Below are 72,089 nucleotides of genomic sequence, written 5' to 3'. Positions count from 1 at the left end.
TTTTGGACAATTTGATCTGGAATGTTTGGAATCCCTTTAAATAAACATCTAACTTATAATGAGTTTATCTGTTAAAAGAACACATGTGGACATTAGGACTTGAGTTATTTGCAGCGTTTCCAGGTGATAACTGTGGATGATAATCCAGTTACAGAATAGTTTCTATTGTTTCCAGTGAAACTGTTTTCATAAAATAGCATGAATTTGCATTAGCATTGCCTACAATGATATATGGTGAAACCATTAAACAAATAAATCAACAAAACCTAGACAAACTGGGAAGGATTAAACCTAATCCACATTAAATCTGTATGTTAAAAGGTCTTTGCTGTGTACACCATTTGAGTCAGCGTTGAATATGTGCAAATATATGCAGTTGAAACACACTGGATTTTCATTTCAGAACAGCTACTTTTTACACACACACACATATAAATTAATTAATGCCCTTGTGGTGCAATAGCCAGGAACTCTATTAGCGAGCATGAATATGAATCATTCAGTTTTACTTTAACAGGGTTGGCTTTCAGTGCACAGTATCTGTATTATTAGTGACTCTCTGCGGAATTCATCCTTACCCTGGCTCTGTTTGAGTCAGTTTACTACATGAGAAATGTGTCCACTCAGCTACATATCATTGAGATTGTTTGGGGGTTTTAGAACAATAATGAATGCCACATAAGGGGGAAAAAAGCAATAACAGAAAACTGGCAAATGCCATTGACTGTTTTAGGGGATAAAGAGCTTGCCAAATTTGCATCGCTTGTGAGTCTAACTTCCTGATCGTCAGAAAAGATCCTTTTCAGTTGGAATGTCCTTTGGGACATATTAAGAAAGGAGATTTTGTAAACCAAAATCAGTAGTTTGGTAAAATTGTGACTTATTTTTTAGAACATCACTTATCCATTACTGGTTAAATGGAACAAACTATCTGAGACACATGGATTAGGGATCAGAGATGGAAATCTAGAGGCCAGATCTCAATTACACCAGCATACATCCATTGGAGTCACTCAGCTTTACCAATGAATCAATGTACCTAGAGACTGAGATTGAGATTTTTAAGGTGGTCTAGGGGATTAGATACTCTGTGCCCACTGACTGTCAATGGAAACTGGATGCCTTAAAATCGGAAACTGGTCCAATGCATTGTGATTACATCTGGGCAGACATTTTTTGGTGAAAACTGTACCTTTGGTGATACTGAAACGTTTTGTGAATTTGGCTTGGTTTTACCAAATTGCTTTTCTGAAAATAAATAAATAAATAAATAAATAAATAAAGAAGTCTAAAAAAGTCTAAATATTTCATGTCAGCATTTTTAAATGAAATGTTTCAATTTTTCAAGTTGAAATTACGTTTTGTTTTGAAATTCCTTCAATTTAATTTTAAAAAAATGCTAAATCTTTTTTTTAAATCAACAGTCAATGTCAAAATGAAACATTTTGTTTGACCCCAAATTAAATATTTTTCAACTTTTCAATTTGCCAGAAGTTCTGAAGAATTTTGTTTTCAGATCAACCACATACAATTTTCCCCCCAGTTTTTCAGAACTGCCAGAGAACAACATTTTCCATTATTCCCCCATCTCTAGCCATGATTGCAAATGCTGAGGGACCATACATTCCATTCTAAAGGTTACTTATTCAGACGCTCTGGGGGTATGTCTACACTACGGGATTAATCTGAATTTACAGAATTCGATTTTTGGCAACCAATTGTATAAAGTCGAGTGTATGCGGCCACATTAAGCACATTAATTCGGTGGTGCTAAATTCGCTGCTAAATTCGAATTAAACTCATAGTGTAGACCAAGCCTGGGTCAAATCCTGAGTTCTTAATCTAGTACAACTCTTAGTGAAGTCAACAGGACTTCTGACTGAGTGACAAGTGAGTAAGGAATTCAGGATTTGCCTCACTGCTCAAAGAGTTTATCCTACATTTCGGTCAGAAGTTTGGAACAAAGTTGGTGCAAATTGGTGTAGCTTCATGGAGGTGAATGGGGCTGTACCAGTTTACACCAGCAAAGAATTTAACCCCAAATCATCAAGCTTAGATATAAAAGCAAACCCCTGAATAAAGAATATTTCCTGAACATGATACGTTCCACCTCTATTTCAATAGCATTTCTGGATCTCGAGTATTTTGAAGGCTATAAAAATTGTGTTGCTATAAAGAAGGAAGAAATATGAGATTTAACACAATAGGGCTTAATATCCCTAAAGCCCAGATATAGTAACCTCACATCCAAAAGAACTGTACAAAACAATTCTGCATTATATTAGCTACTGTTCCATCCAGAATGATGATTATGTTGCTACTGGGAAATCTTTTCATTTGGATTTCTGTGACAGGTTGCTTGCTAACCTCTAGTAGTTAGAATTGTGAGTAGGTGGAAGCCAATTTGACTTGGCTGAGTGGGAAAACTTTTCCTGTTTTTGTGTGTGTGTGTGTGTGTGTGTTTTGCCTATTGGCTAAAAAACCTTCTCTGATTTTCTTTTGGGCTGCTTTTATGTCTCTTCCACCCTTTAAGATCACTTTTCCAAAAGAATAGGTGCTCAATTTTGGAGCTAATTAGTGTGGTGGAGTAGAGTAATTACAGTAGAGAGAGAAAGCTTGTGCTCAGATACTGAGGTGATGAGGCCATATAGGCAGGCAGAATATTTTCTACCGGTAAAATTGCGGTTTGTTACATCAGCTTCAGGACACACTGCTTCCTAAGTGATCTATCTATGGCACTTATATGGCCCTCATCATCACAGTCTCTGAACACCTCAGAATCTTTAATGTACTGAGTCTCACAATACCCTTGTGAGGAAAAGAAGTACCGGCATCCCCATTTTACAGAGCAGGCAAAGAGACAGAGAGAGACAAGGTGATGCCCAAGGTCACAGAGAACATATCTACACAGTAAGCAGCAGCCCACAGCAGAAATCTCAGGGCCCGGGTCGACAGACTCAGGCTTTCAGGGCTCATGCTACAGCGCTAAAAATTGCTGAGTAGATTCAGGCTCTGAAGCCTCTGGAGGGGGTGGGCTTCAAAGTCCAAGCTGAAAAGCTATTTTAGCACTTTAGTGAGAGCCCCACGAGCCCAAGTCTGTTGACCTGGGCTCTGAGCCATGCTGCTGTGGGCTGCCACTGGCTGTGTAGACGTACCCACAGGAAGTCTATGGCAGGGCAGAGAATTGAAGGCAGGTTTCCTGAGTCCTAGATGAATGGTCAAACAACTAGACCATCCTTCTTGTCCCCTAGTGCTTGACCTCCCCTGAGTCTAGACTGTTCTTCAAATGCTAACTATAGCAGTTTAATAACTCATATAATCAGGTAGGGGCAAATTGTGCCTGGCTCTGACGTGGATACACAATGTGTGAGGGAGCAAGGGAGTGCTAGGCACCTTCTTTTCCATTAGGGACAGGTAGCAGGGCAGTCCCTGTGCTACAAAGAGAGTCAAAAAGGACAAAAGAGGCAGGGCATAGCGTAGTCTTTTCATTCCCTACAACAGCTTGCAGAGCACGAGTGGAGAATGCTGCCCAGAGTGGGATGTCGCGGCAAGGATGCAATCCTGATGGGATAGTACAATGGAGCTGCAGTGTGGGACAGAATTTTCCCCAAACGTACAGATCATTCACTACTTTCCTTTCAAATGAATGAATCTAAACATCTACCAGGTCTGAAGCCTGGTCCAATTGAAGATCTACCATTTTATTTTGCTGGCACGTTTCTTTGGATGCTAAATGCTGGCTCATCGCTACTTCAAGCAGAAAGATCACAGGTGACATTTCAAAGACAAGGTAACTGGGAAAACCTGACTTATATCACAAAAGCATCTCATATCAGGCTTGACCCTACATAGTGCAGGGAAGGAGTATTGTGCATCGCAGGGTATGATAAAACGTCTCTATCACCCCCCCGCTTCGCCACAGGGCACAAGAGCATTACCTTCATTAAACCTGGGTGACACCACCCCCACGTTACTCCAGGTAGTGGCTTGCTTCTCTGCTGCCTTTTGCAATAACATCGAAAGCACGGCTTCTTTTTCACTTCTAAAAATCCTCTTTGGTAACTTTCTGATACTGATTTAAAAAGCCTCGTGCACACATGCATTTGGCAGGTATTTATTCTCCTATCAGTTACTGAAGATGGATGGAGAAGCAAAAGCAAAACAATCACAGTTGATGGTGATAATGATGATATGGTGGAAATAATGAACCAGGTGGGTAACACACACTACATTCATAAGAAATCCAAGCTGCTTCTCACTAAGACATATACAGGTGTGTAGCCATGACATCTCATACAGAGCCTGACATCCTCTTGTGGCATAACTAAACCAGTGACCTGTGCAACCCCTTCCAATTACTGCTAGAAGGCACTGTTGATAAAGAAAATGGACTAGAAGTGCATCGTAAATTATTGATATCACTTATTGTATGTGAACTTTTGACATGACTATTTCCCTGCAGTCATTAACCACATGCCACATTCCTTCCTTTTCCATCCAGATTTTAATCAATCTGCTCCACACAACCTGACTGTTATCCTAGCAACAAGTGAATTCAATAGCACAGTAGATTTTGAGCAACAATTGCATGTTAGATATCACTTCCACATTTAGCCTTCTGGGCGAACATTCATTGACCACATTTTTGCCATTCGCGTTTCCGTTCTGATGTGTTTGGAGGTTTGATCTTTAAAATGACATGATCCTGACTTTTCACAAAGAATATCTGGTGGGTTAAAGAGGTGGGAGCCAGATTTTCAAGCACCCTTAGTACGTGACAGATCCTTAAAAGAGTGAAGCTCCTATTTAGGCACCTAAATAGGGCCTAGATTTTCAAACATGCTCAACATCCAACAGCTCCCACGGTGATACTTATAGCTAGATTTTCCATTCAGCGCCCTTGTGAACCTCTGGCCCCAGTGGTGGGAACTGAGTCCTTCTGAAAATTCCAGCTGTATAACATCACTGAAGAGGACTCAGGAGGAAATCCTGAAGCCTGAAAATGAAATTTAGAAAATGTCTTGCGTTTTCCGTGGGGGAAATTGAAACAAAATCCTTTGTTCCATGTTGGCTCAACCTGAATCAGAACATTTTGGTTTGTCAAACTGAATCAAAACATTTGGTTTTAGGTCCAGTCATCTTTAATCTGTGTCTGCCTGAGTTACCCTGGTGCCTCATGGGAGTTATAGTTTTGGTGCTTCAAGCCCCCCTCCTCCTCATGAACTGGGCTCCCTAATTAGACTACATCTCTCATGGTGGAACTCTGTCTCCCCTTTGGGTGCACTAACATGGTGCACCATGGGGGTTGTGTGACCAATGTGCGTTATGGGAGATCTAGTCCAGCTAAGGACCCAGCCCATAGCAGACAATGAGGGCATGAGGCACTCCAGTTACAACAGTTCATGGGAACACAGATTAATGTTGAATCAAGCAGAAATGAAATGTTTCAATTCAGTTCAGCAAACTGAAAAGAGACAGTTTGATTTGGGAATGTTGAAATGTTTAATTTTGATCGGAAATATTGAAGCAAAATATTTGGAATCAAAATATTTTGGACTATTCTGCTCATTTTACAAAACAAATTCAATATTTCAACTTTTCATCCTGAATAAATTTCAGAATATTAAAATTTTCTGCTGGACAGAATTTTGACTAGCTGTGCTAGTATTGGTTATTGGACAGGGTGTCTATGCTTTGAAGATTTAAGCATGCACACGTGCTACGTTAATTACTTTTGGAGCTCAATTTATGTGCCCGTTTACAGTACTTTGATTTTATAGCACTATATACAGGGCCCTACCAAATTCACAGTCCCCTTTGGTCAATTTCACTGTCATAGGATTTAAAAAATTATAAATTTCATGATTTCAGCTATTTAAATCTGAAATTTCATGGTGTTGTAATTGTTGGGGTCCTGACCCCAAAAGGAGTCATGGAGGGGTCGCAAGGTTATTGTGGGGGGGTTGCGGTATTGCTACCATTACTTCTTCAATGCTGCTGATGGCAGCATTGCCTTCCGAGCCGGGCAGCTGGAGAGTGGCGGCTGCTGGCCAGGAGCCCAGCTCTGAAGGCAGAATTGCCACCAGCAGCAGCGCAGAAGGAAGGATGGAATGGGATGGTATTGCCCCCCTTACTTCTGCACTGCTGCTGGCGGGGCGCTGCCTTCAGAGCTGGGCACCTGGCCAATAGCCACTGCTCTCCAGCCATCCAACTCTGAAGGTAGTGCAGAAGTAAGGGTGGCAATACCATGACCCTCCCTAAAATAATCTTGTGATCTCCCTGCAACTCCCTTTTGGGTCAGGACCCCTAATTTGAGAAACACTGGTCTCCCGGTGAAATCTGTATAGTGTAGGGTAAAAGCACACAAAAGACCAGATTTCACGATTCATGACATGTTTTTCATGGCTGTGAGTTTGGTAGGGCTCTAATGATCTTACTTTGAAAGGTATTGTGATGCACTCTGGGATGAAACATGGCAATGGCTTACCAGGGCACACCACCACCACTTAAAGGTTTAGGAAAGGAAATGGAAAATACTGTATGTAATTGAAACTTCTGGGGGGATTTAAATAGGCAAGATGTTGGGGCATCTTGTGGCGCTTACAAGTATTGATTAGGAAGTAGGCTAGAAAGAGCGAAGGAGATAGAGCTTTGGGGTGCTCTGAGACATACTCTGAATCTGGTTTAATCCTTTATGTTCCTGATGTAACTGCATTTCACTGACATCTGAGACTCCCTGCTTCCTTGAGAGAACTCCAGTGAGAATCCAAGTTAGAATGTAGTCAGGCCACCAGGACTAACACCTCTATTCTTAGAAAAACTGCCATGGAATGTCTAATGAGCATGAGCGGGGAGGACTTTGATTTGACTTCCTATTATTATAGGGGGTCAGCTCCTTGTGGCAGGGATTGTCTTTATTTTTGTGCATTATAGAGCAGCAAGCAAATAATAAATATTACTCATTATTATGTTCTAAAAGAAGGCATCTCCAGAAGCAAAATGTCCTCTAAAACCAGGCTGGAGCACTAATTCTGTGTTGACTCAAAGTCAAGCAGAACGCTTGCTGAATCACAAACAGCACTTCCTGTAGCCCCTGGATTTCCCAGTAGGACTTTCTGTTCAGCTACTGCCCCAGACTTGCCCCTGCTTTGCTTTATGAGAAGTGATCACAGCCCAAAGTGTATGAATGTCCCTTTTTTAAAATCAGCTGATAAACGGTCGAGTACTAATTCTTGTATTGTTCTTTATTCCCTATAGGTGTAAACTTCAGGTGTGAAGAACCCAAGACCGGAGACACAGGTCCAAAGAATCAGATGGGAAAAGTTTACTGCCGCAAGGGCTGTTATGCCCAGATGGTCATTAATCCCATGTGGCAAGGTCATTCTTACTATACTTTAGGTGCAGAAAAGGTAATGTTCATAGTTGTGATGAACTTATTTAGGTGTGATGGAGTTTCATTTGGTATTGAATATTACTCAGTCAGATTGCATGAACAACTACTCAGCATTCATCTGTCTTAAAATCAGAGGCCGCACTTCAGCCCTGGTATCGGGTAGGGCAGCTCTCAAGTCAAAGGAGTTGTACCTGCTCATATCCAGGGATGAATTTGATCCATTGTGGTTAGTGCCCCCCTAAACAAGGAAATGTTCCAGATAAAGCAATGGGAACCAACTGCTGTGCAATACTGAGGTCCTGGTGGAGATGCTTCTGCAATAAACCTGTCATGAAGACTGAGATGGCCAAGCTCCATCAGGGGACTGAAGGGAAAGAATTCTCCAGCAATAGCCAGTCAGAGTGAAAATGTTTGGGGGAGAAAAATCAGTTGCTGTAAATAGTGAAAGCGTATAGAACCCAGATTAAATGTGCTTTTGTGCCTAATGCATCAGAGAAATTACTCAAAAAGAACTCAGCTGTGAAAATATGGCCCTTGCATTCCTGCCAAACTGAGTGAGTCCTATTATGATCTGCTGGGTAAATGCTAGTTGTACAACCTAAACCTGCTTGGGTGAATCTTTAATGCACATACATTTCCCCACCGCCCCTCAAGATTTAAATAAGGGGAAAGAATTCAGTATATGAACAGGAATTTGCTTTATGGATTATCCAATTCTTTTTATTCCTTTCTTTGTAATAGCTAAGAGGCAGGACAAGCACTCAACCCCTCTTCCCCCTCCCAACCTGAACTGTTCTCCCAAGACGTGCAGCAGATAATAGGAAGCAGAATGCATATTTTTGTGCACAGTCACTTTTTCATTCAAACTACCTTTAAACTCAGCAAGATTCACGGTGTAAACGGAGGCAGGATACAGCCTGAAGAGTTGTAATAAAAAATACCTAATGGGCTTCTGTGGTATGTGAATTAATCTGTTTCATGAGAGGAAAGATGTTGGATAACTCAGTGAATATTCTAGCAGGGATTCATTTCCCACCTACAGGAATTTACTATTCTGCATACTGCAGTCGGTAGAAATACCCCATTGGATTTTACCCTCTAATGTCTATATAATAAAGGTAATATATATTCTTAGCACATAAGCAATAAATAGGAAACATTCAAAAAGACTATCTTCCGGAGGAAATTCTTGATCTTATGGGATACACATTAGTTCCTACAATAAAAGAACACAAATCAAAACCAGCCACTCAACAGTGGATGAGTGAATGATTATCCTGGGCTTCTAATGAAACCATACTATGAAAGGCATTAGAAAGATTGATTAGAGTTTAGTTAGCTGACACCACTGCCCGCTGTGTCCATTGTTGTAATGAATCTACCCAGAAATATATCTCTGAGCGTGTGTGTGTGTTTTGCTGTAAGTTATGCATTGCAGACTCTGTTATAGTATAGTAAACAAACCGATTTGTAGCTCTTCACACTTTCCATGCCACTGTGAACAGACTTCCAAAGCGTGGCTCCCAAAATGACTCATTTTCCGAAAGTCTGACAGTCATTTCAATTAACACATTTACCAAAGTATTTACAACAGGCACGCCTGTTTAGAAGAAAGCAAGATGAATCAAGCCTATCACCTAGGTTTTTTTAAAAAGCAATGCTAAATGAAATCATTGTCACAAGTTACCATTGAGGCTAAGAGCACAATAGGATTAAAAATAAGGACTGGCTGATTGCATGGATAATGAGAGCACTCGAAGTTACAGTAGCAAGGATTTGAAAATAAAACCAAGGGCCAGATCCTCAGATGGTGCAAATCAGGTTAATTCCATTGACTTCGGTAGAGCCAGGCTGATTTATACCAGCTGAGGACCTGGCCCCAAGAGTTTTGGAAGGAACATAAACCCTCATGCTTCAAGGCATAAGACCGTCTCTAATTATTGGGGGCTAGGAGGGGGGAGGTTATCTTATAACTGCCCACTGCAAGGGTTCTTGCACCTTCTCTTGTATACTGGCCACTGTCAGAGACAGGACATTGGGTTGGCTGGATCCCTTGTCCAATCCAGTTTGGCAATTCCTATGTCCCTTATACACAGTGTGCATATCTGTAATAAAGCTGGTGATATTACACACATCATTATGAGTTCCGTTAAAGGACACTATTATCTGAAGCATTTTTAGATGGTGTTAAATGTTATGTATTTTCTAGCTTTGCGAATACATCTCACAATAAACCCATCCTAGGATCTGCTTCTGATCCCATTGCAGCCAATGGCAAAACTCTTATTGACTTCCATTCATGCCGGTTCCAGCTGGTTGAAATAAACAATGCACTACAGTGTAAATGGAGATGAAGGTCATTGTTGTTTGTCTCTGTTTCTTGTGTGTTACAAGCAGCCCAATGCTCCCTGAACTATTTACTCAGATGATGTTGAGCTGTGTTGTAACTGAAGGGCAGGTTCTATGGGCTTGGCTAGGTCTCTGTCTTAATTTCCTCTTATATAGAAATGGGGATAATACTTGCCTACCTCATGCCCTTGTGCAAATCAGTTAGTTAATGTATGTTGGAGCACTTCAGCAACAGAAGTGCTACCAGTATTATTAGCTCTACGGGTGTGCTTATGCCATGAGCGAGAGGAAGAATGGCTTTGTTGAACGATGCAGGAGGATAAATTAGCTGTTTAGCGCCACTGGTTCTTCAAACGCTGGCCTTTTGAGCAAAGACACTTCGGTTCTGAGGTCATTAGGGGCCTATGAGTACCCAGATAGAGGGATAGAAAGTACTTCAGGGAGCTTTGGTGAGACAGGCTTTTCAATCTATTTTTCACAGGACTTGCGGGATGCCATCTCGAGATATGCAAAGTGATGATAAATATCATGCAAAGGAAGCTAATCTGAACTGAGAAGGCTTGACTGGATAAAAGGATGCACAAAATCCTAGTGCAGTGCCGGCCAGTATACGTTCGTTTGAGCCGTGGCGCTGCCTCCCTTTTCGCTCCTGGGGAAGCATTTCTGTTTAAATAGGAAACAAAGTGACTAGGTGCCCCAGTCCTTCTACCGCACCTGGAATCCCAGAACTCTGATTCTCCTTTTACTTACACCACATTCACACAGATGACACTCCACTTTCTTCAGTAGAGCTACTCCCGATTTACACCAGTGTGAGCAAGAGGAGAATTAGACCCAGGGCTTACCACAGGCTGAAGAAAGAAATGGCTGTGAGAGCTTGTTCAAATTCTGCCAGGATATCAGGGATTCAGGGATTCTTTCCAGCTCTTATTTCCTCCCTGGGTGAGAGCACTGTGTGTGGGTCTCATCTGCCCCATCCTCTCAGCAGCTCCAAAGAACAGTTCCAGCTCTCACGGACTCACTTTTTGGGCTGCTTTTCCTCGTCAGGGGAGCAGCTGCCTGAGGGGAACTATCACCCAGCTGTGTGCAGCAGCACAGCTGCATCGAGCGAACAGGCGGGAACCTCTCTTGGACTGTCAAAGCGACAACGACAGGAGTACGTTTAACACAATAGACTTCTCCTGTGTGCTGCCAGGCAAGCTGTCCCTGGCATGTTGCCTTGAGTAGTCCCTGTATTTGAAACTCATGCTCAGGCAAGTGTTCAGCCAAATCCTCTCTGAGGGTCTGGATTCCTTGTTTAATTATGAAATTTCTCAATGGCAAATCAAGCCACTCTTCTGGACCCAGAGGCTTAAGAATAAAGTTATGCCAGCAGAAGGAACATCATGAGGGAAAGGGGCCTATACTCTTCTTGTTACTGGAGATTTCTGTATTCCACATTGCCATCAAAATGCAGGCTTACCTTTCCAACCAGCCTGTAGAAATGTGTCGACGCTGCTGGCGTATCCTTCTGCACCGCTAGATGCTGAGAGCTGTGCACACAAATACGTTCTGTTCTGTTCTTATACCATGTATCTGAGCACCTACGTCTACCTGATTTGTATCCGACAGTTACCAGCTTTCACTGCACATGAAAATATACCATTTTTTTTCATAAATTCATAGATTTCAAGGCCAGAAGGAACCATTATGATCACCTAGTCTGGCTTCCTGTACAACAAAGGCCGGAGAACTTCCCCAAAATAATTCCTAGAGCAGATCTTTTAGAAAAACATCCAATCTTGATTTAAAAATTGTCAGTGATGGCAAATCCCCACAACCCTTGGTAAATTGTTCCAATGATTAATTACTCTCCCCGTTAAAAATTTATGCCTTATTTTCAGTCTGAATTTGTCTAGCTTCAGATTCCAACTTTTGAGAATACAACCCAATGGGCACATAGTTTTAGCTAAATTATATCTTCCCCACAAGCCCCATGTAAGAGGCAGCATTAAGGGGAGCCACTCTTAGGAGCAGCACAGGGGAGAGGAAGTATGGGTCAGTGGTTAGAGATTAGCCTAGGACTTAGACGACCCCGTTTCAACACCTTGCTCCATCACAGATTTCCTTTATGACCTTGGACAAATCCCTTAGCTTCTCTGTGCCTTGGTTCCCCATGTGTAGACTGGGGATAACAGTATGCCCCACCTCACAGTGGTGTTGTGAGGATAAATCCATTAAAGATACTATGGTGGCAGGGATAAGTATTTTAGACAGAGGCACAGTTCCCTCTTTGCTCTGGGGTGCCATAAGTAATTTTCAGGAGGTTTATACCTGTTTCCTGGTGTGGGGGAAGCAGAGTCAAGGCTCCCACTATTCTTAGTGGTTGTCATCTTTGCCCAACAGAGGAGTCAATGCAGCTGTGCCCAGAACTAGAGGTACCTAATGATTCAGCAGGAAAGGTTAAACACCTGTGTAGCGGGGTGGACACCCGCTCCTGCCCTGAGGGGTTGGAAAAGCCCTATAGAGGGCTTGGGCTGGGCAAGGTAAAACCCTGGCTGATTGGGGGAAGTGGCTGCAGCTGGGCCACACCCTAACCAGGCTTCAGCTGGCCTATATAAGAGGCTGGGAGCCAGGAGCTCAGTAGAGTCTCCCTCTGCCTTTAGATGGAGAAGGGCCTGGCTGCAGGGGGCTAGACATAGGGTACCTGTAGTGGAGCAGGGCTGGGGAGCTCCAGCCTGGAAAGCCCCAGGCTGCAGCCTAGGAGAAGGCTAAGGGGTACTGGAGGTTGCAGAGGGCAGCCCAGGACTAGACCAAGGCAGCAGGTCCAAACCCAACCTTGCCGATGATGAGTGGCCTATACTGCAGTCTGCCCCAGAAAGTGGGGGCTAGTTGGTGACTGGCAGTGGCCTTATCCTGAGGTGGGGTGGGGGTTCCCCAGGGAGGAGAGACCCAGCGTGTGTGGGTATTGTCAGGGGGCAGCACCCAGGGCAAGGGGCACTGGGGTCCTGGGAGGGACACGGGGGCCAGTGCAGAGGACAAGGTGGATCACCAGCCTGCAGAGGGTGCTCCAGAGGCTGGTGAGCTAATTCCCTGGATGACTAGCCGGGGGCGCCGCAGGGGTGAGTCCGGACCCCCTACAGCCTGTTTCTCTGCTTAAAGTTAATTGAGGGCTGGAGTAAATCAGAAACAAACTATTTTGAATATGATATTTTTTCCCCTGTGGCTTTACTCCCTCTCTCAGTGGCCGTACATGGAGAGCTATACAGAGTCTGCAGGCCAGAAGGATGAACTCATGGTTAAACCCCGTATTCAATTCCTGGTTCTGCCACAGGCATCCTTAGATAAAGCATTTAATCTCTCTGTGCCTGAGTTCCTCCTCTGTAAATTGGGCATAATAATAATATTTTACAGGGCCTAGCAGAATGGGGCCCCAATTCTACCTGGCTATAAATAAATAATAGAGAGATTGTCATAAGACTGACTGCCCTTTCTACCACCCAGACTGGTGGACATTTTTTTTTTGAAAGAAATTATGTATTTCAACATTTATTTAAAAAAATACAACAGAAATTTAGCCCTTCTTTCCTGAGTACGAGGGGTACACTGGCTAATGGGGAAATATCTCTCTGACTGCTAGCAAGAAGAATTATATTTCACGGTTGACACCTTCTGTGATCTTTGTCATCAAATAATGTTAATCCAGCAGGACTGCAGCATGCAAATGAACTCAAGTTAAATATGGGGTCCTACAGCGCAAACATCCTCTTCCCAGCAGGCAGTGATTGGGACTCTCAGCACGGAGGCCAAGGAGTGCATGGGCCATGGAGATTGAACACCTCTCTGCCCATTAGAGCTGGTCCCTCTAGCACAGGGTTAAGGCACTTAGTGGGAAAATGGGGACACTTGTGATGCTTCTTCCATTGCTATACCAGTTTGGAGAGGATTTCATCCCGAGGCCTGTCAAGCCAATACTTCCCACCAGCACTAGAATTCCTTCTAGCAGAGTTTTAAATCACTAAAGGCACAGAGAAATTGTGTGCTGATATGTCACCCTACTGCCAGCCAACAGTTCCAGTAGATGACAGGAGCATGTATATGGCGCACAGTGAAACGGGAAGGCGGAAAGCACCCACCGTGAAAAACAAAAATCAGAGCCTGTGTCCAGGACTGCCTTGCAGTCAAAGCATAAGCCAGATCTTTGATTCTGTTAGAGCACCTTTGTGCTGTCACACTGACATGAGCTGCCTGCATAGCTGCTTCTGCACCACTGCCCCTCCTTGTAGCTGGTGTGGAAGCATAGCCAGGAAAAAGGGGGAAGTGTGGGTGTGGTGTCCCTGTGCTCTGGTAGGTACTGGGATAGCCCATTGGACCATTGGCTATTTGTGTAAATTAGCATCAGTGGACTGAACCAGAAAAGAGAAAAACGCAGCATTGATAGGGAGGATGCAAAGATGCTTCAATGCCTCCTTGCCCCTCTTTTCAGCTGCACTAGGCACCCTCCACAACTGAGGATTATGGGGTCCTTCTGGTGTAAACAAAATTTGAATCCATTATTGTTTTTATTATTTACTTCTGTCTGTCAAAGTTACTTATATGGTCCCCATCAATACAGTATCTGAACACATGCTTTAATGTAAGTATCCTCACAACACCCCTCATGAGGTAGATTAAGTGCAATTATCCCCATTGTACAGATGGGCAACTGAGGCACAGAAAGGCTAAATGACTTGCTCAAGGTCACACGGGATGTCTGTGGCAGAGCAGGAAATTTGCCCTTCATCTCCCAAGACTCAGGCTAGCACTCTAACCACTGAACATACTTCCTTTCTTATCCTTCCCTTAATATTTGTATTGTGGTGGTATCCCAAAGACCCAATCAGGATCTGTATCACATTCTTCTAGGAGCCATATAAACACAGTCCCTGCTCCAAAGAGCTTACAGTCACAGGCTCCAATCTTGCAAAGACTTACAGATGTGCTCAGCTTTATGGGAAAATCCCATTTGCTTCACGTTTCCCTTATAGTGCAGGGGGACATGAAATAAATATTCCCCCAGTCCCCTCCTGATTCCTTTTAACCCTTGAGGATTTGATGCTTCCAAAAAGTCTGAAACCTGTTGGCTTATTGTTTGTTTTCAGGGTTGGGAACATAAGGCCCAATACACCTCAGCTCTGCACCTTGGGGAGTTTTTCAGCCCAGTGCAAAGGGAATGCAAAAAGATACCACTTTTTGACCCTTTTGCATGGGTGTAACTTACGACGAGATGGTGAATCTCGTCTCAAATGCTCAACTATTTTTAACCAAATTTAAAATTGCAGCTACTGACAAATGGATTTTCTCCAGTTTAGATAAACAAAAAATTGTGATAAAATTGTAGTAAAATAACCCCAACCCTGAGTCTCTGATTCAGATTATGAATAGACTAAATAAAAATAATTTTGCTAACAAGTGATTATGCAATATTAAAACACCATTATCACATTTATATGTTTACCAGCTGGAGTTCTAATTGAAATTTGTTCAGAACTCATAATAGCATTAGGTCATGTTATGCTTACAGCATTAAGCAACAATTACATCTGTGGCTTTTGTTTTTAATTAGCTTTTTTCAGTTATCTGGAAGAGATAGACCTTACAAGATCATAATTCACTTTTGTTTACAATGGAAAGAGAACAATCAAAGCATTGCTCAGAAAGTGTGCGTGCATATCATTTACACAACTGACTCTGGGGTTATTAGATCTGACTATATTTTGATTCTTGTGACTTATCAGTTATGTTAATTGCTTTTTGATGGAAATGAGGTGCTGGCATTTGTACATTCAGGGATCTAAAATGACCTTTTTTTTTCTCTTTAAATAAAGAGACGTGCCTGTATTATGTCTTACTTTTCCTTTGGCAAGACAGGAGCATTGGCTTCAGGTTATTCAGCACGATGAATTCCAAAACAGGCAGCTTCAGATCAGCCTCCGGGAAGAGTTTAGCCAAAGATGAATTTGAATGAGGATTTGCACTATGAGGTTAGGGATTTCAAAGCCAGGGCCCTGATTCTGCAAGGTACTTAAGCATGTGTCTAACTTTGAACACATGAATTGCCCCACGGGGCTTCTCACCTGCTTCAAGGTAGGTATCTTGCTGAATCTAGGTCTATATAGAGGAACAGTACAAGTCTTAACAAGCAATGTGCAGTTAACATAGGATTCTGTTATAGACCCCTCCTACCTCAGTGAGTGCTTGTGGGTAGTCAAATGGCTGCAGGATAATTTATACATGCTGCTGCTCCTGGTGCTGTGATTCACAAGGCTAGTAAAACAGCCCCTGCTGTTCACTCTGCATCCTGTCTTGGACTCTGTTGTTAATTCCCATACTTGAGAAAATGGACAGAGACAAACCGTGGATCTCCACCTGCCAAGATGGGGGATAATCGTCTTTAATCCTCCAAAATAGATCTACCATTAGGAAAGAACTATCAGCCCAGCTAGTTGTTTTGTGGCACTGGACTCCTGAAGGGGACTCCTCTGAACAAAGCGCACACACAGGTGTGTGGATCGTGATCCTGCACGGCATCGCTGCTCTGAAACAATGAGAATGGGAGGAAGAAGAATTTGCACATGACCAGCCAGGGGAGAGTCCTGGCATTATCCACCATCAAAAGGTGCATGAAAATAAATTGGATGGATTCAGATTTACATACCTGCAGATAGGAATAAATGATCTTGTTCTTTCCCTCTAACACGCCGATAAAAGTGTGACAAACGGTGGTGCTAGGGGAGGTATGTCTATGTAAGCAGGCTCTGAATGAGCTCTCCCCTGACAGCTAGTTGGGGAAGGGAAAGGCTTCAGGACCAGACTGTATTTACGTGAACACACCCACTCTGCCTAGGTATCCAGCAGACAGAGCTGTGTTTCCACAGTGAACAACTTTGGCTGGTGTTGGGTTACAAATCACTCCACCATCCCTGGAACAGACAACCAACTGAGACCGGACATCATCATCACCAACAAGGACCGGAAGAAGATCATCATGGTGGACGGCACAGTGTCCTTCGAGAACAGGACCTTGGTCTTCCACGATGCCTGAACTCAAAAGGTGGAGAAATATGCCCCTCTTGCCAGCACCTTGAGAGCCAGGAGTTACCAGGTTCAGACTCAAGCGCTGATCGTCGGAGCCCTGGGTGCAGTAACGAGCGAGTGTTGAGAGAATACAGAATCGGTCAACGCTACGCTTGACGGATGTGGCAACTCATGGTGTCGGACGCCATCAGGTGGTCAAGGGACATCTACATAGAACACATCCCCGGACATCGACAATACCAGGAGGGATGAGCTGGAGTGCCGATGAGAAGTGCAGTAAGGAAAGTAACTGAAATACTTCCCTGATGGATTTATTTTCTAAATGGACAAGCTACCCTAATTCTCAATTACTGAGGGACAATTTCCACTCATTGATATATTTTGCTTTCCACAACCAACTCCCTGTACTGCTCTTCATGAGTGATGTACCCGAGTATTCGAATTCTAATATCTAAACTGTATTGTTAAATCTATTCACCTAAATTTGGGTTATTGCTGCTTATATACTCTATGTATCATATGACTTTTAAAAACAAACTCTATATTTGTGGATAATCTAAGTACTGTACCCAGATGTACAAACATTCTTTTCTCAACCTATGTATTAAAAAAATTATGTAACATTAGCTTTAATAAAAATTTTTAAATAAATCCTTATTGTATGAGTAAAGGACAGCGGAACTGTGCTTAGCCTGTCCTGACTGACGGGGTCACCCTCAACTGGATTGAACTCGCTAAGCAGGGGGCTCGGATGCCAGACCCCTATGAAAGAGAGGGCGTGGGGGCAGGTGTTCTTGCCAGCTGTGTGCTCTGCCCAAGAGTCCTAGGCATAGGTTAGCCTGCCCCTCCCCACTGTTCAAGGATAGAGCTAATTAAGGCTCCATTCACAGCCTTTTGTTTTGTTAAGTGATCACTAGAGCTGAATTCACCTGTTGGGGGACAGTGTTTCTGCCCACCCTGTTTCAGCACTGAAGTTTCCCCACTAAGAACTGAATTAGCGAGAACTGACAATCACTAAGAGCAGGGTGGACCCTCAGGAGACCAACCTGCAGAGGCCACACTAGAGAAGCAGGTGGCCAGTGGAGCGGTGATGCCCAGAGCAAGTGCTCAGATGGTGGAGTGAGCAAGATGCCTTTGTTCTCTCCCCTCCCAGGGGTGGGAGGTGAACTCATACAGATGCACCTCTGAACTCCAGGTCTTCACTGACCAAGGACAACCACTTTGAGTGAGGTGTGGTGAGGGAGCAGAGAGGGACACGTTAAAGGAAATTTTGATTGTTGAGCTCAAGAACCTGAGCCAAAAGATGCTGTCCAACATGCTCTGGTGTAGGTGTTTTGCTCATGGTTGAATCCTGCTGGTGGTATTTTCCCAAATTAATACCGGGTGACTTCCCTCCTTTCATTAAAAGTTTCTTTTCTACATTAAGATTCTGTGCTTGTGAGAGGGGAAGTATTGCCTCTTAGAGTCACCCAGGAGTGGTGTATATTTTTCACAGGTTACTGAATGGAGACTCAAGCCGGTTCTGTGTTGTATTGTTGAAAAGGAACCCCTGGATATTGAACCCGGCCCTGGTCTCTGCTGACTCCACCTGGAAGAAGGGTTACATCTACATTGCAAAAGAAATGTGGTGTTAACTTGGGTTAGCTAACCTCCAGTAAGCTAACTTGGGTCAAAATAACAGTGAAGACACAGCAACTCGGCTTTTAACTCGGGTTAGCAGCTGTTTTTGTATTTTACGGTGCAAGTCTCTTCTCCAAGCTGTAGCTGCGCACTCTGTAACTCTCCCAGCCTCCTCAACTCCTCCCCACTCCTTCCTGTTTCCTGTCCTTTCAGACTCCCAACAGCCAGTGCTGTCAGTTCTAATAATTACAAGCAGCATCTGAACACCACATTCCCTCCTCTCTTAAACTTTCCAAATTAAAATAAACATTGTTGTTCTAACCCCAGGAACAAATATGAAACAAGACACTATACTGTTGGCAGGAATATTACACTGAAAACACTGTAGATACTACATAACCTAGTCTTTAGTCCAGGCAGGTGTTTGTCTGAGTCTGACAGGCCGTCTCTCAAGCCCTGGTTCCAGTGCAATGTCTTGTTGTGTTGATTCTACAGTGAAGTCATCCAATGCAGACTGGGTATTGGCATAATCTCCTCTTGGTGCATAGGCAGGTGCAAGATAAGAAGCATTCCATACCCGCCCATCAGAAAGTCGATAGGTGTAAGGTCCCTTCTTCTCTATGATTTTAAGAGGAGCTGTGAATTTATGGTCCCCTTTGTGTAAGATTCCAGGTTTTCGTATTTTAACAAAGCAACCACACTCCAACTTTGGTTCCTTAGCACCCCGCCGTTTGTCTGTGAAAGCCTTAGACTTTGCTTGGTTCTGTTCAACTGTCTTTCTCACATCATCCTTGTTTGGGGCATCAAGTCGTGCCTTTAACAATCCAGCAATGTTCAGTTTAGTAGTCATCTGTTTCCCATGCAGTAACTCTGCGGGTGATCTTTGCATTGTGGCATGTCATGTAGCCCGGTATGCTTGCAAGGAATCAGTAGTGAAGGGTATCCACCATCGCCCTTCCAGTTTAGCTGTTTGCAAACTCTCTTTCAAACTTCTGTTAAACCGTTTGATTTCTCCATTGGCTTGAGGGTAATATAGGAATGACCTCCTGTGTAAAATGTTCCTCTCTGCTAGAAAAGTTTCAAACTCCAGAGAAGTAAATTGACTATCATTATCTGAAACCAGTTCTTTGGGGTTACCTTCCCGGCTAAAAACTGAAGAGAGGAACTTAATTACTGTAGCAGAAGAAATTTGTGATGTAAACGCTACCTCAGGCCATTTGCTGAAATAGTCTATTAAAGTGATGGCATAACAACAGTCAATGGGAGCAGTATCAAAGGCTCCTACAATGTCAATCGCCACTTTTTCCCATGCAGATTCAGGAAGAGGAACAGGCTGTAATGGAGGGTTACATGTCACTGCTGTCTTATCATGCATTTGGCAAGTGAGACAGGATTTTATGAGTGCTTCAGTTTGAGAGTCCATCCCTGGCCACCAATACAGATCCCGTAGTCATTGTTTGGTTCTGACAAATCCTTGATGAGTATCGTGTGCCAGGTGTATGAGTTTTGACTGTAATTCTTCTGGCACAAGTAGCCGGTGTGTACCTCGTAGCACACACCCATCGAGCAAAGAAAGTTCATCCCGAACTCTAAAATAAGGCAACAAAACTGGGTCAAGGTTTTTAGGGTTACTGGGCCATCTCTTTGTCAGAAATTCCCGTAGTTTTTGTTGAATTGGACATGCTGAACAAGCAGATTGAAATTGTTCTCTTGTAACTGCAGTAAGAGGGCTTGTAATAAGCGCAACTACTACATCCTCATCCTCTGGTGGACCATCTGCTGAAGGCAAAGGCAGGTGAGAAAGGCAATCAGCTACCACATTTTCATTTCCAGGCTTATATTCCAGTTCATATTTGAAAGAGAGTAGTCTTGCAGACCATCTAGCAATACGATATCCTGGTCTGAAATATGGTTTTTCAAATAGCATACCAAGTGAAGTTTGGGTTCAGTAAGAGGCACATCTTTAAAGTAAAGCAAATAGATGGAATCAGCTAGTATAGATACTGCTGAGCCAGTGTCCAACATTAGCTGAATAGAGTGTGATTTGCCTGAGGGTATGGCAGAAAGATTTACAGTGTACTTTATCTGTTCTGGAATATGTGCAGTAGTGATTTTGTCTACACTCAGCACAGTAACATCTGGTATTGTAATTGCATGCACCTGTTGATTGAACTGGCTACTGCGACATACTTTAGAAAAATGCCCAATCTTTTTGCAATGATTGCACTGAGTTACTTTTGCTGGACATCCTGTGTAGCTTGCAAGATGTTGTGGGGATCCACAGCGAAAGCATGCTTTTACTGAATTTTGCATTCGCTGATTCAGTGGCTTTTCATTAGTTTTTCTTTTGCAATTGTTTGTCTGCAGTGATAGTGAACTTTTCTGCAAAGGAGTCACACCCTGGACTGGGCCTCCTGTACCCTGGCTCATTATTTTGGCTTCAGCTGTAGCTGACTCAATCTGAGTAGCAATGGTTATTGCTTTTTCTAGTCTAAGTTGTGGCTCTAGAAGTAAGCGTTCTCTTACATGAAGCATTGTTGTTTTCTCAATGAGCTGGTCTCTAATCATCTCATCTGCCATATTCCCAAAGTCACAAGTGACAATCAGGTTCCTCAGGGAAGCAATATATTGCATTATAGTCTTTCCTCACGCTGGCGAAATCTGTAGCGATTAGCTACTACATTCACTTTTGGCACAAAAAAGTTCTTTAATGCAGTGAGTGCAGTCTCATATTTATCATCTGCAAGGGGAAAAGTGTAAAATATACACTGCCTTTCTGCTCCAAGGCAGTGGATTAGCAGAGCACGCTTTCTTACTTCAGAAATCTCTGTAGCACTGATTGCAAGCAGATTAGTCTCAAACATACGGATCCAGGCAGTAAAAGCAATTGGAGGCTCACCTGGGCTTTGCAGAAAGGGTGCAGGTGGGTTCAGAGACAGAAGATCCATCCTCGTCGCCAAAATGTTGTATCCACAAGGCAAAGTATTAACAACTTCAACAGAACTTTATTTACAGTGCAAGTCTCTTCTCCAAGCTGTAGCTGCGCACTCTGTAACTCTCCCAGCCTCCTCAACTCCTCCTCCTCCTTCCTGTTTCCTGTCCTTTCAGACTCCCAACAGCCAGTGCTCCCAGTTCTAATAATTACAAGCAGCATCTAAACACCACAACAACTCAAGATCAACCCCAGATTTCCCCGATAGGCTGTAATTCGAGCTGCTCACCAGAGTGAAAAGTCGAGTTGCAGTGTCTTCACTGCTATTTTAACCTGATTTAGTGTAACATGAGTTAGCTAAGAACAGAGGTAAGAAAGCACCATTTTTTTTCCACAGTGTAGACATACTTTGAGCCCAAGACAGCCACACGATCTGAATCCGCTTTCCTAAAAGTCATATTTGTATCACAGACAGGGGTCAGTATTCTCACTGTCTCCACAGGCTATTGTTTTACCTCCTGCCTCCTCTGTTTCTTTAAATCAAATGCAAATAAAACTTAATATCAACCAGACCCAATGACAAATTGACACAGCCAATTAATAACCTCTACAAACGGACATCTAGGTGGAGTCAAAACGCATGGCCTAAGCCCTGGACATATGAGAAAATTACCCTGCCTCTGATTGACATACATCATTAACTACTACTCCTGAATCTCAAGGGCTTTCCAATCATATGCCCACCTCTTGTTCTTGAAACAGGTCCTTCTGCAACGGCCTGTTCAGCTGCTATAATGGCTCTGCCCCCTAGGCCTATGTTTGCTGCTCCAGGTGTTTTTTGTCTGTGAGCAGGGGGGTATGTGCTACTCCTATCAGAGCATGAATGCTGGCATTGACATTCCGAATGTCCTCAAAAACCAGAACCAATGTTCTCCTTAACTTTGTTTAAATGTCTTCTGTTCCTCCTGTAGGTCTGGCCCTCCAGGGGGGATTATAATGTATGATGTTCAGATAGATGTTCCAGCAGTTTCCTCAGCAGGTTGCCAGTTTGGGGCCTAACATTCTCTCCCAACTGCAGTGGGCATAGCTTTCTTGGAGTATTTCTTTTGTTCTAACTTCCTGCCGCATAGATCTTCTGTAACCCTTTTCAGGTTAATGGTCTTCCATTGGCACCTGGCTTGTCACCTTTGTGCCCACGAGTCTCTGAACTGGTGACTCTAGTAGAGCAATGTGAGGTGCATTCCAACAATACTCAATGCGGATCTCTTGAATCTGCTAGCCCCTTTTTTAAAAAAAAGTTCTTTATGGACTTTTTTGCAGCATCTTTAGTAAAATAATAGTTCTTATATCAGAGCTGAACAGATGTTTTCATTGATGCATCAAGCAGAATGGAATCCAGCACGTTTGTGTTAGTAAAGCCAGCTTGGACTGACTGGAAGCCATGCAAGGGAGTAGACACGTGGTAAGACTAGACACTTAAAGCCTGCACTGAGGCTCACTGAGGGCGCTGGGAAGAATCTTGTTGAGTTCATTGGATTTTGGATCAGGCCTGTTGTTACACTGGTGAAATCTAGGGTAACTAGAGAGCAGAAAGGTTAAGATTTCTCCTTTGCATAGCTCCACTGAGGACAGTAGAGCTACCTCAAGGATAAAGGTGGCTGGGAGGAGGTACAGTTCCTGTCCTCATTCGCATCTGTGAAAGTTTCACTGAAGCAGACGGTGTACGTGTATTGGAGGGCCTCTGAGCCCTCTCAGAGACATCAGAGCAGTGGGAGTGCAGTGGTGTCACTAAAAGAAGAATCTGGCCCAAAGAATCGGAGACACAAGGGCTTTAATTATTTCCATTTTTACTCCTCAGCAGCCTCATTAGGACTAAAATAATTGCATCCCTTCCCTTTTTACTCTGCCATTGGAGCAGAAAACGACATGTACGATGAGGATTTGTGGGCTCTCTCGCTGTTGTTCCTTCATAGGTACAACAACTACATTCAGTGGCTTTCTTTCCCACACGCAGCAGGCACTGGATATGCCTCATTCATATGAATGCCGAAACCAGAAGCACATGGGTGGGTTCCTTTTTTGTCTCAGCTCTGTCCTTAAAAAAAAAAATCAGCTAAATTGCAGATGGCACAGTGGCTGCCTTTCTGTGTATGTGTGTCTAGACAGAAAAATTCCCCACAGCTTGTGCAATTTTCTTAGCTGCCTATAGCTCACCTCCACCTCCTCATTTTCCTCTTTATATGATTCTGTATTCTCCATGCTGCTACCGGTCCTGTGGAAATGAACACATCAAAGCCATAAGTATTCATTCTTTCACTGCTCCTATGTCCTCTCCCCCCTCCCTTTCTGCCTATAACATTAATATTAATAGCTCCTGTACCTTTCTTAGCAGTTGCTTTATTCTTGATCCTCAAGGGAGTAAAGTCTTTTCTTGGACTTTCTGATAGAATGAATACTTGTTTGAAGGAATGCCAGGGCATGCTGGGAAACACAACAGAGGGTGATATAATGTTGGGCCAAATAGCAGAGGCATTAAATGTTATTGTACTGACAGAACAGTCAAATGCTGTTTTTCCCCCTGTGTAGTTTTCTCTAGCAGGGACAGATATATAAGCAGGCTAATGATGCCAAGCAGAGGATTTTTAATCATTTTGAAATCCCCAAGGAAGGGAAATAAAATAAAAGATTTTGCATTCCCTCTGCTGTTCCCACACAGGGCTGCTAACTGGTGAGCAAAAGAGCAAGTGTATAAGTAACATGCTCTTTGTGCTTCTGTTGTACAGACAAACACACATCCACATTCTAGTGGGCCATACCAGCAGCAGCAGCAACTGTTGTGTATCGAATGATATTAATTAGCTCTCCAGACCTTCAAAGGTTGGTCAGTCTGTTGCTGTTCTCGGGCACGTATTTTGAACTCCAGTAGTTTGCTTTGGCCATGATTTCACATTGTATTCTGGGAGGCGGTTGTGTGTCTGGAACACCCCGGAGAAATCCTCCAGGTTTGAGCCCGCTCGGTGCTTGTCGCTGAGGCAGCAGTACTGTGGCACTTCTGCTCCAGGAGGACTGGCCAAACTGGGGTCCGAAGCAAAAACAGTTAATTTACCGCTGCTGTTGTCTTAAGGAGCACGCACCGTTGCAGGTATGGAATTCACTGTAACACCAGGATCGGGGCTTTGAATGAGCCAGTCCAAGTGTGAGCTCTCATTGGGCAGACACACAGGGCATTGTTTGTCTCTCACTTACGAACTGCTCCTGATCCTTTTGAATTCAACAGCAATCTTTCATTGAGTTCAGTGGTGCAGGCTCAGGCCCTAACGGGTGCAGAAAAGGGCTTTCACCCCCTTGCGTAGCCCGATCTGGTCGTCAGCAGATGGGATTGAACCTGGGACCACTGGAGCTTAGTGCATGAGCCTCTACAGCATGAGCTAAAAGCCAACTGTCTGTTAGCTACAGCTGCAGACTTATTTTCTCTCTCTCTCCCTAGGTGGTCTGGGTGCCACTAGATGGGACAGAGCACCACACCCAGAAGGTGTATGGGTTACACAAGGACCAGGCACAGGTACCGGGAATGCTCCCCCTGCACAATCTCCTTATGCCTCACAGCGCAATCAGGCCCTCACCCAAAGCCCATTGAAGTTAATGGAAAGACTCCCATTGGCTTTAACGGGCTTTGGATCAGGCTTTAAATGGGGGTTAGGAGGAGATGGAGCTATACACATGCCCCTCAAGCACTGATCCCATCCTCTCTTCTTTCCCTGCCTAGAGCAGGCCTGCCATTAAGTTGCACCCATGGAGGGCTGTAGCAGAAGGTTTAATGCCCCTCAGCACCAAGAAGCTCTGCAAAGAATGGCACTGCCCCCAACACAGGCACAACCGAGCCCTCAGTCTGGAATAACACCCTGGAAGACAATTGGAGTCACATGGGCATACAACTGCTGCAAACAAGAGAAGAATCAGCCCCCAAATTACCCAGGTATAAGCCCTGTGGCCCGAAGCCTGACAGAGAAGGGAGATCATCGTTGTCACTCTGCTAGAATCCTTGAACTCCTCCAACCCAGGAAAACGTATCTTGAGTGAGAAGCTAGGGAGCAGCGAAGCGGCTAGATCGCTCGTAAGGATGTGGAAAAATTGGAAAGCCCAGCGGAGGGCAACAAAAATGATTAGGGGGCTGGAGCACATGACTTATGATGAGAGGCTGAGGGAACTGGGATTGTTTAGTCTGCAGAAGAGAAGAATGAGGGGGGATTTGATAGCTGCTTTCAACTACCTGAAGGGGGTTCCAAAGAGGATGGAGCTCGGCTGTTCTCAGTGGTGGCAGATGACAGAACAAGAAGCAATGGTCTCAAGTTGCAGTGGGGGAGGTCTAGGTTGGATATTAGGAAACACTATTTCACTAGGAGAGTGGTGAAGCACTGGAATGGGTTACCTAGGGAGGTGGTGGAATCTCCTTCCTTAGAGGTTTTTAAGGTCAGGCTTGACAAAGCCCTGGCTGGGATGATTTAGTTGGTCCTGCTTTGAGCAGGGGGTTGAACTAGATGACCTCCTGAGGTCCCTTCCGACCCTGATATTCTATGAGTCTATAATTCTATGAACTCCCAAAGGGGCTACTTTTAGGCACCCTGAGGGAGCTGGGAGTCTTATTTCGTAGAACATGTTAGTTTGTTGCCAGTTTTCCCAAATAATTTCTGTTGCTCCTTCTCTTCCCCATCCCCTGATAAAGTTCTTTTTTTAACCTTTGGTATCAGTGCTTGCACGTGGGGAAATATTGCCCATCAAGAGCTCCCAGGGTTGTGTATGTAGTTTTGCAAGTTTCTGGGTTGGGGCTTCAGGTGGTGGCAATTAGTCACAAGAAAGAATCCCTAGAAAATTGGACCCAGCCCTTTTTGCTGCCAATACCACCTGGCAAAGGGTCACAAATCTGCTGAGTATATCAAGGGCCTGATCTAAAGCTCAGTAGGAGTCTTTCCATAGACTTCAGTGGGCTTTGGAACCAGAGGAGGATTACGGTTTTGTGGGGCCCTGGGCCAGAGCAAGTGGGGGGGCCCCTTCTGCCTGCAATCCCTCCCATGCCCTCACCTGCTCTCCTGCCTGGGAAATGGGGTCAGGGCATAGGGGAGCCCATTTTTCTGGGGCTCCCCAATTGGCCAGGGCCCCGGGCATGGGTCCCATTGGCCCAGTGGCTAATCCGCCACTGTTTGGAGCAGGCCCCCATTAAAGCCTTTGGGAGAAGAGTGGAATCTTTTATCAAATAGAAGTGCACTCTCCTCCAGTGACAGTCCCAAAGACCACAGCTAAAACCAGTACTGCAGTGCTCTGAAGAACAGGAGAGTGTTCCCTATAAAAGCCAGGAGGCAGAAGCATCGGCATTCCTTATCATTAGCACCAACAAGCAAAAGAAAAAAGAAAAAACACCCTTTTATTTGCTTGTCTGCTGCAAATAATTACCAGCTGGATATTTAAAGGCATATGCAGCAACAGCAGCATATAATTCTGATGTAAAAAAGCTGCCTTGAGTTTGCAAATACAAAACCAAAACAAAATTCCAGGTAGTGACTGATGCTAAGATGTGTGAGAGCTCTGCAGGAAACCAAATAGGAAAACTGAAATGAGGACACGTGCTTTGCTGCATGTCTACAGGATTTCCCCAAAGGTCTCTCTGCTCTTCAAGCTTATGCGCTTACTTAATCCTGCCTACCTTGTTATGTGACTTGGCTTCCTTACTAGCATATCGGACCCTTTGCTTCAGACTGTCCGCGCTTAGATTTTTCATGTATTTCTTCATTCAGTACGACATTACAAGGAGAAAGCCAGCTGCACAGAGGCCCGGATCCTCAATTGGGATAAATCAATGCAGTGTAAATCATTGCACCTAAATGCTCCAGCAAAGACCTTGGCTTCTGCAGCACTCTGGAACAGCAGGCTTCCCATTCAGTGTTGAGCTTTTCAGTGCACCTCTCTGTTACTGTGGCCCTTCCACTTGTTTAGGTCATTTTTGTTATTTTTCTGGGTGGAGCCCCCTTAGGGGACTCTACCCATTTCACAGGCATCAAACAGGCTGGAGAAACAGTCCAGAGAGACAGGATGGTTCAATGATTAGGACACTAGCCTTGGAGTCAGGAGACTTGGGTTGATTTTTTCCTCTGCCACAGACTCCCTGTATGACCTTGGGCAAGTCACTTAGGCCTAGATACTCAAAGCTATATAGGCACCTTACTTTCCATTGAATCAATCAGGATCTGGGCCTAAATTCCCATCTGTGAAAGAGAGGCAATAGCATGTCCCTACCTCATTGATACTATGGTAACAGGGGCCATATAAATCTCTTAAAGAGAGAGGTTTTTGTGCCTGTTTCATTTAAATATCAAAAATGAAGCTTTTAAATGAATTAAATATGGCACTGCATAATGCAATCAGAGCAGTCGCCACTGTGTCATTTATTTTGATAGTAAATTCTCGCTATGTTACAGCATTACCACATTTTCAGTATGCAGCAGGTTTTTGTATGGTCGATAATGGACAGTTAAGAGGAAGGCTAACAAGTGCACAAACGCTTTCTGGAAAATGAGTATAATCTGATACAAAAGGGCTTCTTGAAATGAGAGACCTTTATACACAGGAAAATGTACATGGTTTTAACTTAAAGGTCACTGTATGCATTTGGGCGTGGTACACAAAATATATATTCTCTCAAAGGCAAACTGTTCAGCAATTCATCAGTCACACTTTATACTAAGGTTCCATTTTTCAAGGGTTAGTATTATGGGATGTTATAAGCCAATTACAGACATGAGCAGCATGGGTCATAGATAGTGACAAGTGCTTAAGTAGAAGGTGTCATAGAAACAACCTATTGACCTGTTGAACTCTCACATGCTATAGCGATTGATTAATCATTAATGAAACAATTTATTAACCTTTTAGTAACTTTGCGAATTATTTATGAATACAACCTTAATTAACCATTTATTAAAACATCTGTTAACCATTTATTCACCCCCTATAACCTATTTATAAATGGAATCTTAACATAACGTGTGACTAACGCATTTAATTCCACAGAAGACTGGGTCTGAGGCCCCAGTAGTTCCCCTCCAGCATAAAATCATGGATAAGGGAACAAACTAATGCAAACATTCAGCAGTTCTTCATTTCCACATCTCACTCAGCTTTTCCATGCATTCAGATCACAGCTCCAATCCCTGTGCTCTGCTCTAGATCAAACACACTGGTCCTGCTGGGGGAAGTATTATTCTAGCCTGTATCCTGCAATCTGATCCCCTAGGCACATCAACATCAATGGCACACTGTGTGGCCACTGCAGAAATGTGCTGAAGTCACTGGGGCCCCAAAAAATCATAAGTTTGCAGATACATCTACCATGAATTTGCTGAAAGTATTTCTACAAATGGTGTAGAAAATTCATTATACAATATATTCCTTGGGCCTGACCCTACCAATACTTACACACTGAGTAACTTTACTCATGTGAAAAGTCCCACAGCACTATTCATGTGCAAGTTTGCAGGGCCAGCGCCAGATTGTGAACCCTTTACTCACACTGGCAAGCAGCTACATGCATGAGTAGATCTGTTGACTGCAGTATGACTCCCAGCAGAATGCTATCCAGATGCGCCTGATTCACCATTGCCTTGCACCTTGTGCTGTCATTTACAGCAGTGCAACAAGAGTGCAGAACGCTAGTGAACCTGAATGTACTGTAGTGTTACATGCACTTTGCATTAGTGTAAATGGCTGTGCAAGGTGAAGGACAATAGAGAACCAGACCTATGTCAATGTATGTAAGTGTGGCATAATTTGGTTTCAAATTTTGATCAGTCTTAGGTACTTATATGGCCCTTATCACCATAGCATGTGAACACTTCACAATCTTTATTATATTTATCCTCTGAGAGGTAGGGCAGTGCTCATATCCCCTTTTTTTTTCAGATTGGGAATCTGAGGAACAGAGAGACTAAGGCCCTGATCCTTAAAGGCATGTAGGCATTTGTGAAAAATGTCAGGTCTTAGTTTTGTCCTGATGTGGAACAGAAACACTTTTGAAATTGTGAAAATTCTTGTGGGATGGGAAAACTTCTTTCCTGCCCCACCCTAGTCACTTGGAGTAGATTGTGGAGAGCTTCGTAATATGATACTTCCTCTCCATTCTTCCATGCTTGGCTGAGCAATGAAATAGTTAACATTTGATGTTGACGTTTGAAGTAGCATCATGGGTATCTGCATTAGTACCCATTGAAATGAATGGGGCAATTCACATATCAGAGCTATTGTTTCAAGCTCTCTGCAAATTCAGACAGACATCACTGCATCGGTTTTCCTCAGGGGGTCATATTTTCAAGACTCTCTTGCTATCATAACAAGAAAAGATTTCCTTTTTTGAAAAACTGAAAGCTAAGATCTGGAGAACAATTGAGAGATCTGTCTTCCACTTGCAACTCAGTTAGTCCTTCGTATCTCCTGAAGAGGACCACAGTCCATATTTTATCAAAGGGATAATAACAAACTAATATTTTCCCACTAAATACAATACAGGACATAACATTGTAATGCAGTCAGTTACATTCTAAGTTCCTTTTCACTGTGCTATATTCATATTCCTGAATATTAGCCTGTGCTAGTACTTACCTTTCGATCGGGAATTATGTGCAAAACTTCTTCTCTTCTTGCAGCTTATTCATACCCTCTGTGGACATTCTGAAGTGTTACTAATGTATTTTTCTTCCATTTCCCTTTTACCTGTCTCCTCTCTCAACAGTCTCTCTTAGTCCCACATTCCCATTTAAAGCTCTTTAGAGCACTTGGCTTTCCCAACTGCAAAATTTGCTTGGACTGCAAATGTTGAGATTTAACTGAGAGCTGAATGTGTATCTTTGGCTCCTAAACCCCTCCCAGATGAGAGTTTGAGATTCTGTATTTGCTCCTAGCACTAGTAATACCTGACAGGTAATTGTAATTCCAATGCAACTGCAGTTCATGAAAAGTTTGAAGCAAAGTTTTATTTTATATTCCAACTTTTTCCTACTGCCCATGACAAGAAACATCAAAGGCAGAGAGACCACAGTCTAGTGACTGGAATAGGAGATTTATGGATTTTCATTCCCACCTGTGCTGCTAATTTTATTATTAATAATTATTACTATTATGGCAGCCCCATTGTGTTTGGCATTATGCACACGTAAAAAAAGATAGTCCTTGTCTCAAAGATCTTACGATCTTTGCATGTGACAAGAGACAACTCACGGATGCAGCAGATTATAAAGGGTAGGTGAGAGGACAAGGTCCAAGGAAGCAATCATGTTTGGTATATTTAATAGCAGTGCCAGCATGCCAACAGCGTACCATAACTTGCTGTGTGATCTTGGGCAAGTCATTTAGACCCTGATCCTGCAAACCTATAGGAACATGCTTACCTTTATTAAATAGCAGTAAGTAGGACTCAAAATAGTAAAGGTAAGCAGGCTCCTTACCTGTGATTCTGCAAGCAAGCATGTTTGCGGGATCACAGCTTTAACTTTGTGCCTCAGTTTACCCATCTGTAATATAGGTGTAATAACGCTTACCTTCCTTACAGGCGTGTGGTCAGGTTTAACTAATGTTTGTAAAGTTATTTGGGATCCTCAGCTGAAAGGTGCTCCCTATAAATGAATTGTTGTTAAGACATATAAGAAGCGTATAACTTGAATTGTGCAAGTACTATATGACATTTGACTTATCATGTGCCACACAATTCCAGATGCTTTTCTTTTTGTATATGAACTCCCAAAGCTCCTTATGACTCCTTCAAAACAACCTGAAAAGGCAAGAAAGAAGCAGCAGAGCATAATTTTCATTTCTGCCATTGCACTGTTTGGAAATAAAGGGCTGCCGGGGAAATCTTCAGGGATACACAGGTGCAAAATCAGTTACCACCCTTAGCCTTCAGTGACGCTGGCGTTCCAACAAGATCCGCTTGTCAGCATATGTGCTGCCAATGCCACTAGTGGATTAGCCACTTTCCATGTGAAAAAGACTTCATGGAGAGGATGTGACCACACTGGCAATGGGAGAACCTGGAGGTCAATCAGGTCCCTTCCCAATTGAGTCACTTGCTGAGTCACATTCTGCCTTTGGATGCCCATGTGACACTCCTATTGATATTACTGAGAGTCCATCATGCATATCTATGAGCAGTATATGACTCTGAGAAGGTCACTCCCTTCCATCTACATCAAGTAGTCTATAAGCTGGATAGAAGCAGAGCCTTGCTGAGAAACACCCTCCTAGCTGAAGTGAGTTGTCCTATGTACATATAGATTCTAGGACTGGAAGGGACCTCGAGAGGTCATTGAGTCCAGTCCCCTGCCCGCATGGCAGGACCAAATACTGTCTAGACCATCCCTGATAGACATTTATCTAACCTACTCTTAAATATCTCCAGAGATGGAGATTCCACAACCTCCCTAGGCAATTTATTCCAGTGTTTAACCACCCTGACAGTTAGGAACTTTTTCCTAATATATTTATATTCAAATCATATCTCCCCAGGTTGCTGAAGAATGGAAAAGGTGTTCACTTAGACACGAGTGAATTGCTAGTCTGGCTTGAGAACTTCCACTGGCAATCATTCTAAAGCCTATTCATTGGACACATCTCTGTTAAGACTTCTGGCTCCAAGTCTGCAGTTCAACTCCTCGTTCCTGGAAATCAGAGCGGGGGGATCCCCCTTGCGTACTATTATTATCTGTATTAAGTAGCACCTGATCAAGATTGGCACCTTGCTGTTCTCAGCACTGTACAAACAAATGAAAAAAAAAGTGTCTGACACAAATAGCTCACAGTCTGTATGCAGTCATTTAAGCAGGAATGTCCCAAACATTGCCTCTATCCCACACCTTCCTTTAGCAGTCAGCAGTCACATCTCAAAACTATTGCATTTAAATGTCACAGTGCAAAATCCATACCATTGATTTGCAAGAACAATGGTGTTCCAATGCGGAGAAACTCATTTTTTTCCAGATAGTGCTTCATTTCAAAGTTCATATGAATTGATATGAAATCAACACTGGACTTTGCTATAGAACAACTGCTTTTAAAAGGGCAATGGTACAAGAAGGTGTATTGCAGAGATGGGTTTGGCTCTTCATAGAATGTGTAGTGCTTTGCTTTGTTCATAGCCATGAAGACTGTTATTCATAGAATCCCACTTTGAAGAAAAGGTGCTTGGCTAGCATGTTCCCAGATTGTTTTTACAGCCTAGTGTTGTGTATCTGTTTCCCAGTCAAGGAAAGAAAGGGCGTGACTCTCCTCTCGCTTACACCAGTATAGATCAGGAGTAACTTCACTGCAGTTAATGGAATAAAATCATTGTTAGGTGAGAGAAGGATCTAACCCAGGGAGACAGAATTTGTCATCTTGAAATTCTGCTCTGCTGGTGCTGCTGCTGCTACAGGTCTCTTGTAGAAACCTCTCAGCAGCATGTAATTTAAATCCAATTGGACTTAAGTATGGACTAATAAAAAATTCTCTACTTCCTTACCTATCATGGCATAGGCCCAAGCTGCATTCTGTCATGGGTCCCTACAGCATTTACAGTAAATGGATGGGCAAAAACTCCCCACACAAACTTGCAAGACATTATATTAAAAAGGGAAACGAAAATCCAAACAGCTCAGCAGGGACTAAGAATGTATAACTTCTATTGTCTCACCCATGCTGTTGGTGATTTGACTGCTGGAGATAGTAAGAGCTTGATTCTGCAAGTCTTTTGCATGTAGAAATCCTATTGAAGTTGAGTGTTGTGACCGCTGTTCATCGCATAGGTCACAATCAAACATATATTACCTTGTAAGTCCCCCCGCCATCTGTCTGTTGTACCCACCCGTTGTCTCAGAGAGTGTAAGCGCTTCAGGGCGGGGACCACTTTAGTTCTTTATTTGCACAGAGGAGTTGGGATCTCTAAGCACTATTGCAATACAAGTAATTCATAATAATGAACTCCCAGCAAGGTCCTCTGCAGGACAACAGAAGAATTGCAAAAAGAACAGGAGTACTTGTGGCACCTTAGAGGTGCCACAAGTACTCCTGTTCTTTTTGCGGATACAGACTAACATGGCTGCTACTCTGAAAGAAGAATTGCAATACCAGCTGACACCACTTTTCTATCAAGAGCTGTATCTTCTCTCCACCAGTAGCCAGTACCAAATGGTTCAGAGGAAGATGTGAAACTGCTGCAATGGACAGTTATGCAGTAACATGATTCAGTGGCCTGAAGGCAAAGGGTCCTACAATTGCATGGTATTTATTTGAGGAGGGAGGGATAGCTCAGTGGTTTGAGCATTAGCCTACTAAACCCAGAGTTATGAGCTCAATCCTTGAGGGGGCCACTTAGGGATCTAGGGCAAAATCAGTATTTGGTCCTACTAGTGAAGGCAGGGGGCTGGATTCGATGACCTTTCAAGGTCCCTTCCAGTTCTATGAGATAAGCATATCTCCATATATTTATTTGTTGCCCCAGTGGGGGCACTGTGTATCCAGGAGGTACAGTGTCCCATGCAAGAAGGGGGGACATGCATTTTGCTTTCTATCCACCTTACAGTCCATTCATCCAGCCCATACTACTTTAACTTGGCGGCAAGAATACTGTGGGAGATGATATCAAAAGCTTTGCTAAAGTCAAGGAATAACACATCCACTGCTTTCCCCTCATCCACAGAGCCAGTTATCTCACCATAGAAGGCAATTAGGTTAGTCAGGCACGACTTCCCCTTGGTGAATCCATGCTGACTGTTCCTGATCACTTTCCTCTCCTCTAAGTGTTTCATAATTGATTCCTTGAGGACCTGCTCCATGATTTTTCCAGGGACTGAGGTGAGGCTGACTGGCCTGTAGTTCTCCAGATCCTCCTCCTTCCCTTTTTTTAAAGATGAGCACTACATTAGCCTTTTTCCAGTCATCTGGGACCTCCCCCGATCACCATGAGTTTTCAAAAATAATGGCTAATGGCTCTGCAATCTCATCCGCCAACTCCTTTAGCACCCTCGGATGCAGCGCATCCGGCCCCATGGACTTGTGCACGTCCAGTTTTTCTAAATAGTCCCGAACCACTTCTTTCTCCACAGAGGGCTGGTCACCTTCTCCCCATATTGTGCTGCCCAGTGCAGCAGTCTGGGAGCTGACCTTGTTTGTGAAGACAGAGGCAAAAAAAGCATTGAGTACGTTAACTTTTTCCACATCCTCGGTCACTAGGTTGCCTCCCTCATCAGTAAGGGGCCCACACTTTCCTTGACTTTCTTCTTGTCGCTAACATACCTGAAGAAACCCTTCTTGTTACTCTTAACATCTCTTGCTAGCTGCAACTCCAAGTGTGATTTGGCCTTCCTGATTTCACTCCTGCATGCCTGAGCAATATTTTTATACTCCTCCCTGGTCATTTGTCCAATCTTCCACTTCTTGTAAGCTTCTTTTTTGCATTTAAGATCAGCAAGGATTTCACTGTTTAGCCAAGCTGGTCACCTGCCATATTTACTATTTTTTCTACACATCGGGATGGTTTGTTCCTGCAACCACAATAAGGATTCTTTAAAATACAGCCAGCTCTCCTGGACCCCTTTGCCCTCCATGTTATTCTCCCAGGGGATCCTGCCCATCTGTTCCCTGAGGGAGTCAAAGTCTGCTTTTCTGAAGTCCAGGGTCCGTATTCTGCTGCTCTCCTTTCTTCCTTGTGTCAGGATCCTGAACTCGACCATCTCATGGTCACTGCCTCCCAGGTTCCCATCCACTTTTGCTTCCCCTACTAGTTCTTCCCTGTTTGTGAGCAGCAGGTCAAGAAAAGCTCTGCCCCTAGTTGGTTCCTCCAGCACTTGCACCAGGAAATTGTCCCCTACACTTTCCAAAAACTTCCTGGATTGTCTGTGCACCGCTGTATTGCTCTCCCAGCAGATATCAGGGTGATTAAAGTCTCCCATGAGAACCAGGGCCTGCGATCTAGCAACTTCTGCTAGTTGCCAGAAGAAAGCCTCGTCCACCTCATCCCCCTGGTCTGGTGGTCTATAGCAGACTCCAACCACGACATCACCCTTGTTGCTCACACTTCTCAACTTTATCCGAGACTCTCAGGTTTTTCTGCAGTTTCATACCAGAGCTCTGAGCAGTCATACTCCTCTCTTACATACAACGGAACTCCCCAACCTTTTCTGCCCTGCCTGTCCTTCCTGAACAGTTTATATCCATCCATGATAGTACTTCCCTTTTGGTGATCAGCCTCAGCTAACAGACCTCAAGGACATAATTTTCAATATATATATATTACTCCCAGACATACCTTTCACGATGACTAGGATGACTGGTGTGACACATGCTTTCAGTGGAGAACTTACCTGCCACCCTTTATGATCTATTGTATAATATCAGACCCAGGAGATCCCTGTAGTCCTTATCACTCCCTCCCTCCCACATGTCCTCTCAGCTAGTATCAAGAGGTCCCTGGGTCACAGTGTTCCCGCAGTCCAGCCTTAGGCAATTACATTTTTCACACACGTGTATCATTTTATTAGGGGCCAGATTCTGATGCCTTTACTCATGCTGAATAATGCCTCCCTTCTACCGTGGCGCCACTCATTTCACCAGGACTGTAAGGAATTATGCAACCTGAATGAACGTACCAGAATCTGGTCCTCGGTGTTTAGCCTCCTAATTAGCTGCAGCAGCATCTCTGGAAGGAATTGCCCCTCCCACGATCCTTCTGTCTCCGAAGGAGGGAAGCTGGCCTCTTCCCATCAGACACTGCTGCAACCCCACCCATCAAGAACACTGCTGCAGCTGAGCCCATTTGACCAAGTCATGCATCCTGTGTTGTACCTTGTCCATCGTCACTTGATGCTGCATCTCCGAAGATCCGGTCTCTGTTGTCTGCAATCCACAGTCCTACTGATAGGTTTAAGGCAGGAGTTCTCAAACTGGGGGTTGAAACCCCTCAGGGGGTCACGAGGTTATTCCAGGGTGGGTCGTGAGCTGTCAGCCTCCACCCAAAACCCCGCTTTGCCTCCAGCATTTATAATGATGTTAAATATATAAAAAGTGTTTTTAATTTATAAGGGGGGGGGTTGCACTCAGAGGCTTGCTATGTAAAAGGGGTCAGCAGTACAAAAGTTTGAGAACCACTGGTTTAAGGTAAAGCCGACTATGATGAGATGTCGATGATTAAGCTGGTGAATATTCATTCATCAGAAAGTGAAATGATGTTAATATAAAATGAGCACAGGATCTACTCTGTTTTTCATTCAATTAACAGCACAATCATGACTAACTGCCCTGTGGTGATGTAGATTTAGTCAAGTCATTAAGATTTCAGATTACATGTGGTGCTAACTCCCCTTTCTCTGCCCCCAGCCTGTTTTTCAGCCTATCACAATCCAAACCGAAACAAAATCACCAGGGGTTAAAAAAGCTAAATTGGATTACAGTCACACTCTTCAGAAAATAGAGTATTCCTAGTAATTGCATTCCATTGAATAAATATCCCTACATTAGTTTACATCACATTAGTATTCTGACAATGATTATTTTCATTGTAATTTGCTTGTCCGGGAATAAGTGCAACACAGTGCACGGTGCACAAACAATTGCTGCATTCGGAGCTTTCATGTTTTAAAGATGAAACCGGGTCCTGAGTGCAGCATTAATACAACCTTAGATTTTAAAAAGCCCTGTCTCTAATGCTGGAGACTTAAGAGCCAGATAACTGAGAGTCTGATCCTGCTCCCTGAAGTCACTGTGATTTCTGCCATTTACTTCAGCAGATGCGGGGCCCTTGAAAGTTATTTTTCTTTATATTGCAGTACTCTCCAACAATGGGTTAGTCGCTTGGCAAACATATAGGACCAGATTGCTATACCTGCGCTCGTGTTGGATAGCATTTATTACAATGGGACTTCTTATGGTCAGGTCCTCTCAGAGGTCCAGAGAGGCCTGGGCCACTTCCAGCTTTTGAGGCCCCTAGCCATAATAAAAATTTAAAATGACGACACATGAAAACAAAATAAGGCACCCAAAAAAGAGTGAGACATAAATTTAATTTTTTTTAATTTAGCAAATGCTTTTATAGCCTTTTTCTGTGCAAATCAATACACTAATTATTGAGGAAAAAATCTAGCTTTTGTGCAATGTCACAGCTGATATTAAGCATGGCGAGCCCATTCAAACGCTGTTGTCCCATTGTTGAACGGTGATAGTTCTTTACCTGCTTCAACACGTTGAAGGTGCGTTCACCTGAAGCCACTGATGCAGGCAAACTGACAAAAATACGCAGTGCAATTGTGATATTAGGAAACACCCCAGAGAGTCCAAGTTTGAGTATTTCTTGAAGCAATTCCTTTGGCTTGCAATCCAATTTAAAGTTCGTCAAATATATTCGTTAGCGGAAGATGACCTCGTCACTGAGATCTTTTGAGATTTCTTTGTTGTACTGTTGCTGAAATTGTTCAGCTGCAGAAAGCAGATCTTCATTACTCAGTCTGTTGAACTGCCAAAGACACCCCAAAAGGGTACAAATTAGTCTCAGTGACTCAAATCGACATGTAAGACCTGATTGAATAGAGTCAATGACGACAAGGAAGTCACTGACCCTATAATGCTGCTTGGCATCGGATTCAGTAGATAAGTTGCAATTGGTGGAGAACTCAGATGAAATTCCAATATTCTGTGCTACTAATTTGGACTCAGTCAGGATCGCATCCCATTGTTCACGAATCTGTTGAATGTCATTGATAAGACTTTCAATGTTATCCCTCTCAACATCAAGTGTAGCATTGTGTGCTTCAATTACCAGATTAGTTTGGTGGATCATTGTAAGTAGCTTCATCCACAAAGATGACATCAGAATTCATTCAAATTTGGACATGTGCTTCTGAATAGACTGAAGTTCAGTTCGAGCCTGTGCAGTGAGATTGAGAGATTCAAGCTCATTTAAAGCCTTTCTCACTGAATTCAAATGCTGCGCAACTGGTTGAACACCATCAATCCATGCAGACCATCTAGTTTTGGACATCCCATGCAGTGAAACAGGAAGATATTGCTTCAGAATTCCCCACCTTTGGGGACTGCTACTGAAGAGATTGTACATTTGCTGAACAGTTCCAAAGTAAGTAATTGCCTCCTCGCATGATTCAGCACAGTCAACACCTACAAGGTTTAGTGTGTGGTTTCCACAGCTGGAGAAAATACAGTTTGAATTATGCTCAAGCAGAACTGCTTGTATACCTTTGTACTTCCCAACCATATTAGATCCATTGTCATAGGCTTGACCAATGCAGACTTGAAAATCTAACTTAAAACCTTCTAGAATTGCTAGTACTCAAGCAGCAATTTCTTTTCCAGTTTTTCTCATGAAATTATCAAAGAAAATAAACCTTTCCTCAATTGAAAATATTGAGCTGTCTACAATCTTAACATATTGAATAACCATAGCCGTCTGTTCCTTGTGAGAACAATCTGGAGTGGCATCAACAATGATTGAAAAATACTTGGCATTTCGAATCTCATCAAGAATTGTTGTTTGTATGAATGACCCACGTAACTCAATAAACTCGTTTTGTATGCGTGTAGAGAGACAATGGACTTGCATGCACTTTTGACTCTCTTGCGATTCTCAAACACATTTAACATGCTCTGATAAACGTGGGTCATATTTGCTGAGGAGCTCAACTATGCCTAGAAAGTTTCCATTTGCATGATCACCAATATGTTGACTGGAACCAAAGAAAGCCAATCCCCGCTCAGGAAGAAAAAGGATGACATTCAGGATGTACTCAAGAAGTTTTTTCCAGTTATTAGTTTCTGTAGAGAGTTCAGTCAAGAGTAAATTCTCAACTGAACTTTCAGCTAATGCTGCTCTACTGGCTGATTTCTATGCAACATAGTTTTCTTTGTGTGACGTTGAACTCTCATGTGAAGGTATTTGGTCTTTCAACTTCCTCCAACCTGTGTTGATGCTCCATCCTGATTGATCAGAGAGAGCTGATGCATCTGCAGCACTTTTGTTCAAAATGAAGCAGGGTGCACAGTACAGAGATTGTTGTTCTGTACTCCAGCATAACCAGTCTCTTGTGCAGATCTCACCATTTGGAAGAGTTTTTGTCAGCAGACGAGTAGGTAAAGCATGATTATCAGTGTGACGGGTTGGATCACAGAAACCCCCTTGGGAGCTGCCACCCGATGTGCAAAGACTGCCCCTGCTCCTGTTTTCCCTGCCAGCTTAGGACTCCAGCACCCTGTCTTGCTGAGCCAGACACTCCTGTTTGGCTCCACACACAGATCCAGGGTCTGAATCTCCTGTCCCAAAGCTGCAAGTTTACCTGAAAACAGCTCGCAGTAGCGCGCTTGTCTTTAGCACTCAGATGCCCAACTCCCAGTGGGGTCTAAACCCAGATAAATCCGTTTTGCCCTGCATAAAGCTTATGCAGGGCAAACTCATAAATTGTTCGCCCTCTATAACACTGATAGAGAGATATGCACAGTTGTTTGCTCCCCCAGGTATTAATACATACTCTGAGTGAATTACTAAATAAAAAGTGATTTTATTAAATACAGACAGTAGGATTTAAGTGGTTCAAAGTAGTAACAGACAGAACAAAGTAAGTCACAAGCAAAATAAAACAAAATGCGCAGATCTATGCCTAAACAAACTGAATACAGATACTTTCCTCACCAGTTCCAGAATGCTCCCTTCTACAGGCTAATCTCCTTTTAGCCTGGGTCCAGCAATCACTCACACCCCCTGTAGTTACTGTCCTTTGTTTCAGTCTCCTTCAAGTATCCTGGGGGGGGGTGGAGAGGCTCCTTCTTTAGCCAGCTGAAGACAAAATGGAGGGGTCTCCCACAGGTTTAAGTAGACTCTCTCTTGTGGGTGGGGACCTCCCTCTTCTGCAAAGCCCAGCTCCAAGATGGAGTTTTGGAGTCACCTGGGCAAGTCACATGCCCCTGCATGACTCAGTCTTTGCATTGTCCACATGGCATCTTGCATGTCTCCAGGAAGACTTCTCATGTGGATTGGAGCATTCCAAGATGCATTGTTCCCTAAGTGTCTCCTGATCAGGTACTTAACCTGGCAAATTCCTTCCTAAAGAAGCTGACCAAATGCCTCACAAAGCTTACTTAGAAATCATGCAAGCATACACCACATATTCTTAAGCTTGAGTAGAAAATGATATATACGTACAAATAGGATGAATAGATATAGTAGATCACAACCCTTACGGAGATATGTTACATGGCACAGGCAGCATAAAACATATTCCAGTTATGTCATACATACATTTATAAGCACCCCCTCCCCATAAAGCCTTATGGGGTACACTGTCACAATCAGCATCTCGTGGAATGTTACTTGGAATTTCAAAACAACTAATTTGAAGAAAAGATTGTATTTGGGCAGCATTGGTCTTATCAATAATTCCAATGTCAGTCACAGTCAAACCTGTAGTACACATGAATTGTTCTTGCTGCATAAGATCTACATCTTCCTGTTGCTGTTGAGTTTCTTGATCATACTCTGGATCTTCTGTTGCATCTGTTACTGTTGGCACATCTCCTTGACTACTGTCCTCATGTTCAGGTATTGCCATTGAAAAATCACCTGTTGCAGTTGCAGTGTTTTCATTATCTGTAGCATTGTCTGCTGGGGAAGGTATGTTTTCTAGTGGTTTGAGAAATGAAGTTATTGGCCTTGAGCTCTTAGCTGCTGCTTCGCTCAGTTGTTTTTGCCGTCTCTTGTTTGCACCACTTTCAAATCTCCTCTTCATAGTGATCTAGCTGGTCAGTATGTAGCCTATCCACACTTGAAATATTTTGCTGTAAATAAGTAGCTTATCTACACTTGAAATCTTTTACTGTAAACATGTACACAAATGCGGAATGGTTCACAAGTGCTGAAAAGACTTAAAACGAAGGAATACTAATTAAGAACACAAAATGAAACAGTCAGACAGGATATTATCCTTATCACTGAATCAAAACTCAAGCATGCAAGGTATAATATAACAGGCTGAGCTGAAGACAAAGGGATGACATATATATAGTAAACACAGACACGGATACAGACAGAGGGATAACATCCAAAAATTTCAAACATGTGTCCTCATGAAATTCACTGTACAAGATTGTCCTCACAAATGTTCACCGACGGGGGGTGCAAAAGGAGCAGATGCCCCAGGGCTGGAGATTTAAAAGGGCCTGGGGCTCCGGCTGCTGCCGCCGCTACCGTGGCAATGGCCAGAGCCCCGGGCCCTTTAAATCGCCGCTGGAGCCCCGGGTGACGCGGGACAGGCAGCGCAGATGGGCTGGCTGGGGGACACTGACCCCCAACCCCGCCCTTTCCTCCCAAGGCCCCGCCCCTTCCAGGGGGGCCTGAGCCGGCCCCGTACCAGTAAGAGTTCAATTTTACTTTCACCCCTGGCTAGGAGTTGGGTGCCAAATTCACTTGGGCTCTTTACTGATAAGTTATTTTCATACCTAGTGCAACACACCAGGTAGCAAGTACCAAGGGACATGTACGCACGTCACCAAGATGGGAGTGGAGCAAAATGGGGTGGAGAAACCATTATACATGTAGACATGAAAAGCCAGGGGTTGGATTGGACCAGTCTGCAGCAGCTCAGGGAGCCATCATTACAGCATTGAAGGCCGCCATCATGTACTCCAGAACCTATGTTTTAATTTAAAAATTAAAAGCCTCTTCTGATCCTTGTGGTTACAAAGAAAACCTTCCAAACTTGAACTGCAGCAGTGATGTTTGCCTGAGAAATGAGCATCTGATGAAGATCTGCACAACCTGCTGTGAGCAACGTGTCTTGTTGGTGGCACAAATGAGCAGAGTTTGGGAAAATACTGCGTTTATTTGTTTCCAGTCTGACCCCTTGGGGGAGCAGTACCACCACAAGATGCTCCACCCAGCCCGTAGAACCCCTCTAGATTCCAGTATAAAAACCTAGTGGTTGGAGCTCTGCAGATCCAGAGAGGTTCCAGAATCAAGAAAGGACAATATCCTGATGGGTATGCCTGCTTCTGGTGACATCATTTCCTTACCTCCAACCCTTTCAGGGATTATCCAGGTGTATTGCCCCTTCTGATGCAAGAACCCCATTAGGATGATCCAGGAGCAGACACAAGTGGCCAGGCCACGGAACCATGCCTGAGGCTGGAACGAACCAGAAAACACAGGTTTGTCACATGCATGGCTCTAATCTCTGGCAGGTCTCTGAAGATCCAAGCCACTCCTAAAATCTCTGTGTGTTCAGGCAGAAGAACGCTCTTCCCATTTCACTGAAGGCCAGGACCACCCCACGGACAGAACAATACAAAGGAAACTGCTCCTGATCTCACTCCCACTGGAGTCAATAGGAATATTCTTATTGCGTTCAATGGGATCAGTTTTTCTACGAGCAGGGACAATATGGTGCTAATATGTCATGCACACTAACGGTGAGGTTTAATAGTGTTGGGTGGCAGTTAACTGAAATGAACTTTAGGTAATGATCCAAGACGTAACAATTTGGAGGTGGGAGAGGAGAAGAAGGAAACAGAGCATACAGTACAGGAAAGGGGTTTAACAATAGCTGATATACTCATATGTGACATCAATATCTTGGCTCAGTAGCCATGGATATCATAAAACCACCATGTACAATTAGACACAATCTGTGATCTGTATTTCATTATACGTCCAGAACGAACACAGCATGGTTATGAAATTCATTCTCCTGCCTTAGAGACTGCATGGCCTTTCCAGGGTAAGGCTGAGGTCGCTGTCTTGTGACAGCAAAAATCTTCTGTTTTCTGCCTGGTTTTTATAATCTTGCCAGCATTGAGTTAATTAGTTTGATTTTGTTTTTGTATATGGCATTAGCCTTGTGGGGGAAAATAAAACCAAACAAGAAATGAAACAGTTTAGTACATGCATAAAAACACGTAAAATGGGATGTAAACCCATAAATCTGATCAGTGTGCATATCTGGATATTTTATTAATTAAAAGATAAATGAAATAAATCACATTTTAAATTGATCTCCACATTGTAGCTGTTTTGACCATTTGTGTTTAGAACAGGTTGCAGAGGATCTTCAGTTAATTTTTAGTTTTCACTTTAGTTACAAATTTAAAAGTTTGCATGGGGGGGAAGGGTGGAGGGTTGGGCCATGGGCAGTAAAAAAAACAAACAAACCCCAAATCACCACGTTGTTAAAAATCACATGCAATTTCTGATCCCACTTTAAACACAATGTTCTAAAAGCACCTTTGTTCCATTTGGCAAAAGAAAGCAATAATCCAGACGCTGGTCTTTGCTAGTAAACCAAATCAAAGGAGCAAAAAAACCTTAATCTTAGCAACAACAGGATTTGGCATTTTAGACCAGGAGCTTTGAGCAAAAAAAATAAAACAAAAAACAAAAACCCACCACATTTTGGAAAAGTTAAAACCGAAGCAATACGTTTTTTCAAAGCGTCTTTTGGGAAAAGAATGAGGGCTTTGCTCCAGCACAGGTGGATGAGCCCAGACATGTCCTGCACAATGCGGCTTCATTCAAATAGAAAATATGTCATCACCTAGTAAAGACTCTCTTTTTGCCCCTCCTGCTAGTACCAACTGCAATGGCTTACGAAAAGGACTTTATTTACTAAAGGCCAGGTTCTATGAGCTGAAACTTACACTAACACACACCTTACTCTGGGAGTATTCATAATAAGATCAACAAGAAAGGGATGGAGAATTTGGTCCCTAAGGTATGTATTTATTTTGGATTTATAATACACACCTGTTGTGTGTATAGACTTATCATACACACCTATCACCAGGACGTGTATACATAGTTATTAAACAATACCCAAAGGACAACATTAATTCATGTGCAGTGCACATGCAAGGTCCTATATGCCAGTTATGTTCTGGAATCTGCACTCCACCAGGGGATGAGAGCAGAGTGTCTTCGCATTGCGATTTGATGTCCATTCAGATAACCCCTCCCTCTACAGGTCCTTTTCCCATGCATTCACAGGGTTGAGCGGCTTCCCTGCCGGACAACCAGTTTACTCTTGAAGACCTGGTGAGTAAGAAATGATGCAACTATGTTCTTACCTCTCCTGCAGGTTTTAATGTGAAAAAGGCCTTAGATTTTACTCAGCTCTTATTGACTCAGACTCAGGATGAAGTAAAAGCCTCGGGGTCTGTTAAGCATTATTAATCAGTAGATCCAGTATGTCTATTAGGCATAAAACTATTTTCCTGGCTTTGCTAAATCTGTGTTAGTAACCCTAAAAAAGACAAGATTTCTCTACCATGTTAAAAGCAAAAGCGAAACTGACTCTAAACAGGCCATGAACCTATCCAGTGACCCTGGGCAAGCTAACAATGAAGTGCAAAAAAGTACACACCAACCTGCATTCCATTAAAGTAGATTAGTTGCATTAATAATCCAAAGTGTTATCCATGACAGGTGGATGGACAGATTTACTTTGAATGCATGAGGTTGACTTCTCATCTCATTTACACTGTTGCAACCAGATTATAGTCCATGACATTTTTTTCTCGACAGCTAGTTTCTCTTGGATTTTATTGTTAAACCTTCATACTGACAGTCAGGCAGTAAATAATTACCCGCACCCCTAGCAAAATAATATTTGGCCTAACCTTGATCAGATTCTTGCAGGATCAGGAGATCATAGGTGTTAGAAAGGGAGGATACCTATTAGAGTTAGATCATTGGATTAATGCATCCTTCCAAGTGCAAGATATAGAACTTGATCTTTCATTAAAGTCAACGGGAGACTTTCCATTGCCTGTGAAAGGAGTTGGATTGGGTTCATAACCCTCGTCTGGAGGACATATGCTGATAAAATGATATTCTACTTCCTGCTTTGATGGGTTTCTTCTTACTGTCCCTTTTAAAATTAAAAAAAAAAAAAAAGCACTGTAACCTGGCTTTCCATTGGAATTGTTTTGCAGGAATTCGATGCAGGCGAGATAAGAGCTGATTGTTACAAGGACTTACTGTGGTAAGCACTTTGTGTTCCCTTTGCGATGTGGGCTTGCCGCCTTCCAAAAATAAAGAGTGCTCCATTTTTCCCATAAAGAATATTTATCTTCACCCACAGCCTTGCACATTCTCTTATCTCCCCCATGTGGAACCTCAGCACAGCACTTAAATCATGGTGAAATAACAGCACACTGCAAAGAAACAGGATCTGGTGGGGAGACAGCAACTTGCCTGTGTACGGGAACTGTTTGAAATTAAACACTGCCTGCAAGTATGAACATCAAGCCCAGTCTGCAGGGCGGGGCAGCCCTTTCCCTTCCACTGTACTGTAAACTGGGGGGAAGATGCATTAGAATTCTTTCAGCTGAGAGGAGTGCCACGCACTGCCCTGCATCTCTACGCAGTGACAGCCTGTGGAGAAGGATGAACTGCAATGGCTAGAGGGCTTCCCTGCAGCTGCTGATGTGCTAGTGTCAGACTCCTGTCTGGCAGACAGCGCTCAAAAGTAAAAGAAAAAAAAGAGAGAGAGAGAGAGAGAAATGAATGATAGCGTCTCCCTCACTCTCCTGCCCCCTTCCTCCACTTGGAATCAATTCACATCACCAGGCAAAAGAACATCTGTCTTCGGGAAGGAGAACGTGTACAGTTGTCAGTTCTAACAGGTATTAAAATCATTATTATGAGCATACACATCATTATCCGCAGAGTACTTTGTAAATCCAATCCTGCAGAGCCATCAGGCAGGCCAGCAGTTTCCTCTACAGTAGAGTCTACCAGGGATATGATTTTCATCTAACAAGTTCCCACGGCTGGAGGAATATCCATCTGCACCCGCCACTGCTCCCTGAAGTGCGTGCTGTAAGAGTTTACCGTGAGAAATGGATAATACAGTTGCTCGCTTGAGTCTCGTGCTGTTTCCCCATCACGTGCCCTCTTGAAAGGGATAGTAATTGTTTAACACAGCAGCCATAGCGCACGGCGCCTTGTATCAGAAAGCGAGCTGATTGTCTCCAGACTTGAGCTTAACTGAGGTAGAAAATTGTCATTAGTTAGTTGCAGTGATGAGTGAATCCTCCCAAGCGACATGGGGTGGCTTGTCCTAGTTAGTCACCTGCGGTGTCGGAGCGTACGGCACCACTGCTAGCGAGCTGCAGACTCAGTGATGGTTCCAGCCCCACAGGAGTATGCATGAATGGGTTGCATTTGTCCTATATGTTGGCACTGGTGGCCAGGACCACATACTACTGGAGATGGGCCTGAATAAAGATTCAAAGACCTCCCTGAATACAGTGGAAGCTAGTGGGCTGATCCAAATTCTGAGGCTCCCATCTCTGGAACAGGCTGCACCTAGGAGTTCTTCTACCTATCTATGGAACATTTATGGGCCCCATTACCATGATATCTGAGCACATCGCCATCTTAAATGTGTTTATTTTTCCTCACAACACCCCTCTGAGGTAAGGGAAGTGCTCTTCTTCTCATCTGACAGATGGGAATCTGGGACACAGAGGGCTAGATCCTCAAAGGGACTTAGGCTCTGCATTGCACCACCTAACCACAACGGCCACTGTTGCCTAGTGGAATCTTCAGCCCCGAGTTAGATGCTCTGGCTCCCTATACAATGCATGGGCTGAGATAAGCACCTAAGAAAGGGATCTTCAGAAGCCAAGCAGAGTGGGCAGCTGCCTAACCTAGACAGGGGGGAAATGCAGAGGAAAGGGATGAGGTTTAGGGCCCAGCTCTCTTTCTCATTGATCTGAGCCTTCGGCACCGGACTGGAGTTGGGCACCTAAGCCAGTTGACCCTGGAGAAGAAGAGACAACCTCCCCCCAATCCCATTCAATTCCATTATAGCCAGTGGTTCTGGGACAGGGACTTGAACACAGATCTCCCACCTCCCAGGACAGTGCCCTAACTACCTGGCTACAGCTGTCTCAGTTACTCCTGTTTAAACTGTTCCACTTTGTATTAAATAATTAAACAGTCATTGGGCCTGAGAGCGAAAGTGAGAGATTTCATGCTATAGCCCTTGGCATTTGAGAGACTCAGGCTCAAGTCCCTGCTCCACTAAGTATTTAGTTATTGGTACAAACTGGAACAGCTTCAACAGGAAGGACTAATCAGAGCCCACTAATAGCCTAGTAGTTGGGGCTGGGAGGTGACAGCAGGCTCTGAAGCAGGGTCTCCTAGATGAGTGTCCCAACCACTGGCCTATTCTGGGGACACACACACCTCAGCCTGAAAAACAAATTCCCAACCTGCTTGTCCCAGCTGCCTTTTGTGCAAGGTCCGATCCAGTGTGTGTATTGGGTCTGGCCCTGCTGGGGAGATAGGCGGGGAACGCTTCATTTGATAATTCTGCTGCAGCGTGAGTGGGGGCTCCACGCAGCTCATCACCTGTGGGGTGGCATGAGGGCTGAGGCAGCTTTGTGCATGACCACCGGCAGAAAGTCAGGTGCCTTGGGGACTAAGCGCCTACAGGGCTGGGAACTGCTTTTGAGCATGTCAGTGGTGCCTAAATATTGGACTTAGGCACCTAAATAGGCAGTAAGGCACCTAGGTACCTTTGTGGATCTAGAGTCTCTGAGAGACTAAGGCCCTTGAGAGTTAGGTGCCTATATACCTTTGAGGATCTGGGCCTAAGTGACTTGCCCAGGAAGTCTGTGACAGAGAAAGGAAATGAATTCAAGCCCCCAGCTTGAAAAGCACTTTAAGATCCTAGTCTGAAAATGGAGACGTATTTTCCAGAGCTAAGAGTACAAGACGAGTACAGGAACTATGTTCTATTCCTGTCTCTGCCACTGAAACCCTTTCGATCGCCGGGCAAGTCACTTCACCACTGTGTACCTTAGTTTCCCCATATTTAAAATGAGGATAATGACACTGGCTGATTTACCTGCCAGGCATGTTGTAAGGATTCATTAATAAGCTAAAGTTTAGTTAATATTTAATTGCTTTAATATTTCATGTTTAATTAGCAAGAAGGAAATGAGAGACAAGACGACTCATTTCCTTTGCTGAATATTTTCTCTTTGGCCCCAGTCTGGGTGCAGCGGTGCTTTGATTGCTGGGTCTGTATTGAATCCCCTGCAGCTGCTAGAGAGCACAGCTATCTCACCTTGACTACACAATGAGGTGATTCAGGTGGGATTATACACTATGGAGGGAGCCCACATTCCTAAGTGCCCAGACCTCTGCTACACCCTGTATTTGAATTGCTTCATTTTCATTTGTGGCAATGCTCCAATTAATATATATATATATATATAGATATAGATATATATCCAGTGAAGCAGCTGAGATACAACTTGGATGCTTCAGTCAAAAACTTTGTGGCTTCGGCAATCTCAGCAATTTATTTTGCCCACCCAGATCCCATATAGTCACAAATTATAACGTCAAAAGTAGTTAGCAGAGCCTTACGCTTCCAGCAGGACTTTCAGAAAAATTGATGTTTGCTGATGTGATAGACATGGCAATTAGAGGCTCCATTTGGACTGTTTTTGACTTCTATGATCTGTATCGCCTTTCCCTTTCAGATCGTCCCTGCAACAGCATAGTGGCTTATGCTGTGCTGGGTGAAGCACAAGGGGCCAGATTTTTAAAGGTATTTAGGCACCAAAATACTCAGATAAGTGCCTATGGCTAGACCAACAAAGGGATTTAGGCATCTAACTGCCACACTAGTCACCTAGGTCCGAAATGTAGCTCCTCAAAACCCTAGTCAGCTGCTACCTATCCCTAAAAGCCTGTTAAATTTCCACCAATTAAGTCCCCTAGACACCTAAAATTCTGCCAGTGGTCATGCATAATGCTGCCTAAGCCCTGACACTGCTGAGCTGGTTGGTGCCTAACTCATGGCGGGCAGCTCAAACCAGGTGTTCCCTCACCTATCTCGCCTGTGGGGCCTGAGCCAGTAGGCATTTCCAGAGGCTGCCTACCCAATCAGATCCTGGTGGTGCCCCCCACTGCTCTCACACCCTATAGCCTACTGGTTTCCACACTCACCATGGATTGTCAGCACCTGGGGTCAGGAGCAATGGAAGCTTTCTGAAAGGGGAGAGAGGGAGCCACGGGCACCTGAACCATGCCTCCCCCCCGCACTGTCCCTTTTCCCCACGCCCTTGCACCACCCCTTCCCCCAAGGCCTCACCCCCACACTGCTTCTTCCCCCAAAGCCCTACTCCCATGCTGTGCCATTGGCGAGAACTGGGCCAGATCCTCAAAAGTATATAACACGCCTAACATCCAATGGGAGTTCAGAGCCTAAATACCTTTGAGGATCTGGCCTTACTCTTTGGAATCATGGAAGAACAATGCAGCACCATCTCTCTCTGCTCATGTGTCGACCACTTTAAGAGCCCAATCTAACTCCCACTGAAGTCAAAGGAAGGGCTCCCGTTGACTTCAGCAGGCATTGGATTGGGCTCTTACGTCCAAAAGCCTGCTGCCTCTAATTCTGTGATGGTGGTGGTTTGGAAGCACGCCTGATAAATGGAGGAGGTACAGTCAGGATGTTCATGTGCCTACTGGAGCATAATTAATGTCAGTCCTCAAAGAGCGCTACTGGAAAAGAGAAATAAAACCTGCTAAATAACTTCATGCAGTGATAGTCATTGGCCAGAGGGACACCTGCAAAAACCAACAGATTTATGGACCCTCTTGCTGCTCTGGGGCCATGTCTACACTAGGAGCATTTTGCTGGTCTGGATATACCAGTATACTATACCAGCAAAGTGCGCCTCGTGTGGACACAGATTATACCAGCAAAACTGCACTTTTGCTGGTAAAATTGTTTGCACCCGGGCTTTAGGTAGCAAAGCTATGTCAGTCACATGTCACACTTCTTCACACCCAATTCACACAGCTATGATGGCCAATGTCTAGTCGTGGCCTGACATTCTGGCCTTCAAGAAAAGAACTGAAGGGATATGAATGGAAGTGATATCTCGCCTTAAAATGCATCTCCTTAAAATAATCATAATTAATAAATATTAATGTGGGACCAGATCCCCAAATCCAAATAGACCTGAACTTCGGGAGGAACTTTAAATCTGGATCCAAACCAAGATCTACATTTTTAATCTCTAATTTCAAAGAAATGCAGGAAATGTGTTTGTAAGGTTGGAGATGGCAAACTGTTCATGCTCACCAGCAAAGCAGTGGACAAAGCACAGGGCTGGTAGGCAGAAAAACTAGGTTTTGTTTCCAGTTGTGGCCCAGATTTGGTGTGTGACCTTGGGCAAGTCAATTAACCTCTTTGGGCCTCAGGATCTCAACCTATAAAATGGAGATAGGAAAACTTAACCTTCTTTGTAAAGTGCTTTGAGATCTATGACAAAGTCTTAATTATTTGTAATAATTGGGGATTCTGGTTTTCAATTTCTGCTGGGTTTCTTTAAAACAGATTTTCAGTGTTTATTTCTGGCTACATTAATGTCTTGTAAATCCATAGATAAATTATTTTTGCCAGAATTGTGTCCTGCAGCCATTCAAAGAGAAATCAATTATTTCATTAAGAATGAAATAAGGTAAAAAAACCTGTAAAATGGAAATACATAAAGGGATGAATATACTATTAAAATGTACAGACAGGGATACGTTGTAATAAAGGAGAAAATAGGAATTAGTACGTATAAACCTCAGACTTGTTTTTATGAGAATGTGTATTTAATAGACTCCAGATGTTCAGAAAAGAATATCTTGTTATGTTCGAAGGTGTAAAGCCTCTCATATGTGTACATCACCACAAGGAAATGTATCCAGTGACTGACATGTGTCTAAGCAGTCTTTCCAGTTCCTTTTGTAGTTTGGATCTTCTCCCTGTCACCCTAACTCAATAACCCATAACTTTATTCCAAACATGTTCTGAACCCCCTTTCCTTTCCACCCAACTTACGACTCTTCTTGAGGCCTCCCGTCCTCTAATGAGATGTCAGAAATTTACTGCAGCCAAGTGTACTCACACTCACACCAAATTATCTCCCCAGTGCAACACTCTCAGCTTCCTTCGTGGTCTGATGTCTTCACTAGCTAGGTTAGCTCTCTGAATCAGATTGTAAGTTTCTTGAGGGAGATAGCACCTTGGCTCAGATCCTCAAAGGTTTTTAGGAGCCTAACGATCATTGAAATCAATGAGAGTTAGGCACCTAAATGTCTTTGAGGATCTGGCCCTTATCTTCTATGTTTCTGAAGCATCATGCACACCTGGTGTCAATAACACTAATCATGCTCCACTATCAATCCACTTTTTTCCTGTCGCCTGGATCTGTAACCCACAGGGGATGCCTTTACTACAATAATGATGCTCCCATATTAATATTTTTTTACAATCCATCTAGGATTCTCTGCCCTTCTTCTATAAAATATCAGATGCAGCAAGACTATGGATTCTGGGTGCATGCTCAGAAAGGAAACAACCTTGCAGCAAAGGGATCAAAGGGAAGAAAAAAACAGCTGACAAGGTGCTGAAGGCTGAAGAAAACTAACAAGTGTTGGTGTGAGTTGCTGAGCCAGGTAGGAGGAGATGAGCGCAGAGCTGGATAAAGGTACGAGGTGAACAGCAATGAGTTTTGTACATCTGCACAAGTACAACCACACATGAACTGAAGCTGATTCAGATGATAAACCCTGATCCAAGTGGACATATGGCCCTTAAAATGGTACTGCCAATCCCTCAGGACCAAAAATGAATTTCTACGTAAGTGCTAGTTAAGCAAGTTACAACTGGCTGGATGCCAGCTAATAGTTTCATGATCAGAATGGAAGAAAGTGTTTTATCTCTTTGGGTCACAGCCCTTTTACTAGGATCCTGCTTTTTCATTGTAGTATTTGTATTACCATAATGCCTAGAGGCCTCACTCATAGACCTGGGAACATTGTGCTAGGGGTTGTACAAACAGAACAAACCCCTGGTCCCTGACCCAGAGAGCTTATCCTTGGTCATCTCCCTCCTTCCTGGATTTAGCACCTTAAAGACTAACAGATTTATTTGGGCATAAGCTTTTGTAGGTAAAAAACCTCACTTCTTCAGATGCATCTAAAGAAGTGGGTTTTTTTATTCACAAAAGCTTATGCCCGAATAAATCTGTTAGTCTTTAAGGTGCCACCGGACTCGTTGTTGTTTTTGTGGATACAGACTAACATGGCTACCCCCTGATACTATTCTATTCAGGTTCTTATACAGTGCCCATCACTGTAGTAATGCAGGGCCATTTTGGTTCAGCTTATGCTCAAAACCTGAGCTGAATATCTGGGTTTGAAAATGACAAGACAATAAAGCTCTATTCTCAGTTCCCAAATATTTCCTCTAAAAGTTCTGTATTAGGTTTACCAGCATTTACCAGCAAGTCTTAAAAATAAACCCCCCACCTAATAAGAAAGCAGAATCTTGTATTACTTCCTTCAACAAGGAACTAAAAGGAATATTCCCACCAGCACTGATCATTTCTGTCTAGAAGGAAAGACCAATAATCCCCTGCCCTGAAATAGACAAAGGAGTCCTGTCTTTTGAAAGTAAATATAATAATAAGAAATATGCACGGTTAGCGGTGGACTCTAACAAATCAGGTCAGCCCAGGAGAGCAGAGGTTTTCTATTTTGTTTCTTTTACAACTGTTGTTATTATTTTGGGCTGTGTCAAAACAGAAACAGTGCATGTGTGGTCTGACACCGAAGCATCTCACACTCCGTAGAGACATTCCTGAGAATACATACAGGAGCCACGAAACAGGCAGGGCTCCCTTCCAAACAGCAATCTATAGCCCATTGCAACCAGAGGTATTTATCACCATTACAGCTAAGCCCACTGGTAAAAGGGTGATCAATATTAATCTGGAAAGTAACAGATCAGCTAGAGGGGCTGGAGCGGCAGGAGCTTTTTCTTATTAAGGTGCCAGGGATCCTGCCAGCCGCACTGGGATTTCCTGTGAACCAGGAGGATAGGGAAGGAGGGTAAATCAATGTCCGGCTGCTGCGAGTTTGGTCGTCCCAGGCAAACTCCAGATCCCAGTGAGTTTCCCCCACGCGGGCAGGTTGTTCGGTGGCGCCTCGCCCTTAAAGACACAGCTTGTTCCAAACCCCACCAGCAGCCCCAGCGAGTCCCAGCCACCCGATCCAGCCCCTGCACCGCGGCCAGCCGCTGCGGGTCACGAGTCGGCGGCCGGGGGAGCCCAGATCCCAGGGCCCGGGCACAGCGGGGTGTGCACGGGAGCGGGAGGGCAAAGGGAAAAGGCGAGCGGTCTCTTTAAATGCTGGGGGCTGAGCTCTCGCCGGGGAGTCCACAGCCGGATCTAGAATTCCTCCCCCCATCGCTCCGGCGCTTGTTGCTCAGCCCGGCTGGAGGGACACGCAGCCTGCGGCTGGCCTGGGCGCTGGGGGCGGCGGCCAGGTGAGAGTGGGAAGGGGGGGAAGGAGACATGAGCCGGCGCCACGCCTCGCCCAGCGCTAGGAGCGAGGCGGCTGCCGTCCCAGCCAGCTGGCCCTAGCCCCGCGCCCGGGGAGCAGCCGAGCCCTTCTCCGCGCGGTAAGTTTCCGGGCGCCCAGGTGGAAGAGGAGGAGGAGCCGGCGGGAGGGGGGGATCAGGTGCGGGCAGGCGCACCTGGCCGGGCTGCGGCTGGCGGAGGAGGGTGAATGGTGGCCGGTGGCAACGCGGGGTCTGCGCCGGGTTGGGGCTGCAAAGCCAAGCATTGCCCCCGCTTCCCCCCCCCCCCCGGGTCCTGGCGGAGCAGCTCCCGGCAGCCTCCAACAGGTGGGATTGCACCTCCCCGCCCCGGCCTGGCCCCCTCCCGCCCGGCCAACAGGTGGAAATGCGAGTCGCACCCTCCCTTGCTCGTGCCGCTCCCGCTAACAGGTGGCCCTGCTCCCCCTCCCGTGCGTGCCCCTGCTAGCCCCGCTCCCTGCCGCAGCAGCCTGGGGCTTCCCGCAAAGTGCGGCTCGCGCCTCCTTTGCCACTAACCCGGCCCCGGGGGGTGCCGCCGCGCTGTCCCCTGCCTTTGTCTCTGCCGAGGGACGGCACGAATCCGATCGGCCGGTGGCCCTGATCCCCTTCGCCTCGTGCCCCCTCTACGCTTAGCAAACGGAACTGCAGCGAGTTCCCGGGGGCCGCCGGGCTCTGCCGCCTTTGCAACCCGCCCCCCCAGTGCACGAAGCACAGGGATCTGCGCTTACACCCAGCCTCCTCGCTCCCGAGGGAGCAGCGTGTGTGTCCCCCTTTTGCTCTCAGAGCGATGGCCAGGGAGACACAGGCGTCACCAGAGCGGGGGAAAGACCTTACCAGTTCTGCCACTGCACTGAGAAGATCCCTGCCAGGGCAGTAAAGTTTGGGGGAGGTGGTACGGCCCTGTCTCCTTCATCCTTGCCCGCTCGCCTACTGCTGTGCCTGTTGCTGATGGCTGCATGTTGCTTATGGTTGCAGTGGGCATGGGGAACCAGGTGGAGAAACTGACCCACTTAAACTACAAGGAAGTTCCCACGGCCGACCCGACAGGCATGGACAGAGACGAGGGTCCCAGGATCGGGGTGTCCTACATCTTTTCCAATGACGACGACGAGCTGGAGCAGCAGCAGCAGGACTCAGTGGCTCAGGATATGGGAGGCGAGCACCCCGCACCGCAGCCCTATGACCCTCGGTTGCAGGAGGTGGAGTGTTCGGTTTATTATCGGGATGAGTGTATCTACCAGAAGACCTTCGCTGGGGATGATACCGCACCAGATGAGAGGGATGGAGGAGGTGGGGGGCAGCTGAGCACTTACACCCCAGAGAACCTGCTGAACAGATGTAAACCAGGCGACCTGGTGGAGTTTGTGTGCCAGGCCCAGTACCCACACTGGGCAGTGTATGTTGGGGATTTTCAGGTAGTGCACCTGCATCGGCTGGAGGTGGTGAACAGCTTCCTAACCGATGCCAGCCAGGGCAGGAGAGGTCGCATTGCCAACTATTTGTACCGTTACAAGCCCCTGAGCCCGGCCACAGTGGTGCGGAATGCCCTGGAGCAGGTGGGCTGTAAGGATCGGGAGTTGAGCTGGAGGAACTCGGAGTGCTTTGCTGCCTGGTGCCGCTATGGCAAACGGGAGTTTAAAATTGGCGGGGAGCTCCGCATAGGCAAGCAGCCCTACCGGTTGCAGATCCGGCTGGGGGACAAACGCAGCCACACACTGGAATTCCAGAGCCTGGAGGATCTGATCATGGAGAAGAGGAGGAATGACCAGATTGGTAGGGCTGCTGTGATCCAGGAGCTCTCCAGCCATCTGCAAGCTGCAGAGGAGGAAGAGGAGGAGGAAGATCCAGGTGCCCAGACTGCTGCTGAGTAGCAGCATCAGCACCATCATGTTGCTTAGGCTGGGTGATGGGGATTAAAACTGAAGGCTGCGAAATTGAGCTGTTATAAGCCCTTTGGGCTGCTTCAGTGCAGCTTCATTCCAATCACATGTGAAAGGAAGGGGGAAAGCTGATTAAGTGTCTGCGCTTTAGTACTTAACTCCTTCAGTGCTTGGTAAATCTCTGACTTATTTGTAGAGGATAAAACTCCGGGAGATTCCACCACCCCCGTGTATTCCCTTCATCCCCAAACCATCAGTCCCTTGGCTGCCGGCAGGTATGGATCTTACATGGTGCTGAGTGCTTTCAGTTTCTATTGAGTTCAGTGGGAGATGAGGGCATTCGGCACCATTAAGAAGGAGCCAGCACCTTGTAGGATAAGGCCCTGTAGCTCTCAAGTGCATGACTGACCGGCCTAGCTGGGAAATTCATTTTCCCCAACCCCCTTCCCTTGTCTCCTCTCCATGTAGTTATCTTGTGGTTCCTGTTAGTATTACAGCAAGCTATTTACCTTAGTCTGCTGGTGCCAGACCTTTGTGGCTTCACACCCAACCCCCAGTCCTCAAAGGATTTAACAGATAAATCACGGTTAACTTTGTGAAATAGGGTTTGACGTGCACGGTGTCATCCTAATTAAAGTACCTTGCAGACTGGCTGGGGGAATCCCTGCCTGCCTGTTTGTGTGTGGCTTCCTTTTATGTACAGTGGGCTAAGTTGCCCTGATGGGGGTGGGAAATGACCCGAAGTGGAGGTTTGCTGTGATCAGGATTGCTGTCTATGCATTGTAATGCACTGAAACCTTTTGGGGGCTCTCTCTATCACCGGCTTAACTGCATCAGCATTCATTAGGGGGCTTGATCCTCCTCCCACTGAAGTCAATTGCAAAGTCCCCATTGACTTCTGTGGTGCAGGATTGGGCCCTATAAGCAGCTTTTTCATGTGTTTTTAGTGTGTTTGGGTGAGCTAGGGATAAATTAACCCTGGCAGGGATGGTCTAGCATTTTGGCCAAGCCCCACCAGAGGTGGGAGCCTTTAGCCAGTATCAGCACTGCGTCAGTCTTGTTTTAAGGCTATAGTACAAATAGCACTTTGATTTGGTTGCTTAAACACTTAATCACAGGGAATAAAGCATGTCTTGAATTCCACTGCCTGGAATATGTGGGCTAGTGATTAACTGGTAAAATTCCTAGTGGTAGGGGTCAGGAGAAGTTGTACCATGTCTTTGCACAATGGTAAACAGTGCTGTAACAGGAAGTGATTGTGTGGGGGGGTGGGGGGAGAGAAGACCAGTATAGAGGGGAAGGAAATATATTCCCTGACTGGGAAGTTATTGCAAATTCAAAGCTGGGGAAATTCTCGGTGTTCTCCCACTACAAATAATTCCTTAGTGAAGAGTAACTTCAAGGTTGTGCTTTGTTTTTGTTGTGTTTTCCTGGTACATTGCTGAGCGATGTCACTAGAGAAGGAAAGAGGGAGCAGTCATTCTCCTTGTGTGATCCATCTCATGAAGGTTACTCAAGTACTGTACTCCCATCGATGAATGCATTTGCAGGAGGGCAAGGTGCTACATGTATCTAATATTACCTACCAAAGTAGCAACTCTTTTTGAACTGGATCACTTTTTTCCCTAGTCTCCAATGCCAGGTAATACCAGATCATCATGGATTCTTAATCTGTTCAGTGTATATTTTCCTCTGGACTGTTAATATAAACTTCCCTGCCCTTTTAAACACAATAGCTACGAAGCTAACTTGAGGATGAGCGAGAGTTCATTTAAATAGTGGAAATCAATATTTTAGAGTAAACACGCAGTGTAATTAAGCACTGTATTAAAATGACTCTGTTTTCCCTGCAGTTGTTTACTTCACTGCTTGCAGCATAATTCTACTTTAGTCTCTGTTTTTTTAAGATTAGGGTGAGAAACCAGTCAATCATAAATAAGCAGATACCTAACTTTGGAGTAATTAAGACTATATGAAGCAGCTTTCATGTGCATGAAAGGAACTTAAGCTCCAAATAGACTTCCATTGTTGTGACTCTTAAGTGGACAATGCAGAGAAGGGTTTCTTTTGTTTTTGCACCCTCCACCCCCTTAGAAACATTTTGTTCGTTATTGGGGGGAGGATCAACTTATGTGGTTACACACTTAAAACGCATTGTACCTTTTCCCTTAATACTTTCTATGCTTGAATTTTAGGATGTGGAATTCTTGGCTCCTACGGAGAATTTGTTAAAACATAAAGCTCCTTTAGAATGTTGTAGCTCAGGCTTTTGTACTGATGAAATCTTTCCTCAATATGCAGTTGGGTCATACTCCAGTTACTGTGATCGTTAAACAAACACGCAATGTTGCTCAAGAAGCATGAGAACTATCCATAGCTGAACTGTGATAAGGTTAACATGTGGCTATTTCTCTGTTCAGCCACCATTAACTGTTTAAGATTGTAACTGATGTATTCCTAAACAGAATGAAGGAGAGCTTCTCTGTATATCTGCTATTCTGAATAGGATAAGACAGACTTAAGATCACCTAGACCATGAATAAATGTTTAGCTATTATTCCTAGTCCTGAAATTTTGTACAGAACAAAGTTTATTCGCTATGTAATATATGTATGTAAAATAATATTTTCTTACAAATATTTTTGAAAGTTTAAAAATAATTCCATTATGAGACTCTTACATTTTGAAAGTAAGTTGTTATGCACATTATTCTGATGTCCTCTGAATGGATTTATTTTGGTCATTAGTGATCTAAAGAAGTTTCTAGGCCCTACGGGATGGAAAGTGCTGTAGATGTCAAACATTTTGTATCGAAAAGGTACTAAACTGTGTGTTTGTGAAAATGTTTTCCCCTTATGTTTGACACATCAGAACGAACGCTCAAACCTCTCTTCCTTCTTCTCAGACATTTAGTCTGTTTTATTTATAAAAACAAGACAAAAGCTGAGAACTGAGAGCAAAGCCTGTTAAGATTTACCTGAAACTATTTTGTTGTCTCATGTAGTTATTAATGCACACCTCTCCCTAGCACACAGTTTGGTACAAATCCACACACAGAGATATTGTGAATCAAGCTTGAGATGTAGCGATAGAGCTGAGTGGAGAAGCTTACCTAATAGTCAAATATACTAGAGTATTCCTTAACTGCTACTTTTCACCTTCTTTCTTGAGTTCAGTGATGCTTATGCTGTGAAATATAGAACATACCATGTATTCTCTTTGCACCTAGAATAAATATTTGCTTGGCATTAAAACCTGCAGCTAGAGAATGGGTGTAACTGGAATACATAAATGTGACCTGCAAAGGATTTTTAAGAGGGGATTTATACTCTCTCTCCTGCTGCTTCATAATATGTGAAGAACGACTGAAAGTTTTGTGTTAAAGCTTTTGCTGCTTCTGCTTTCCCTTACTAAGATCAGCAAGGTCAAGTCTGCTTTTCCTGGGTAGTATTAGAGGATTGCTTTGGAAAGGGCTGGGTCACATGTGTTTTAAGATCAGTCACACCTTTGAAGGGATGTCTGTTGAATCTTTAACTTAGATATCTTTTCTCCCAACTGTTGAATAGGCAATGTTATTAAATAGATGCTAACTAGCGCAAGAAAACCGGGTTTAAGCAGGCCAGGAGTTCACAGCAGGTGAAGTAATGTAGTTACTCAGCTTTCAGTCTCCTGTGACTTTTTTTTTCCATTTGCCACAGAGTCTTCCAGGGTAAACTAGACGGGACTTTCTAGTGTTTATATTTAAAACCAAAAACAGGAAAACACTTTTGTTCAAGCCTTTCAGGCCTTTGTTATACAACAAAGAGAAGGGAACAAAGTGAATCCCACTTCTATTTTTCTTTTGCAGGTTACATTTAAAATATAGAAAATGCAGGCCCGATCCTTCTACTGAGCTGCATTAAGGTCCTGATTTAGCAAGGGTCTTAAGCATGTACCTAACGCTGAGCTCATGAGTAGGCTCCCTTGAAATCAATCAATGCTTAAATTCCTTGCTGAATCTCAGGGCCTGCTGTCTACACTTTGACCCGCAGTGGGAGGGGAGACCTGAGGCTAATGATCTGTTTAGGGATGGGAGGGGGAAGCAAGGGGGAAAAGTCCTATTGAGGGGCGTTTTAAAGAGGGAATTTTGCCCAAAGAAGGTGCTGGGGAATCAGGATCATACTGCACAGAATGGACAATTCTGCCCTCAGTTGCACCCTGAAATCAGTGGAGGGCACAGGTTCAGCAGCCGGCCCCGCAACTTACAGTTGTAAATTAGAACGTTAACATTGCAGAATATCTTCCAAACTCTTCCGTCTGGTCCTGTTAGAACCTTCTCTTTGCATTTTGAATACTGAAGTTAACAGACTTTTTTTTAAAGCCTTTTGATCCTATAAACACTTAATCATGTATGTGAATTTACTCACATGAGTAGTCCCATTGCCACTGAGGGAACTACTCTTGAGAGGATCATTATGCGTATACTTAGTCTACTCTAAGTCTTGGCTGGACTAGGCCCCACGAATGTAAATGTGACTCCAGTTAGGAAATGCAGATGAGCTGTCTATATTTCTCCAGGCTGTCAGTGTTTTTTATGCAAATAACTTTTTTTTTTTTCTTGGAAAAGGCTTAATAAAACCTCCAACTATGCTTGATTACGTTGTTCTAAAAACATGATTTAAATAGTTACCTTCCATTAGGGAGGGAAAGAAACACACTTAGAACTATTTCAGGTTACCCATTCCTGATTCTTCTTGAGGGAAAAGTATTGATTACAGCAACGCTTCAGAAGTTCAGTCAGGCAGAGTGATGGTCTGCTTGGTTTAAAAAAATATATATATATATTAGCAATTTCAGAAACTATATTTTCTTACCTGAAAAAAATATTTTCTTCAGAGTGAAAGAATCCAGACAGCGGATCTGAACTCCCAGCTATACCCAACAGTTTTGTATAAATGAAACACGTGTCTTTTCTTTTTTTATAGTATTCAGATTTAATTTCAATGTTTTGTTTCAGTACTAAAATAGGTAACAGATTGGAATAAATTTCTCCCAGTAAGATGAAACTTTAAATGTAGAAGTTTTTTAGTCTTTATGGAAAAACTTGTCCCTGGTGCATGTGAGCTTTGTTTGTCAGGTGCTTTGCCACCTGTGCTTTTTGACAATTAGCTGCACCAACCATAATTATTACAGCCATGTGGGAACAAATATTTTTTGAAAGCAGAATTTTAATTTTATATGAAAGATCAGCTATGAAAAATTAAGTAATTGTAGGGAATTGCATAATTTCTAAATGCAGTTTCTTTTTCTTAAAGGAATCTACTGCATCACTTACGTACTTTTGTTGAATCAACCAGTCTTATGAACTGAAGTGCAGTGAAAAATTTGATGAGGTCACATCACTGCTGAATAGTTTTATGCTATTAAAACCACAGACTTACCCTGATTTTATTTTTTTTTTAATTTACAAGTAACTTCAAACATCAGTGGTCCAGACAATTCTTTTCCATTAATGTTGAATTAGAAGTTCTCTCTGCACATACCTGAAGTTTTTATTTAACATTGCAACACTCCATGAAATCATTACAATAACAAGTGTAATCGCAAAGTGATTTTTTTCCCCCCTCCATGAGCAGTCTCTTGTCAGTAAATGTTGAATTGTTAGTGCTAATATCACTTCTTTTCCTGAGAAAGAAGTACAGACTCCTGATTGTACCATTTCCTTCAAAATGAAGGGCATTGCATAGTAACTGAAATGAAATAAAAAATTTATAATATCTTTCAAAATCTCTTCCTTATTTGAACTATATTTGTTTCCTCTTGCTTGTTTGGGAAATTGTTGTGATCTCTCTCAAAGTGGATGTAGCTGGTATAAAACTTGACAATCCAGATGCCTTTAGATTTCAGCTAGAAATCAAACCACCCTTGGTCACACTCTAGGTCTGAGGGAGAGAAGAGCATTCTCTATATAGGGCCGAATCCCTCAGTTGGTCTAATTGCCTGTGACTCCATTGAATCTGAGGATCTGGCCCATAATTTAATTCTAAAGGTGGCAATGACATCAGCAGAAGATCAGATATTATTTCTTGACACCCATGCGTGTCCTGGCTGCCAATAGCTGTGAGAGTGAGAAATGGGAGCATATGGGCACTTCCTGAGAGTTTACATGAAATCTTCACAATTGTCATGCTAATTGAACATGTCATGTTATGTATTTTGAAACTTTGGAGATCTTATGGGATCTGTATTCTTCCCTCCGGTAAGAGTTCAGATCAGGAACAAAAAGTTTAATAGTGAAGGTTATGAGAACTATGCATAATAATAAGCCTTGATATCCCTAGGGTGAATGTTCTTATTACAATTTGTCATGTCCTCCACTGCACACACTACTAAAAAATTATACAAGTAGTCAAATGTACTTGTTCCTGGTGTCCAGTGCCTGGCTTGAAAGAGTTCTTTCTGTCTCGCACAAATGGACTGAGTCTGGTTATACGAGAATGTTTTGTTGAATAAAAGACCATCCAGAGTAAGTTTATATGCAACAAGTGTTTTCTGTAGCAAAATGTATTCGTATGGTTATCAAACAGAAACCTAGTCACAGGGTCTCAAGTTGCCCGTGGCAGTCTATATAAAGAATCACAAATACAGTTTAAAAAAAAAATAAAAAATAAAAATGGGATTGCAACAATTTAAGGAAGGATGGCGCTGGACTAGACCTCAGGAGGCCTGGATTCAATTCATAGCTCTCCTACAGCTTGTTCATGTGCCTGTGAGCAAGTCTCAGGCCCAGATCCTCAAAGGTATTCCAGTACCTAACTCCCACTGAAATCAGTTGAGCACCTAAATATCTTTGAGGATCTGGGCCTTAGATAGGGTTGCCAATTTGCATTGGATATATTCCTGGAGGTTTCCTCACATGCCAAACTTTAATGAAAGACTCGTCTTTAATTCCTGGAGACTCCAGGACACTCCTGGAGGGTTGGCAACCCTAGCCTTAGAGTACAATTTTCAAAGGAACTTAAGTCCCATTTTCAAGAGTGACTTAAGCAGTAAGGAACTTGCATCTCCTTGAAAGGCTGAGGGAACTGGGATTGTTTAGTCTCCAGAAGAGAAGAATGAGGGGGGATTTGATAGCAGCCTTCAACTACCTGAAGGGGGGTTCCAAAGAGGATGGAGCTCGGCTGTTCTCAGTGGTGGCAGATGACAGAACAAGGAGCAATAGTCTCAAGTTGCAGTGGGGGAGGTCCAGGTTGGATATCAGGAAAAACTATTTCACTAGGAGGGTGGTGAAACACTGGAATGCGTTACCTAGGGAGGTGGTGGAGTTTCCTTCCTTGGAGGTTTTTAAGGCCCGGCTTGACAAAGCCCTGGCTGGGATGATTTAGCTGGGAATTGGTCCTGCTTTGAGCAGGAGGTTGGACTAGATGACCTCTTGAGGTCCCTTCCAACTCTGATATTCTATGATTCTAAGTCTGGGAGCCCTAAAATGGGGATGGTACTTCCTTTCTCCCATACTTTGCTTTTGTCTCTTTTGACTGGAAGCAGTTTTGGATCAGAGACTGCTTTTTACTCTGTACAGTGGTTGGTATGAGGAGGCCCTGAGGTATTACCATAATTAAAAATCAGAATTGCCAGAGGAGAGAACTGTAATGAGTAGGGCCCTACCAAATGTGTGGCCATGGAAAACGCATCACAGACTGTGAAATCTGGTTGCCCAGCGTGAGATCTGGTCTTTTGTGTGCTTTTACCCTGTACTATAGAGATTTCATGGGAGAGACCAGAGTTTCTCAAATTGGGGGTCCTGACCCAAAAGAGAATTGCAGGGGTTATTTTACAGGGTTGTTTTAGGGGGGGTTGCAGTTTTGCTGCACTTACTTTGGTGCTGCTGCCTTTAGAACTGGGAAGCCACAGAGTGGCGGCTATTGGACTGTCTCTACGCAAAAGAATAAATGGACACATATCAGACATCAAGAATTATAACCTTCAAAAACCAGTTGCAGAACACTTCAACCTCCCTGGTCACTCAATTACAGACCTAAAAGTTGCAATTCTCCAACAAAAATCTTCAAAAACAGATTCCAACAAGAAACTGCAGACCTAGAATTAATTTGCAAACTGGACACCATTAAATTAGGCTTGAATAAAGACTGGGAGTGGATGAGTCATTACACAAACTAAAAACTATTTCCCCATGTTAATTTTCCTCCTACTGTTACTCACACCTTCTTGTCAACTGTTTGAAATGGGCCATCCTGATTATCACTACAAATGTTTTTTTTTTCCCTCCTGCTAATAATATCCTACCTTAATCAATTAGTCTTATTAGAGTTGGCATGGCAACACCCATTTTTTCATGTTACACACACATATATATATATATATATATATATATATATATACACACACACACAATCTTCCTACTGTATTTTCCACTGCATACATCCGAAGAAGTGGGCTTTAGCTCACGAAAGCTTATGCTCAAATAAATGTGTTAGTCGGTAAGGTGCCACAAGTACTCCTTGTTCTTTTTGCTGATACAAACTAACACGGCTACCACTCTGAAAGGCTGCTGGCCAGGCGCACAGCCCTGAAGGCAGCCCGCTGCCAGCAGCAGTGCAAAAGTAAGGGTAGCAGTACCACAATTCCCCCTACAATAACCTTGTGACGCCGCCCCACCCCAGCTTCTTTTTAGGTCAGAATCTCTACAATTACCACACTGTGAAATTTCAGATTTAAAGAGCTGAAATCATGAAATTAATGATTTTTAAAATCCTATGATGGTGAAATTGACCAAAACAGACCATGAATTTGGTAGGCCCCTAGTAATGAGGATGTTCTGGACCATGGAACAGGCAACCCAAGTCACAGCATGTGGATTAACTGAGGAATACAGTTTAGCATGCTTGTTACCTGCTTAACCATAGACATTAGATGCTAGAAGTCATGATTAAGGTGCGTGGAGAGCACCTATGTGGATGCTTGCATGGTGTTAATATGCACTGGGGCAAAATGGGCCTTCATACACATCCATGCACCTCCCATTGAAATCAATAGGCAATATTCTTTTCTCTTATCTTAGGACCTCATTGGTTTCAAGGGAGCTGGTAGGAAAAATGTGGCCTAGTCGGAGCTATGCATGTTTTATCTGGGGGCAGAGTTGCTCAGAGTTGTCACTGAGGGCAGAATCTGACCCACAACACTGCACAAATGGAGGACACTGACAATATAAATGTCCCCCCGCCCCTCAAACTGCAGGTCAGATTAGAGGATATGCCCACCAACTGGAGAGTGAGTCAGGGGTGATAATCCCTGTTAGAAGCTGAGCTAAAGGCAGGCACAACCCTGTTCTCTAATGTGGGTGTCTAAAAGTGAGAGTGCCCAATTCTACTTTTGTGCTTTCATATGAACACTTAACCAGGTTTAGGTGTTTGCTGGATTTGGGTGCCCAAGTCTGAAAAGTCAGCTCATATCGTGTGAATTAATTAGAACACAAAATACAAGAAAAAAGCAGCATAAAATAATTAAATTTAAATATTAACTTAAATTCATCAGCAGCCAGACTTGGAAATGACTCTGCAGGGGGAAATACTTAACAGCAGATGAAGGCTGGGTAACCCTACAAATGTGCCTTATTGTATATATTGCCATGGTCCTGCTCCCTGGACACTAGACATGATTATTTTTATTCTGTATGAAAGGAAGACCAGTTGTCTCATATTTGTAATTGAATCAGTTGCACTGTGTGAGACTCCAGTGCCAGAAGAGAGCTGGCATGTGGTCACCTCTTGGAAACATGCCACCAGAGCAAGATAATGGTGACAGGGCAATCTTATCTTACTCTGTGCAATTCCTATGAGCCTCCAGGGGGAGACACTGCCACTTACTGATTCATTTACTTGCAGTCAGCAACGTAACTAAGGAGCCCATTTGATGTATTTAAAACCAGAACAAGAGGCATTGACTTAGTGCAAATTCCTTACCTGGATATGAGGCTAGCTATCAACTATGTATTTCTAAAGTATGGTTCTGCAAAGGATCCATATCTAGATCCACATGAGACCCACATCTGAGGGATGAAAAAATGCGGGCAGATATTTGGGCCCTGAGTCAACAAAACCTTTAAACATATGCTTAGCATAATTTGGTCCTTTGATATGGTTCCTTGTTACTGTGCAGGCCCCCCCACCACATTACTTATTAAACATTTATATATAGTACAATAGGTGAGCACAATGCAGCAGAGAGTAAATAAAAATGTAAGGGTCCCCAAGTCCCATTGAAAGGCGTTGGGGCTTGTGCTCCTAACTAACTCAGATGCTTTTGAAAATCCTGATAGGCCCTGAGCCAAAGAGCTTACAGCAACAGTAGGGAAAGAATTCTTTATCTTAAAATGAAGCCTTCTATTTTATAGCCCATGACATATAGCTTTTGTAAGAGGTTTGCTTCAAACATCTTTGCCTGAGATATGACAAATTTTCTTTGAAATTTCCCTAGTGGAATTTCTCTTTCTGTGAATAAATAAGTCCTGTTTTGCAGAGAGTCTCACAGAGGGTTGGAGCACTGCACTGCTTCAGTTAAAGGAACACGGGAGGAAGTATAGTATAAATATATTTCACTGCCTAGTGCAGTGAAACCCCCCACCTCAATAATAAATAATATAATAATGGCCAGATTAGTGGTCTATCTACCCCAGTATCCTGTCTTCTGACAATGGCCAGTGACAAATGCTTCAAAGAGAATGAACAGAACAGGGCAATTTTGAGTGATCTTGTTGTCCAGTCCCAACATCTGGCAGTTGGTGGTTTAGGGACACCCAGAGCATAAGGTTGTGTCCCAGACCATCTTGGCTCATAACTGTTATGGACCTGTCCTCCATTAACTTATTTAATTATTTTTGAACCCAGTTATGCTTTTGGCCTTCACAACATCCTATGGCAACGAGTTCCACAGGTTGACTGTGTGTTGTATGAAGAAATACTTCCTTTTGTTTGCGTTAAACCTGCTGCCTATTCATTTAATTGGTGACCACTAGTTCTTGTGTTATGTGAAGGGGTAAATAATACTTCCTTATTCACTTTCACCATACCACTCATGATTTTATGGAGGTTTATCATAACTCCCCTTACCCCCGTCTCTTTTCTCAGTTGACCAGTCCAAGTCTTTTTAATCTCTCTTCATATGGAAGCTGTGCCATATCCATAATAATTTTTGTCACCCTTCACTGTACCTTTTCCAATTCTAATATATCTTGTTTGAGATGGGGCGACCAGAACTGCATGCAATATTCAAGGTGGGGCTGTACCATGGATTTATATAGTGGCATTATGGTATTTTCTTTTTATTATCTATACCTTTCCTAATGGTTCCTAACATTCTGCTGAACATTGAGGGCATGTTTTCAGAGAACTATCCATAATTACCCCAAAATCCCTTTCTTGAGTGCTAACAGCTAATTTAGACCCCATCATTTTGTATGTATAGTTGGGATTATGTTTTCCAATGTGCATTAATTTGTACTTATCAAAATTGAATTTCGTCTGCTATTTTGCTGTCCAGTCACCCAATTTAGTGAGATCCCTTTGTAAAACTCTTCACAGTCAGCTTTGGACTTAACTACCTTGAGTAATTTTGTATCATCTGCAGATTTGCCACCTCACTGTTCATCCCCTTTTCCAGATCATTTATGATAATAATAATAATCATGTTTCATCTTTATAGCACATTATAGTATTACTGGGCTTTACAGAGCCTCATCCAAAGCCCAGTGAAGTTAATGGGCTTTGAATGAGGCTCATATAGTGCTTTTCATCTATTAATATTGTTAGTTAAGTATTATCCTCATTTTCCAGGTAGGGAAACCGAGGCATAGAATAAAGTGACTTGTCCAAAGTCACACAGCAGGTCAGCCCTCCACAGTTGCTCCAATAAGTGGTGGAATCCCCATTTAACAGATGAGGAATCTGACATCGAATGGTTATCTCAATAACGTTAAAGAGTTGAGGTCACTCAGGACCATTCAGGAGGTGGTCAGCTCTTCCTTGACCAAAACAAGAGAGGGAATCTATTTCAGGGCAGGAATTACAACTCAGGGGGGTCCTGACATCTCAGCCTTTATTCAGACTGCTAGACCATGCATCTCTCCAGTTAATGTATCAAAACATGTTTAGAGTTAAGAGTTATCACAGTCACCTTAACTCTGTGCTGGTTGTGAATTAGAAAAGGGTCTTTTGTTACATGCCTGTAGCACCATTTACAATGCCTATAAAAACATTTAAAAAGTCACTTCACGTAACAGGGAATTAAGTGCTTGGTCTGTTCAGCAGTCCTGGATATTTCAGCTGTTTGTCTAATACTCAGTGGTCATCCTCCTGAAATGTCAGTGGATATTATTTTAAAATTTCACTGCACTTCTACGCATCACTGCACATTTTTAAGCCCTTTGGGCAACATGACATATATCTGTCAAATGTTTATTTCGCCACGTTGGGTTAATACATGGAGCTACAGAGACAGTGACATAAGGTGACCGATGCTGGAAGGTTAGCAGGTTTGTGATAATATGCTGCTGAGTAATGTTCATGCTACTGTAACCCTGCTGCCAGATGCCAATGGCAGTGGTAAGGGCTGGGTTCGATCTGTTTAGGGGTCCTCTTATAAAATACATAAAGCTATGCATCGAGTCCCCACCCAGTCCCCACTTCTGGCTCTGGGAGATTAAAATAAAACCTCCATACTCATCTTTGCAGCTAACTTTTCCTCCCTCACTAGCTCTTGAGAGGCCTTTGAGACCCAGAACTGAGAGACAATCAAGGTTCGCACAACCCAGGGGGAGAATAGGGGTCTAAACCCCAAAGAATAAACCATTGAATCAACTGATTATGTACAATATTATTTTATTATAAAAATGCATCAAGTAAGGTATCCTAAAAACTGGTGACCCTCTGGTCATGAATGGTGATGTATGTACAGCTGGTGTGTAAAGAGTTATGTATGTTGCTGGAAATACATTCTTAAACTGTGTTTGGGGGGCAGATTTGGTAAACAAGTTTGGTTTAGACAAAGGAATGTGGATTCACTTGTCTGGGTCAAGTTTTGTGTGCCAGCGAACAAAGAAAGTACATTTACATGTAAGGTAAATAAAAAGCTATCACATGACGGCTTGGTAAGCACACCGGGGGACAAAGTCCACACCCCCAGACAGTCTGCCTGGCTCTTTAGGCAGAGACAATGGACGTTGGGTACTCTAGGGGGAGCAAAAAGATATTTTAGTTATCCAGCACATAGGGGATATAGGCAACAGCACTCTATGAGGCTTTCAAAATTGGATCCTCTTGGCCTGAAGGGCAGGAGCTGCCGATAGCTTGCTGTAAGTAAGACACTCTTTTAGACACAGATTGTAACTTGCAAGAATTAAGTTGTAATCACTAAGAAGAGTGTTTGTTTTGCTTGTAACCAGACTAGGGTGACCAGATGTCCCGATTTTATAGGGACAGTCCTATTTTGGGGGGCTTTTTCTTATATAGGCACCTATTACCCCCCACCCCCATCCCGATTTTTTACACTTGCCATCTGGTCATCCTAAATAGACCTGTCTCTTTTTCGCTTGCTTAGTATCACTTAAATTTCTGTTCTTTATTAATAAACTTATTCTTATTTTATTATAAAACCATCTTGGTGCTATGTATTAAAGTGAAGTGAGGGTCTCTTCAGCTAACCGAACAGACTGGTGTGTGCACTGTCTCTTTGGAGGCAGCAAACCTAATAATTTCTGACAGCGTCACAGTCCAAAGGACTGGATGGTACACAGCGCTGTCTCGGGGGCTCACTGATTGTTACCTGCAAGGCAAGGTTTAAACTGGCTGAGTATCAAAGAGTTTGCTGGCAAGTCAGATGGGCTGGGGCAGGGTTCGGCAACCTTTCAGAAGTGCTGTGCCGAGTTTTCATTTATTCACTCTAATTTAAGGTTTCGCGTGCCAGTCATACATTTTAACATTTTTAGAAGGTCTCTTTCTATAAGTCTATAATATATAACTAAACTATTGTATGTAAAGTAAATAAGGATTTTAAAATGTTTAAGAAGCTTCATTTAAAATTAAATTAAAATGCAGAGCCCCCAAGACCGGTGGCCAAGACCCGAGCAGTGTGAGTGCCACTGAAAATCAGCTCGCATGCCGCCTTCGGCATCTGTACCATAGGTTGCCTATCCCAGCCGCTGGGGTATCAGGGAGCTGAAACACAACATAGCAGCAGCAAAGCCCTCACTTGCTGAGGCAGAGGAGTGTTCTTACGGTTCTGGGTGTCCTGACCAGACCCTCACAAGAGCACAAGTATCTTTTTATGAAAATACAGAGAATATATTAATTTATGTATAAGAAACAGAGCAACCCAAATCAATATCTCAGGGGTTTGGTCAACTCCCAGTCCTTAATAAGTGTCCATCTTATAGAGAGGGAGGCCCAAACTCTGCCTCCCCACAAATGCCACCCATTCAGAGGTTGAGTTAGTCTCAGTGGTAGCCCAGGGGTGTCTAATGGTGGTTCTCCTCTGCTGGCCTTCTCCAGTCCTGAGAGAACTGCTCCACCAGGTTCCACTCTGCAGAGAAGTTACCAGGCCCAGATCTGGGATTTCAGCTCTGCTTCCAACAGGCATGTGGACTGGGGCATTTTGAAATCAGTTCAGATTGCCACCACCACTGGTCCACTCAGGTCTCACTGCAGAGTTAGACTCTGCTCCACTACCTCCACTGGTTCAATTAAACCTTGCTGTGCGGTCAAACTCTCTCTCTACAGATCCACACCTACAAATTCCTCCACACAGCATGCCAAATCTCCAGCTAGGGAGGGAACTCAGAACAGGATTGCTGGGCAGAGGCCCTGCTCCCTACACTGGAGCGCCTCTTTTCTGAAGAAAGAGAAGCCCCATCCCCATTTGTTGAGCCCCAAATTTACCACCCAACCAAAGTCCATTGCTCGTGTTGGCCACTTACCCAGGGCCAATCCTGCACAATTCCAGTGCCCTTTCACGAGTGCCCCGCTCTCCCCGGCGGCCGGAGCCGGAGCACCACACTGCGCCACACCCCTCCAGGTGCCGCCCCAAGCACAAGCTTGGTGGGTTGGTGCCTGGAGCCGGCCCTGGTGAATATACTATGTTTCTACCTAGATGAAGGAAGTCTAAATAAAATTAATGATCTTTAAGGGCCATTAAAGAGCTCACAAACATTGCTCACACTACTCAGTTTCTACACACTACAGCACCAATCCTCCAAACACTGCAGCACATGCTTAACATTTGTTCATGTATAGCCCTACTGAAGTCATAGGGTTAGCAGCACATGCCCAAGCCTTTGCAAGATCAGAGCCTTACCTATACACAAAGTGATCAGTTGGTTCATCAGTGAAACACATCTCCCCTCCTGCTGGCTTTGGCCAGTTTCCTAGCACACAATTTCAGCTGCAGTGATTGTTCCTCAACTCTATCTGTCTCTGGCCTGACATGGACAAAGCGGCTTCTGTAGGGGGGAATGATTCCAATTTAGCTCTGTTCTGCGGCTTCTATGCTTATTGGGTAGATTTGCCTGGTAGTTGTAGTAGTGCCTGCTCTTCTGGACCATATAGGAGAAAGGATGGCCCAGCCCATCAGTTATACATAATGTCAGTTTGTAAAGCACTTTGGGGATCCTTTGGGGTTAGTGAAGCTATAAAATTGTATCATAATCATTGCCTGCTGCATTATTGAAGAGCCGAGCAGGGCCTGCATGCATGTTTGTGCACTGACATTTTTAAAGCACGCTCCGACTCTTCAGCTTGCCATACACTGAATACTAAACCAGCCCCTGAAATTTTCAAGCCCACTGCCCAGGACCAGCAATTCATTCTCCCCTCAGTATCAGGACTTTTTGGATCTTTTAGCCATCTCGTCCACATAGAATGCCCTCAGCAGCTGCAGAACCACTGAAACAACCCCTTTCAATTGGACATTTTGCAGCTTGAATAAGCAGTGGCCAAACTTTTCAAACTTGACTGCCAGTATAAGGAGGTCTGGACTTAAAGGTCTGAGCACCCACAGCTCCTGTTGAGGTCAACAGGAATTGTGGCCATTCCGCTTCTCTCTCAGGCACCAAATCTGACCCTGAAAACACTTAAGCCCATGTATTAACTTTATGCACGTGAGTGTATGTGTTTGCAAGAGTAGAGCCTTATCTAAGGCCTGGTCCCCACTAAGTCCCCAAATCGAACTAAGGTACGCAAATTCAGCTACGCTAATAACGTAGCTGAATTCGAAGTACCTTAGTCCGAACTTACCGCGGTCCAGACGCGGCAGGAAGTCTCCCCCCGTCGATGCCGCGTACTCCTCTTGGCGAGCTGGAGTACCGGCGCCGACTGTGAGCACTTCCAGGATCGATCCGGGATTGATTTATC

The 72,089-nt window shown here is 43.8% G+C and overlaps 1 protein-coding gene and 1 long non-coding RNA gene across 3 annotated transcripts; one reads left to right on the top strand and one right to left on the bottom strand.

Annotated features, from left to right (window-relative positions):
- Nucleotides 1-23,563: 23,563 nt before the first annotated feature.
- LOC117873813 lies at nt 23,564-54,421 on the bottom strand. Its single transcript, XR_004644815.1, has 4 exons — nt 54,329-54,421; nt 42,429-42,540; nt 23,731-23,831; nt 23,564-23,622 (listed from the first exon to the last, which is right to left on the bottom strand). It is a non-coding gene; the product is annotated as an uncharacterized LOC117873813 (long non-coding RNA).
- On the top strand, nt 53,534-61,450 carry LRATD2 (LRAT domain containing 2). 2 transcript variants are annotated; one of them, XM_034763615.1, is made up of 2 exons: nt 53,534-53,761; nt 54,788-61,450. In XM_034763615.1, exon 2 carries the CDS (start codon nt 54,793-54,795, stop codon nt 55,681-55,683), a length of 891 nt encoding a protein of 296 aa, XP_034619506.1. In that variant the 5' UTR covers nt 53,534-53,761; nt 54,788-54,792; the 3' UTR covers nt 55,684-61,450. The 2 variants fall into 2 exon arrangements, with proteins under 2 accessions (XP_034619506.1, XP_034619505.1); XM_034763614.1 differs by having other exon boundaries at nt 53,536-53,896.
- The last annotated feature ends 10,639 nt before the right edge of the window (nt 61,451-72,089 follow it).

This window comes from Trachemys scripta, chromosome 2, assembly GCF_013100865.1.
Source record: "Trachemys scripta elegans isolate TJP31775 chromosome 2, CAS_Tse_1.0, whole genome shotgun sequence".
Lineage (NCBI taxonomy): Eukaryota > Metazoa > Chordata > Testudines > Emydidae > Trachemys > Trachemys scripta.
This window is presented reverse-complemented; position numbering and strand designations above follow the sequence as displayed.

Excerpts from the sequence above, each read along its gene's own strand:
- LRATD2 (XM_034763615.1), top strand. The coding sequence starts at position 54,793 with ATGGGGAACCAGGTGGAGAAACTGACCCACTTAAACTACAAGGAAGTT.